The sequence below is a fragment of the Harpia harpyja genome, chromosome Z (assembly GCF_026419915.1).
Source record: "Harpia harpyja isolate bHarHar1 chromosome Z, bHarHar1 primary haplotype, whole genome shotgun sequence".
In the NCBI taxonomy this organism is placed as follows: domain Eukaryota; kingdom Metazoa; phylum Chordata; class Aves; order Accipitriformes; family Accipitridae; genus Harpia; species Harpia harpyja.
This window is the reverse complement of record NC_068969.1, coordinates 89,089,254-89,161,342: the sequence shown is the minus strand read 5'-3', so window position 1 is coordinate 89,161,342 and position 72,089 is coordinate 89,089,254. Positions and strand designations below refer to the sequence as shown.

At 41.5% G+C, this 72,089-nt stretch overlaps 1 protein-coding gene across 9 annotated transcripts; it reads left to right on the top strand.

The window, feature by feature from the left end:
- The first annotated feature begins 24,282 nt into the window (after positions 1-24,282).
- On the top strand, positions 24,283-71,873 carry FAM169A (family with sequence similarity 169 member A). 9 transcript variants are annotated; one of them, XM_052777820.1, is made up of 16 exons: positions 41,260-41,742; positions 42,975-43,320; positions 46,000-46,206; positions 49,026-49,161; positions 50,597-50,696; positions 51,762-51,847; positions 53,230-53,401; positions 55,720-55,899; positions 57,386-57,514; positions 57,727-57,842; positions 60,154-60,208; positions 60,560-60,698; positions 65,441-65,594; positions 66,449-66,655; positions 68,011-68,169; positions 68,338-71,873. In XM_052777820.1, exons 2-16 carry the CDS (start codon positions 43,313-43,315, stop codon positions 68,548-68,550), a joined length of 2,061 nt encoding a protein of 686 aa, XP_052633780.1. In that variant the 5' UTR covers positions 41,260-41,742; positions 42,975-43,312; the 3' UTR covers positions 68,551-71,873. The 9 variants fall into 9 exon arrangements, with proteins under 9 accessions (XP_052633783.1, XP_052633784.1, XP_052633782.1 ...); XM_052777819.1 differs by having other exon boundaries at positions 41,262-41,742; positions 68,335-71,873; XM_052777816.1 differs by having other exon boundaries at positions 68,011-71,873.
- The last annotated feature ends 216 nt before the right edge of the window (positions 71,874-72,089 follow it).

Sequence of the window (72,089 nt, the reverse complement as noted above, 5' to 3'; positions counted from 1 at the left end):
CTTGGAGATATTCAAAACTTAAGAAGGCCTTGCACAGCATGATCTGCTTGGACATGCTTTGGGCAGGGTTGGACTAGATGACTGTTAGCAGTCCCTTCCAACTGAAATTTTTCTGTTTCTATTATATTTTGCTGTTATTTACCTAGTCAGTATTTCTGGGTCTGGCCTTGAGTCTTTATGCCCACACATAAGGAGCTAATAAGCAGGATGCTGTCAGGACACAATAATGATTAACCATTAAAAATACAGATTTTTTGAAAAGGCTGGTCTGGCCCTGGTTTCATTCAGATGCACAAGTGTTCAGATTACAGTAGTGTTAGGGGAGTAGTGGTGATAGTATAGTTGGATTTCTTGAACAGAGCTTTTTTGCATAGCTTCCAAATAGGTGTGTCATACAAATGTTATATTTTCTTGTATGTAAATCTGCAGCTCATCAAACTACTTCCATTATTAGTGGAAAAGTCTTACCTGGAATTTCAAAGGAACTTAATTTTATTAAAGTTCAGTGGAAGTTGTACCTGAATCTCTATGAAGCTTCACTGAAAACAGGGCCAGTTTTGCAAAGAGGTTCTAGCCTAAAGGGTAGTACCTCGCATAAGAGGATATGTCTCAAGATCTCCCACAAGAGTGGAAGACCTTTTTATTTTAATGGAAGTCCTATTTAGTTATTAGACCATTATGTAAATTGGTGTAAATTGGCATAAAATGCCCAGTCAGGATGGGAGAGGTGGGGCCATAATTCAGGCAAGCACTGTGTCTTTCCAGTACCTCCACACTGTCTGGGTGCAGAGGGTCCCAAGAAGTTTGTGCAGGTGCTGTTGTTCCCTTTAGTGTTGCGTATTGCAATACTGGAGCTGTAGTGCTTGCATATGGATGTTACATATAATAGTTAACAGATGTCTGTTGCAAATGTTTTTTTCATACAGTTCCCATTTTTGCAGTAGGTTCTTTGGTAGAGACACTAGTTATTTTTTTTTTTATTACTTCTTAGTACCAAAAATGAACTTCATGCAAGGTGGCTATAATGTTTTCCATCTGCTAGCCACATCAATAATAAACAACAAACTCATTTGTTCTTTAATTTCCCCATAATGGCACAGAAAAAAACCCCCAGAGCAACCCAGTGTTGCTCATTTATCCACTGCTTTGTTACTGATACAGAGCCAAATGCAGTCCTTATTTTTAAGTCAATGGAGCGACTACATGGATGAATTTAAGCATATTGAACAAATTACAAAAAACAATCTCTTATTTTGTTTGCACATCCACCCACGGTGTAAGGAGCAATAGAACAGAATGACAGATGCTTCTGTAGTCTTTTTTTCAGTAAGTCTTCAACCAAGCAGTGAAACAATTTTTTTACGACACTAAAACCCAATGCAACTAATATATTCATAATGGATTTTTATGATCCACTCTTGTATCCCCAATGGCTTATTTGCAGAGCTTAATGCAATTTTCCAAAAGCTGAAAAATGTAATTCAGAGCAGCTTCCTGGTCTAAAATCGCATTGATTCACTAATTCACTGTTTATAGGTTCTTGTTGCAGACAAGGCAGTTTTTTGCAGACAAGACCTTTTGTGGTAAGTAAAATATAAAGCAGCTGAAGACCCCAATTCTTTAGCTGAAATAATCAGAGAAGTGTTTAACCACGACTGCAACAGGCCTCAACTACATCTTAAAACTGAAGTGTATGCTTAAATATTCTCCCAAAGTAAAGAAGCTTTTCTAAACTAGTGCCAAAAACAATCGAGAAGGGCTTGTCTACCAAGAAACTGAAGAAGGCAAATTACAATGCACCTAAATTAAAACATGTTTAACTTCTCAGTGCATTCTTTTTATTAGGGGAACAGAAGCCAAGAATCTGTTACACATACAAAACAAACAGCAGCAAAAAATGTAATGAATATAACAAAGAAGTGACCATGAGAACACCAGACCATCCGTTTGGTTACCTACTCCAAAAATGCTCAGCCATGAGGCACTAAACATCCATGAACTACATGTGAGTGTTGCAAAAGTTTGTTCTAACGCTTGGGCCTCGTGAAATCTTCTTGGCCAAAAATGATGGTTTAACCTGTTTTAAAGGCAATCATGAATTAAACTTCTCAGACTTTTTGTAAAAAAAAGCTGCTGGTGTTTGATAGTTGTGGAGTTAAAAATTGTAGTTTTCTTTAAACAAAACTAATGCTTGTGACTTTTCATCTTTAGGTGAAACTACATATAGTCCATCCTTCAGAGCCTGAATACTGCTGGCAAAAGAAAGTCCTGGGGCTCTCTTCCCCACCAAACCCAGAATTTGCATCTGATCCTGCCACCTCATTTACTTGAGTCCAGTGACTTCGGTAGGATTGGTACATTACTCAAGCATGTCTTGCAACACCCTAAGATAAACATTACTTTCCTTTTTACAGCTGAAAGACCAAGTCTCAGAGAGATCAGAAGGTTTACACAGTGCCATCCAAAGTCTAGCTGCCCTCTTGTCTGCTGTCTGAGCCTGCCAGCACCTGAGATTTTGATATTCAAGTTCCTCTGACGCCTGAAGGACTTCTCCCAGGACATCTAGATGCTCTTGGGTCCTGCTGCTGCACGGATCAGCTTGCACCTCAAGCCTAAGCGTGTTGGGATTCACAAACTTGCTGTTTCCTCACTGAGACTTTTTAAGGACCGTTTCCCACATGTGCCCAGAGACACTTGCTGCATTGGCTTCCACATAAAATGCAGGTTCTTCCTGCTGGAACAACAGGTGAGGCAACACCTTTGTCTTCTTCATGGCCTGAGGCAGGAAGTTTAGTTTGGTCTCAGATCCTACATGTGACTGGCAGCTTTGCTCTAACCACCAAGTCACAGGTTCTTTGGCTTGAAGCACAAGTTAAGGTAAATAACCTAGCTCTCCACTTGAAACCATGCTGTTGGCAAAAAGATAAATAAGATGGAGAGTGATGTAGGCTGAGAGCAGGAGCAGGACTACAGCCAGGTGGTTTGGGATCCTCTCTGGGAATGAGCATCCATGCTCCAAAGCCTACCTGTGCAGTTTTAATAACCAAGTCTCTAATTTCCAGCTGATTTCCCTAACATTTAGTTTTAGCCTTTGTCACAGCTGCTGCTTGATTTAAAATGTAATACAAAACCAGCTTCTCTCCTGAAAGAACAGCCTGTAGTAGGTGTCTAGGACAGTTTTTAGAGAAATGTGTGGTCTAGTATCCTCATGCAAAAGTGAGAATAGGAGCTGAGTTTTCTGCAGCCTATAACTCATCTGAACAGTAGCTATTTGGCATTGAAAGGAAGGGCATCCTTGTCCCAGGATCTGTGTTGGAGGCACAGGAATGACCCATAGCACAGCATAGGCAGTGAACGCTCAGTGTGGCCAAGGTTTTGAGATGCACTCTTTTGGATGGCATCACCTTTTCAGGCTATTTTCAGTGGCTTCCTGCCCAGCACACTGCCTGTTGTGCTTTCCAGTCAGAAGCTGTCAATTCCCACAGGCATTTATTTGGGAACTAAACTGGGAACTGAGGATTTCTCTGCAGAGGTGAGTGTTTATAGCTTTGGTGCTGCGAGACTGAGTGTCCCACTCTCATTATGGATCTGGTCTTAAATTTCTTGTTTAGAATAAGGCATGAGGGTTTGATTCTGGAGAAGCAAAGCAAAGAACAAAACCCCTGAGACTCATTCCGTTAAGTGTCCCTTTCTGGTGGAGGCAGAAGTGATTCCCTCCACGTGGGTGTGGGAAGTCTCTTCCACCCTAAGCAGGCACCTCTGCAGGCTGATGGTACAGGGCATCTCTTCAGGGGAGTTCGGCAGTGCGGGCCCTTCAACACGCAGTCTTGCAATTCAGGAACCCAGTCAAATTGGTGGTTATTTTAATTATAAATTATGCAAATCTGGAACTTACCAGGGAAAGGCAGGCAGTCCTCTGAGCCTGTTCCCTGAGACGCTGCAAACGGCTTGAGAATAGCACCATCTCCTGGAAACGTCTCATACAGCTTTGCTTTTCTAAGTTGGCTGAATGCACTTTTTTTCCTAAACTGTCATTCAAATCGATAGTTTGGTTAACATATGCCCCATAGTCAAAGAGTAGTTTGGCTAAGGTATTGCCATGCTTCAGCAATAATTGAACCACCCACACGTGTTTTTTCCAGTGTACCCCATGTAACAGTGAACCAAATGTGACGCACGCATAGGGCAGTTTTGTCAGTGTAAAACTTGAGGACACACTGTATTTGCCACAGAGGCATGCCAGCGTGCCTCAGAAGGCTAACTGAAGACCTTTGGGCTAGTAACCTGCAATCCTAGCTAAACTAACTTTTACATTTTCTCTAAAGCCTTTATCTGAAAGCTGATTTTTCTCAAAGTAACGAAGAAAAGAAAAGAAAAATCAAAGTGTATTGGGTTTGTGTGGCAAGGTTTTGGTAGCAGGGGGCTGTGGGGGTGGCTTCTGTGAGAAGATGCCAGAAGCTTCCCCTGTGTCCGACAGAGCCAATGCCAGCTGGCTCCAAGACGGACCCGCTGCTGGCCAAGGCCGAGCCCATCAGCAACAGTGGTATTGCCTCTGTGATAACGTGTTTAAGATGTTGGGGGGGAACTAAAACAAAACAAAAACTTCAGCCACAGAAGAGAGGAGTGAGAATATATGAGAAAAACAGCCCTGCAGACACCCAGGTCAGTGAAGAAGGAGGGGGAGGAGGTGCTCCAGGTGCCAGAGCAGAGATTCCCCTGCAGCCCGTGGTGAAGACCATGGTGAGGCAGGTTGTCCCCCTCAGCCCATGGAGGTCCACAGTGGAGCAGATATCCACCTGCAGCCTGTGGAGGACCCCACACCAGAGCAGGTGGATGCACCCAAAGGAGGCTGTAACCCTGTGGAGAGTGAAGTTGAGCCTGGGAAGAAGGGAGGGGTAGGGGGAAGGTGTTTTAAGATTTTTTCTTATTTCTCATTATTCTACTCTGACTTGATTGGTAACAAATTAAATTAATTTCCCCAAGATGAGTCTGTTTTGCTTGTGATGGTACTTTGTGAGTGATCTCCCTGTCCTCATCTCGACCCACGAGCCTTTCATTGTATTTTCTCTCCTCTGTCCAGTTGAGGAGGAGGAGTGATAGAGCGGCTTGGTGGGCACCTGGTGGCAAGCCAAGGCCAAGCCACCAAATTAACAGTTGCTGTCACCCCGCAGAGATCTCCCAGTGTTGCATATCATTCCGTTATTGCTTCCTTATATGTGCTGCTTGTATCACAGCCTAGCACAGTCCCATAGTCAATGCATTGCACTGCTGAACCACCCAACATCCATAGGCACATTTCTTCTCTTAGCAGTGTCCTATTACAGCTACAACAGGTTCAACCTAAGCTAAAACTTTAAAGTACTAATCACACCAATGGCAAAATTATCTAACAAGTTACAAGAGATTATAACTTTATGTAGTTTGGAGTCTTGGGTGAAGGTAAGCTGGAAACTATACATGTTTCCTGTTAGGAACAGATTTAGGATTTTAACAAAGTATTTCTTGCCATAAATACAGCCGTAATATGTGTTTATCTACACAAACTGTTGCACAAATATTTATTATAAAGAAGAGAGAAACTGCAGTGGCTGCCCGGCTGCAGAGCAGTTGTTAAATAGCAGAAAGTGACCTGGGTGGCCTCTGTGCCCTGGCATCCAGATGACAAAATGGTCCCTTTGACTGTGCCTGCTCTGCGTGTCTTCCCATGTGGCACTTGTCATTCTCCTGCCCAAGCATTCTGCTGGCAGTGTGTCCAGGTCAGCCTTAGAGAAACCTGAAATGGGGACACTAGTCACCTCAACGTACATCAACATATTCAGGGAGCTAACAAGTGGTGTTGTGGGTTGCCTGTTATTGGTAACCTCTTCCACCATTCTTCATTAGCAACCACTGAGACTGTCTTCTCAATTAGGGACCCAGTTAGGGACCTTTCATTGTGAGTGATGGTGCATGGAGAGAAGTACATTAGAGATTCCTAGAGGATGAGCAAGCAGAGGGGTGTGATGAGTGGTGCTGGCTGTTAAGGTCTCCGAATGCTCTTGGCTTCACGAGTTCTCTTGCAGGGTATGATGGCTGGCTTGCTCTGAGATGGGGGAGGCAGGGAGAAAAGCAGAATGAAGGTTGAAGCTACCTCTCTCTTGTATGCACTAAGCAAAGATAGTTTATCTAAGGGAACTGAGCACTTACACAGGCGAGACCTCTCCCTGGACCTCCCTCCTGTCCCCAGGCAATGGAATGGGGTGGAAGGTGATTGCTCTTCAGACTAGTGCAAGAAAAGATCACCTGGGTGACAAACGACAAACAGCCTGCCTTGTTGTCTCGAGTACTGAAAGGCAGTCCCAGAGGAAGGTACAGTGTAACACATGCTTAAGTACACTGGTAAAGCTGGTGGTATAAATGAAGAATGGTGCTTTCTGCTTGATGGCTGACCCACAGACTGTGAAGCCATAAGGCTGCCAAATGAGGAACATGAGCTGAACAGGCCTGTACCCACAGCACCTGATGGGGATGGAAAGGACCAATCAGCAGGAGAAATGCAAAAAAGTAATTTCCTCCCTTCTGTGGCACTTTTAATTTCTCTCTCCCTCCCTACATCATTACAATGGGTATCATCATTACTTCGTTACCTGGGGCTATGGACAGTAGCAGAAGTTCAGGCTCAGGCTCTACAGGGCCAAGTAAGAACCAAAAAGAGCGCCATCTCAAACCAGATCTCTGATGACGCCAGGAAGACCAGCCTAGTGCAAGGGTCAGGTTTAAGTATACTGGCATTTACTAACCTCTTGCTAGGTATCAACCCCCTTTGGGTGGACGGGTCAAATGTTTCCTTTTATTCAAAGCACAGGAGCACAGCAAAACCCTCTAGCCTATGGAAATTGTTATCAGAGATTTAGATACTTTTTGCTAAGCCTTATGTTCAGGTATTTTGAGATGTAATAGGTACTCTACATGGCACTGAGATATCTGTTTCCAGGAAAGAGATGTTTGATGTAGATGACAACCTGTTCCCTAGACCTTCCTAATCTAGGTGGTACCTGGCTGACTTTAATGAGGTTAGGGAGGAAAATTACATTTGTTTAGTAACTTTTCTTCAGAATATTTTACAGTAACGGGAAAAAACCTGTCTGCCTCTCTTCCCCTCTGCATTGTTTTGTTCACCTACAATCCCTCTTTCACTGATGGTGCCCTAAGGGCCTGCCAGAAGAGACATGAGGTGTGAAAGATCCTCTCCAGAAAGAAGACAGTCATATGGCAACATACTGTTGTGATTATTACTGTTTTTTAAAAAGGAAAGCAATTTTCTTGAAGGATTTTCATTACCTCTTCTTGCTCTATACCATTTAGAATAATTGGCTTCTGAAAATCATGTACAAGCAAGTGAATTGTGATTTTTTTAAATACCATGGGCAGTTTGTAGGCATTCACTTCTACGCTAATCACTTCTGGCTTCTGTTACAATCGGTGGAGACAAGTGGGCAGTTCATCCTAAAGCAGAATAATATCTGGGTTTCTCAGCTGACTGTAAGAGTAGTGTATAGAAAGTAATGAATGTATAGACCTCTACTCAGTAGACACTTAAGGTGAGATGAGATAATTCCACCCCAAAAGAGCACTAGGCTGTGTTTACACAATTTAATGAGACTATTTTCTGAAAGGTGGATTAACAATGGGAAGTTTGAGCTCCTTTTCATGTGCTTAAGTTTGGTATGTAAAATGACATGGTCTGAATACCCACCTAAATGACTGACTTCACATCACACCAAAAAAAGTACCTCCCTGTTTCAAAGCCTAAGTCTACATACACCACCATCCAGTAATGTTCTTTCCCTCAACATAAGGACTATCACTTCACAAATATGAGCTCTAGTAATCTGAAATACCAGTAAATTTGAGGAGGTGGGGTATATCTTGCTTTCATGTAACATTATCACACTACAGACATTGCTGTATTCTGAAGCTCTGGGAATTTCTTGGGAGCTCAACTGAAGTCAGAAATGATCAGCAAAGTACTGAAATCAACAAAAACTATGCATAGGCATTATGTCAGATTTAGTCATAAATATTTGAAAGCCTTGGTTTAGATCTCAGTTTGTAGTGCTAAAGAAAACTTTACTATTACGTTCAATCCATAAATGTCAATTAAAATAATATTGATATACTTTAAAAGATCATGTTTGGACATGGAGTTAAGCAAGAACAGTATTTTGTGTTAATACTTTGTCCCAGTTTTGGCTGGGATAGAGTTAATATTCTTCTCAGTAGCTGGTACAGTGTATTTTGGATTTAGTGTAAGAATAATGTTGATAACACACTGATGTTTTTAAGTGTTGCTAAGTAGCGCTTATCCTAAGTTACAGATTTTTCAGTTTTCCATGCTCTGCCAGCAAGCACGTGTACAAGAAGCTGGGAGGGAGCATGGCAAGGACAGCTGACCTGAACTAGCCAAAGGGATATTCCATACCATAGAATGTCATGCTCAGTATATAAACTGCAGGGAGTTGGCCGGGAGGGGTGGATCGCTGCTCTGGCATCCGTCAGTGGGTGGTGAGCAATTGCACTGTGCATCACTTGTGTTTTCTTGTTGGTTTTATTTCTCTCTCTTTTTTTTTTTTATAGTCGTCATCATCATCATAACAGTGTAATTATAATTTTATTATTGTTATTGTTATATTGTATTTTACTTTAGTTATTAAACAGTTCTTACCTCAATCCATGAGTTTTACTTCTTTTTTTCAATTTTCCTCCCCGTCCCACTGGGAGCAGGGAGGAGTGAGCGAGTGGCTACATGGTGCTTAGTTGCTGGCTGGGGTTAAACCATGGCACACTTACCTTTCATTTTTTGAATTTGAGGATTACTTTTGGTCAACATTGAGCTTTCCAAGTTAAATTTAAGCATATCTCAGAGCTTATCAGTTATCAGGTGGTAGACATCTGTTTTGTTAAACACTTTATTTTAGTTAAGAAAATGATGATTATCTTCTTGAATCAGTCTCTTTAGACAGCCCACTGTGAATTTCAGATGAACTCTAGATACAGTATTAAATGGTAAACTAAAATTTTTAACTACTGTGTTTTACACCTGCATTCATTTTAAAATCTGTACATTATCTCACAAACCTAAAATGTCCTCGGAAAAAACTAAAATCTACAAGCAGAAGCACAGTTCAACTTTTTTTGGCAATCTTTACAAAAGCTTTTTAGATGTATCCAGTTCTTCCCTGGAAAAAAGATGACTGGTTTTCTTCTTACTGGTCCACTCTGATACCAGTTTGGATGGCTGAATTCTGCCTAAATTCTGCCCTACAATTCCAGCCAGATAGGACATTATAAACTTCTTGTCCTAAACTGCTGCCTGTGTTCATGGTGTTCTGATCCTCCAGCTCCAGCAGAAGCAGGAGGATATTGCGCATCCCACTGTGTATCGGTCCCCATTCAACAGAAACACAATATCAAAGCGGCCTGCTCCTCGTTCATTCTAGTACACAAGGCGTGTTGTAAGAAGAGAGATTTTTGCTGGGACTAATGAGCAGAGTCTTAATTGCAGTGGAACTAGGACAACAATATTTCAGTTGCAGCATAACTGATTGAGGTAAAATGAGGCTATTCTCCTCAGGTCATCCTGAGCCTTTTGAAATGATCAGATATGTGGCTGCCAGTACTTCATAACTGTACCATGGGGTTGTTTGCGCAGTTCAATCTATTGCAATTGTTTTTGATTTCAAGTATAGCCTAACAAGCATATACAAATGCAAAATTTCTAGTAATTTGTTTACCCTTTCTGGAACATGCCAGAGCCTCTCAGAGATGTAAGTGATGAAGAATTATTTTTCCCCATTAAAAATTTCATACTTGGGATTCTTTTTCTTCTGAATTGGAATAAGGAGCTGTCGTGGTTTAACCCCAGCCAGCAACTAAGCACCACGCAGTCGCTTACTCACTCCCCCCTCGCCCCAGTGGGATGTGGGAGAAAAATCAGGAAAAGAAGTAAAACCCTACCCTAGTCAAAGCATCTTCAGATTGAGGTAAGATTTTATTATTATAAACAAATTAAAAACTCTGGTTGCAATGAGATGAAAAAAATGTTCATACAATGTCAAAACCTTGTAACAGAGAGGACACATCTGGTAGTCCAACAGAGGTGAAGCCATCACAGCTCCACACTCCCACGTCCAGCCAGGAGTGAGGCTGAGCATGTAGTCCCAATAGGCACACACAGAGACACAAGTATACAAAACACATATACGTATATGTATAGGTACACATATAGCTGGCCACACTGATGAACACAGACAGAAAACGCACCACTCACACAAACACAAGCCGCACCAATGGCCTCATCTTGTTCCCTTCTCTGGGTCATCAGGATGAAGGTCTGTTGGTGGGAAACATTTCTATACATATAAAAAAATACAGGTTGCTCCAGTAACTGACTGAGACCCTCACTAACTGGTCCTGGATCCTCAGTTTCCACAGTTGCTAGCACCAGTGCACACAAGCTCCCAGTGCCTGCAGCCCCACTCACAGACATAAGCACAGTACAGATCCCCCAGTAAGTGTCACCTGGATCCTCTTGTCTCCAGTTGCCTCACACACACACACACACATACAGATGCAAACAGGTCTCTCAGTTGACCCCAGCTCCCACAGTCTGGTCTGGACGCTGATCCCTCCAGTAGCCAGCCCCTTCTGTGGGCTCACTAAGAGACCCATGCAGCCCCAGCTCCCACGCCACCCCTGCTTGCCACCTAGTCCAGTGTGATCTTTGCTAGTGCTCACGTACTTGCTCACACACCTGCACTCATGCCAGTCACCGGCACCATGGGTGGATGGGCCCCTGTGACGCATGGTCCCTGCTCCAGTTGCTGGCACTCAGACACCCATGCCCACACATGCATGCAGAGTAGAGAGTCCCTCACCCAGGAAATTGCTTAGAAATGGATTTTAGTGAGAAGACAGGACAGACTGTGGTGACCAGGTCCAGGGCACAGCCAGATGTGTGCTGAGCAGCAACATGTTTACATGTCACCACCCTTTTTACCCCCTCAGCCCTCTATTTCCCACACTTGTTCCTCCCCAAACCACCTTGTTCCCTTGCTTTCCCCACCTTTGGTTTCTCCCCTGAACATCCTTCAATAAGTCTTAAAACATCCCCAAACGCTCTTCCCTGTATCCCTGTTGTGGGTTAACCCCGGGAGGCAGCTGAGCCCCACACAGCTGTTTGCTTGCTGCTCCCCCGCCCCCCCCTTGGTGGAATGGGGGAGAGAATTGGAAGGGTAAAAGTGAAAAAACTCGTGGGCTGAGATAAGATGGGTTATTAGATAAAGCAAAAGCTGCGCATACAAGCAAAGCAAAATAAGGAATTCATTCACCACTTCCCGTCGGCAGGCAGGTGTTCAGCCATCTCCAGAAAAGCAGGGCTCTGTCACCTGTAACAGTTACTTGGGAAGACAAACACCATCACTCCAAACGTCCCCCCCTTCCTTATTCTTCCAGCCCAGCTGTATATGTTGAGCACGACATCATATGGTATGGAATATCCCTGTGGTCAGCTGGGGTCAGCTGTCCTGGCTGTGTCCCCTCCCAACTTCTTGTGGCCCGCCCAGCCTGCTCGCTGGTAGAGTGGGGTGAGAAGCAGAACAGGCCTTGACTCTGTGTAAGAGTTGTGTAAGCACTGCTCAGCAGTAACTAAAACATCCCTGTATTATCAACACTGTTCCCAGCACAAATCCAAAACATAGCCCCATACTAGCTACTATGAAGAAATTCAACTTTGTCCCAATCAAAACCAGTACAATCCTGTAAGATGTGTAGCCCTAGGCAGTAACCCCTCTCAGCCTGAAATGTGCCCTGGAGAACCTGTACATTGACTCATGGTGATGGGTATCATCCCCAGCCCATGGGGCTGATGGCCCTCTTGGGACAGCTCTGGGAGGAGACAGGGCAGGGGCTCCCTTTCTCTGATTGGGTTTCTCTGATTCTCCTGTGTGTGGGTGGAGATGTGCTTTTTATCACATAACCTAACAATACATATAGTAAATATAAATCAAATAAAAGCTCTAGGAAAATAAAACTTTTTTTTACTTTATCATGATATTGTGGAGGGAAAAAACCCTGTGGATTCTGTCAAAAAAAACCTGTTAAAACCATCAAAGTATTACCATTAAATATTTCAGTTTCAACAAATATGCACTTACCAGTTACAAAAAGTTATGTGTGGATTTTTGTCAGCCAGCTCTACAGAGCAGCAACTTCTTCTTCCTTCGGATTCTGTTTGGAATTTATCTGGGTAATATCTTTCACTGAAGTATTTTGCCTGTTTTGTAACTGATAGGATGAATTAAAGTCAAATTGACAAATATGCAAAAAATAACATTTCTCAGCAAAAATACAAACTTGCTGAAGAACCATTACTCTTCTATCTGGATAATTTAACTTTTTTTTTTGTACAAAGAGTATAACATAAAGAATTAAAACAAATATAGTTCCTGGTCCTGCAGGAACGTACACAAGTACTTAATAACTTAGTATTATTCACTCTGAACAAGTAGAATGCTAAACACAGGTAATAAATCTCTACTTGCTCCTAGTAATCAAGAAAGAAGTTCATTTTGTTTGGCTTCCCATGAATATTGACTACAGAAGAAATATCCCTAAAGATTATCCTTGTTTTAAGGAGAAAAACTTAATTCCTCTGTCTGTAGATAAACTGAGGTTTAGAGTTCCTGATCACAAATGCTCCAAAGCAGAACAGTTGCTTGCAGATCACTACTCTCAGAAAAGTCCTTCTTGGCAGGTGGTGAGATCTGCCTTTTCCCAGGTGAGGAGGTTCCATTCAAAGCTTCCTTAATGTCAAAGGATGTGTGTAATTTGAAGAGAATAGAACATGAAGATCAAATTGAGACTGGAATTCAAGTTGTCGCCTTCACGACTGGATCACTGAGCCCACAGCCCCTTCCTACCTGTGAAGACATTACTGCTTCTCAGGAAAGTCCTCAGGGCATCCCAGGCTGAAGTATCCCTCCGTCATTGTGCTTCAGACACTTCCAGACCCACTAAGCTGACAGCAAATGGCTTGCAAAGGTGTCACAAGTAATGTTGTGCCAAAAGCAGTTGCTCTGCAGTATAGGAGAAAGCTCTTAAAAACTGGTGAGTGGTTCTTGCAAGCAGAAGATGTAGTAGCAACAGAATGATCAGTGGACTTCAGAAAAAGCAAATGTCAGCAAACTTAGGAAATGGCAGAGAGGAGCTCTTTGGAAGCAATAGTAAGAGGAACAGGCACTGCATTTGGAAAGGAGAAGTCAAATGCACACCTATAACATAGAGACTACTAGGGCAGGTAGCAGTCTTTAGAAAAGGACCTGAGTATTATAGTACATCGCAAACTGAATATGAGTCAGCAATGGTACATTACTGACAGGGAAGCAATTCTTTTCACAGAACCATGAGGTAATTCAGGTGGGACCTCAGGAGGCCTCTAGTCCAACCTCCTGCTTTAAGCAAGGTCACCTAGGAGATCAGACCCAGTTGCTCTAGGCCTTACCCAGTCACACCATGAAAACCTCCATGCATGGAGACTGCACAGCCTCTCTGGTCAACCTGTTCCAAAGCTCGACTGTCTTCACCATTAAAAAAGTCTCTCCTGATACCCTGTCAGAATCTCTCATTTCAATTTCCAGGATGCATTAACAGAAGTAATGATTAATATGGTAATTATTTTGGTCTACTTGTGCTGGTGGAGTCTCAGTTTTACAGTACATAGTTTTTATAATTTTTCCAGTTTGGTGTACTGCACTTAAAAGTATACTGACAAGTTGCAGTGTTGAGAGAAGAACCATAAAGGGTGAAAAGAGGATGAGAAACATGATCTTTGAGGCAAGCATGAAAGGATGGGGAGGTTAGTGAAGAAAAGAAAAAACAATGTACAGCACCGCATATAAAAATGTTCTCTCAGGCTCTAAGGGGACTGTGATCAATCATGCTCATGGACACAAAGACAAGGGACAAAAAATATTTGACTTACATTGATGTGAAGTTTAGTTAGACATCAAAGGAATTTTTTTAAAAACAAGGTCGATTTTGTGGATTCTTCTTCACTAGAGGATAAAAGAGCAACATTAGACAACTATCTGCCAGAGTTGTGCATAGGCTCAGTCCTCCCTCAGTACAAAGGGATGGACTGGGGGTCCTTGTAGACTCATGTATATCAGGTTTGTGTGGCAAGGTTTTGGGGGGGGGGGGTACAGGCGTGGCTTCTGTGAGAAGCTCCAAGAAGCTTCCCCTATGTCCAACAGAGCCAATGCCAGCTGGCTCCAAAACAGACCCATCGCTGGCCAAGGCCGAGCCCATCAGCGACAGTGGTATCACCTCTGTGATAACATATTTAAGATAGGTGGGGAAAAAAACCCTGAAAACTTCAGCCACAGAAGAGAGGAGTGAGAACACGTAAGAGAAACAGCCCTGCAGTGTCGTGGTTTAACCCCAGCCAGCAACTAAGCACCACGCAGCCACTTACTCACTCCCCCCCCACCCAGTGGGATGGGGGAGAAAATCGGGAAAAGAAGTAAAACTCATGGGTTGAGATAAGAATGGTTTAATAGAACAGAAAAGAAGAAACTAATAATGATAACACTAATAAAATGACAACAGTAATAATGAAAGGATTGGAATGTACAAATGATGCGCAGTGCAATTGCTCGCCACCCGCCGACCAACAGCCTGCTAGTCCCCGAGTGGCGATTCCCCACCCCTACCTCCCCGTTCCTATACTAGATGGGACATCACATGGTATGGAATACCCTGTTGGCCAGTTTGGGTCAGGTGCCCTGGCTGTGCCCTGTGCCCCTCCAGCTTTCTTGCTGGCTGGGCATGAGAAGCTGAAAAAGCCTTGACTTTAGTCTAAACACTACTGAGCAACAACTGAAAACATCAGTGTTATCAACATTCTTCGCATACTGAACTCAAAACATAGCACTGTACCAGCTACTAGGAAGACAATTAACTCTATCCCAGCTGAAACCAGGACATGCAGACCCCAAGGTCAGTGACGAAGGAGGGGGAGGAGGTGCTCCAGGCGCCGGAGCAGAGATTCCCCTGCAGCCCGTGGGGAAGACCATGGTGAGGCAGGCTGTCCCGCTGCAGCCCATGGAGGTCCACGGTGGAGCAGATATCCACCTGCAGCCCATGGAGGACCCCAAGCCAGAGCAGGCGGGTGCCTGAAGGAGGCTGTGACCCTGTGGGAAGCCCACACTGGAGCAGGCTCCTGGCAGGACCTGCGGATCTGTGGAGAGAGGAGCCCACGTTGGAGCAGGTTTTCTGGCAGGACTTGTGACCCCGTGGGGGACCCACGCTGGAGCAGTCTGTGCCTGAAGGACTGCAGGCCACAGAAGGGACCCATGCTGGAGCAGTTTGTGATGGAGATCCTGAATATAGATTTGTTCAAGATTTACGAGCAGTGAATGAGCATGTAATTGCTCCACACCATGTGGTGCCAGATCCTAGCTTGATTTTAACCCAGATTCCAGTCTGGGCGCAGTATTTCACAGTACTTGACCTTACCGGAGCACTCTCTAGTATTCCAATTGTTGAAGAAAGCCAACCAATTTTTGCCTTTACTTGGCAAGGGAAACAACTTACTTGGACCAGGCTGCCGTAAGGTTTTACCAGTTCACCAACAATTTTTTCTCAGATTCTGAAGAATGATTTACAAGATCTAGTCTTTCCAAGTAAATCAATTCTGGTGCAATATGTTGATGATTTATTATTGGCAAGTAAAACTGAGAATGATTGTATTTGAGATACTGAGTATCTGTGTATGCAACTTGTTAAAAAAGGACACTGTGCATCTCCATCTAAATTGCAGTTTTGCAAGCAGCAAGTAAAAAATTTAGGATTTATATTAAAGCCCAGAAGGCGAGAAGTAGACCCTGAAAGACTCCAAGCAATTCAAGAAATACCTAGACCAGTGACAAAAAAACAGTTGAGAGGATTTTTAGGACAGGTAGGATTTTGCCATCCTTGGATCCCGGGATTCAGTGAAATAGCTAAACCTCTGCATGAAGCAACTCAAAATGAGGAAATGGAACCAATAGCTTGGGCCACTGAGAGGGAGAAAGCCTTTCGTACCTTAAAGGCTGCACTCTTATCTGCCCCAGTGTTAGGGCTTCCTGATTAGTCAAAATCTTTTAAATTATATTGTGATGAAGCAAAAGGGGTTGCAAAGGGAGTGTTAGTACAAACTTTAGAACCACATGAGAGGCCCGTTGCCTATTTTTCTTCTACATTGGACCCAGTGACTAAAGGAGCTCCTTTTTGCATCAGAGCAATAGCAGCTGCAGCTAAAATGGTTGAGAAAACCAGAACAATCATTTTAGGTCATCCACTAACTGTCTGTGTACCCCATGAGGTAGAAATTTTGTTAAAGCAATATGCAGAGAAAGCTTTGTCTCCACAATGACCACATAGATATGAAATAATTCTTTTATTGGCTGTTAATTTGAAACTGGAAAGTTGCAATGCTTTAAACCCTGCAACTTTAACACCTTTACCCTCTGATGGAGAAAAAGATAACCACAATTGTGTTTACGTCAAGTGAAAACAGCAAGCCACAAGACGACCTGAGAGATCAACCTTTAAATAACCCTGATTTGAACCTCTTCACGGACAGCTCATCTTACTATGAAGAAGGTCGAAGATGTACTGGTTTCGCAGTCACCACAGAAACACAGGTACTGTTGGCTGGATCTTTGCCTGCACCTTTGGGTGCACAAGGAGCAGAAATAGCTGCTCTCACTGAAGCTGCTAAATATGCAATTGGAGTAAGAGTTAACATTTATACAGACTCTAAATATGCCTTTGGTGCATGTCATGCTATGGGGACTTTATGGAAGGAAAGGAGTTTTCTGACTTCAGCAGGAAAAACTGTTGCCACAGATGACAGACCAAAGACCTCTTAGAAGCGATCCAATTGCCCTCTCAAATATCTGTGATCTATATAAAGGCACACACTCAGAGACAAGACAGATTGCAAAGGGAAATTCTCTAGCCGGCCAAGCTGCTAGAGCAGTGGCACAACAGGTCATGTCTGTTATGTCTCTGTTACAACATGAAATAACATTTGAGCTCCCAGATGTGAATAAGCTGTCTGAAGACCTCCCTGAAGAAGAAAAACAACAATGGACTCGGCTGGGAGCCCAGCTGCAAGAAGGGTAGTAGATTCTGAATAACAAACCTCTCCTTCCAAAAAGGTATTTATTACCGATAACGCGGTGGCACCATGAGAGGTCCCATGGGGAACTGGAGAGTCTAGCGCTCCGAATCCAGAGACTCCGGGCAGCCCCGGGAATTTATGCAGCAATAAAAAGAATTTGTGAAGGATGTAAGCTTTGCAGACAATATGCTTCAGTGCAAATTAAACCTCCTGGTGGGAAAAGACCTCCACCCACCTTTCCTTTTCAAAAACTCCAAACTGATTATGCAGATACGCCAAAAACAATGGGGTACTCTTACATGTTAGTGATTGTTGATCAGCTATCAGAATGGGTGGAAGCCTTCCCGACCAGGAAAAATCATCCTAAGGCAATAGTAAAAGCCTTATTGAAAGAAATCATTCCAAGGTATGGGGTTCCTGAAGTAATTGATTCAGATCGAGGGAGCCATTTCACAGCGGCTACCCTGATACAGATTTATAATTCTTTGGGGATTTTTAACAAATTTCATACTCCACATCACCCCGAATCATCTGGTCAGGTAGGACAAATGAATAGGACATTAAAGGAGAAGTGAGTAAAAGTTTGTAAACAGACTGGTTTGAAATGGCCTGAGGCCCTAAATTTAGTTTTGTGGGATATTAGGAATACTCCAAGGCAACCAATTGGGGTGTCTCCAGCTGAGATCCTTTTTGGGAGAATACTTGCTGTTCCAGGTATATATGTGCCAGCAAAGACTAGCCTCTTGGATGGAGATGAACAGGTAATACAATACCTCTTGTATCTGCAAAACTCTTTTTTCCAAATGTGTAACCATGCCTATTGGTATCAGGGAATAAACCCTGAAATCCAAGTTCACGATATACAGCCAGGGGACAAAGTTTATATAAAGAATTTCAAAAGAAAGAACGGATTTGAACCAAAATGGGAAGGACCTTATACTGTTCTATTAACTTCTTTTTATGCCATCAAGGTATCTGGGAAAGAAACTTGGATCCATCATTCGCATGCCCGCAAAGAATCTGAAGAGTAATGGACAATTGTAAAGTATTATTCCTTTTTGTACTTGTTTGTATTTTACCCTGGAGTAACACCTTGTAGACAAAATTTGCATTGCCATATCGAGATGCCCATACCAATAGAACTGTTATTATATATAGTGATCGCTCTTTTCAACTTTTGGGCCAAATTACAGGCCTACAGGCAAAGCCTGGACAGGTCATTTTTTTGGCTAGTTACCCAACGACCAGACAGAGAGACCCTATTTATCCGCTTTTTAATTCTCTCGAATTCTGTGCCAATGTTAGCAGTAGACTTGACAATCCATGGGATACTTGCTCCAACGGTCACGGCTTTTCTAAACAGCGGTGGAGATATGGCATTCCAAGAACTTACCCTGTATGTCATATTCATCTTCAAGAACCAACATGGGGAATTGGGATATGGTGTTTTGACCATCAAATGTGGGAAATTTATGGTAAGGGAGACTGGTGCTGTCATCGATTCTATCTATAGAGCAATTCTTTTACTTTCAAATTTAAGATTGTAATAATCAAATGGTGACCTAATCTTGAGTGGAATTTTTGGCACCATCATATGGATTATCCTCACTCATACTACAATATGACACCTCTGAATGTGTTAAAACAATTTGTACGGAAACTTAGGGATGTTCACCAAGTAGAAAATGCCTGGACCAACAATATGCATGTGTCATTGATGAAATCTTTTACTAATAATCTAAATTTAAGTGAATGTTAGATTTGTGTCGCTTTACCAAAGACAGTGAATCAAGGATTTCAATTAGTAGGAAAACCAATTCCTAAAAGTACAAATTGGAAAAAATACTGGTTTAATACTACTTTTTCCGAATCTTATGAAGAACAAATTTGTGAAATTAAACTATCAAACTCAGGAGACTATTCACAAGTCCACTGTGTACAAAGATGTTATCCCCCAAGTATTGATAATCAACGTTTATGCAAAAATCATTCATTTGTAGGAAATTGGACTCAATGCCAAAACACAATTTCTATCAACTCAGGATTGTGTTTAAGTTGGCAAGCACCTGAGGACTTAGATATTTTTTGGTTATGTGGGAGCAGAGCTTATAAAGCTTTGCCTCTAGTTTGGGGAGGTATCTGTGCCTTAGGAGTAATGTCTACAGATTTGGAAATTCACCCCGAAACTGTCCCAAGTGCAACATGGCATAGAACCTTTTTAACTCAAACCTGAAGAACTCTAAATCCCTTGACTGAAACACCAACAGGATTCCATTCATTTGTTAAGTAGTTAATTCTGGCTTTAGGAGTAAGTGAATTGGAAAAAGTAGTCTTAAATGTCTCTGGAGAAATTGAAAAATTAGCAAATTCAACTGCTCATGGACTTTTAACTCTCCAGAAAGAGGTAACTGAACTTTCAAAAATGACTATCCAAAACAGAATGGCCTCAGACATGATTCTAGCTTCACAAGGTGAAGTTTGTACTGTCCGAAATACCAGTTGCTGTATTTATACTGATCAAACAGGAGAATTAATAACAGATGTCCAGAAAATTTGGGAGGTTAGTGCCACAATGCAACAAATTCAAAGAGATGACATGTCCTGGGGATTTTCTGACACATTCTCTTGGTTAATGTCTTGGTTTCCAAATTTGTCTACTTGGGTGAAAAAATTTATTGTAATAGCCTTTGTTGTTATAATCACAGTAGTATATGTGATTGTTTTGTTTCAATGCTGTGTAGGTTGTAGCTCTAGGATAGTACAGAAGATAGAAAGAGAAATGTGGAGTTATCAATAGGATTGCAGGAGTGCGATGGAAAACAAAAGGAGGGAATTGTAAAGGGAACTAGGCCTTAAGCCTCATTGTTTCTAAGACTATTTGTATCAGACATATAACTAATGATTAGAGATTGCTTTAGATGTGATTAATAGAATGCAGGTGCTTATAAAACAATATGCATAAGCTGCTTATTTGTCCCATGTGCAGCCCTCACCATGGCTGGCTTAAAACCCAGTCAAGCTGAATCAACAGAAGAAGGATCATACATCTTGGACCTAAGACACAGAAGTAAGTGATTAACTTTAGAGCAAGATAAATTAATAGAATAGCCTAAGTGATTTTCAGAAATTCAAAGGTGCTCTTTGATGTGTAAGAAGATAAGTGATTGTGGTGACCAGGGAGACCTTCTGCCTACGACCACTAACTTCAGAAGAACCGGGACACGAGAATTGATGAGATAAGATGATGAATGATAACGACATGGGAACCGAGATCAACTGGAAAATTACAAAGACTTTGCACTGGGGTAATAAGTGGTAAAAAGGTATATAAGACTGAGAAATTTTTGGAAGGTTGCCATTCACTGCGGCGGTGGCCCAACTCTGAGTTGTTAATAAAGCAAACCTAGAGAAACCCATGTTTGAAAATCCTTTAACACTCACATTGGAGAAGTTTGTGGAGGACTGTCTCCTGTGGGAGGGACCCCACGCTGGAGGAGGGGAAGAGTGTGAAGAGGAAGAAGTAGCAGAGACAATGCATGGTGGACTGACAACAACCTCCATTCCCCATCCTCTTCTGCCACTCAGGGGGAGGAGGTAGAGAAAACTGCGAGTAAAGTTGAGCCCGGAAAGAAGGGAGGGGGGGGAGAAGGTGGTTTTAGATTTGTTCTTACTTCTCATTATCCTACTTTAATTTGATTGGCAATAAAGTAAATTAACTTCCCTGCGTCAAGTCTGTTTTGCCTGTGATGGTAACCGGTGAGCGATCTCCCTGTTCTTATCTCGACCCATTAGCCTTTCATCATATTTTCTCTCCCCTGTCCCATTGAGGAAGGGAGTGATAGAGCAGCTTGGTAGCAATGTGGCTGCCAGCCAAGGTCAACCCACCACAGTGGAACACATAGACTTTTGCTACTAAGTCACATGGATGGACCAAATATCTCATTGATAGAGATGACAAGATGACATCACTTTTACTGGAGCAAACACAGCTCTGCAGAGGATGCCAAGGCTGTATTTGTCCATGCTGCGGAGTGTGGTGGGAGAGGCTAAAGAGAAAGCCGGAGGATAGATGTACCTGACATAGCTGCTTGATGTGCTCTAAAAGAACCTGTCAGGAAAAGGAACTGCAAGATGCATGTTTCTTTCTTTGCACCTTTCTTTCTTTACACCTAATCTAATAACATCCCCACTTTTAAGATTGCCCTTTTCTAGGAGTGAAAGGAAAGAAATACAGTGAGACAGTCAGTGGCTGTGATTTTGTGTGTTCTGTATGCTTGGTTTGTTATGCTTTGGTTTGTTACGTAAATCTTGCAAAAAGCAGGTTGTGTCTTTTTCTAGATGGGTTAGGCACTCCTGAATCATTAGCGATAAATGACTAATTCCTTCTTGGCTGCCAAATCTTGCTGGCCCTGCTTGTCCACTTCAACAGGTGTGTAGCCACCAGAACTCCCCCAGCAATGTCTGCCGCCAGTTCTTTACTTGTCAAACCCATGTCTCCCACCGGTAAACCCCAGTATTTTGCCTGTTAAATTCTTGATATTCTGAGTGATAAGTCCCAGGATGACTAGCTGTAACATCTGCTAATGAGTATATTTCAATGAAATTTTTTACGATGAGGGTGGTGAGACACTGGGACAGGTTGCCCAGAGAAGTTGTGGATGCCCCATCTTCAGAAGTGTTCAAGGTCAAGTTAGACAGGGCTTTGAGCAACCTGATCTACTGAGATGTGTTTCTGCTCCTGGCAGGGGGGTTGAACTAGGTGATCTTTGAAGGTCCCTTCCAACCCAAACCATTCTATGATTCTATGTTTCTAAGTACATCATATGTCACTGGAACTTATGTTTGGAGTACAAGTCACAGAAGCTGTTCTGAATGCATGGTCAGACACACACCTTGTAGCTGCATAGCATGCTTGTATTTAGTGTGCTACATAGGGTGCTTGTAATTTAGCATACAATCCTCATGAACATGACACCATTAGAACGTGTTACCTTTCCTTTTACTCCTTCTTTATTGGAAAAACCTTTAATCTGGAAGTTTAGGCAGGCTGTAGGCATCTCCCTTACTGGAGATTTAAGAAAAATCAGCTTAGACAAAGCTCTCCCAGTCTTGGTCTAGCCTCATTGCAAGATGGGCCAGACAATTTGTTGAGGTTCCTTCCAATCTGACCTTTCTTGGAAAGTGTCAGTTGCTCTAAGATACCAGAGACAGAAGATATGAAAATACAGGGTAAGATGCTAGACCTTCTACTTTTACATTCTCTCTTTAATGCAAAGGTTTTATAAAAGTATTTAGTTGTGGGAGGATCTCCTTTTCCTGTACACTACCACAGCTGTGATGAGGTATGGTCTTTACTGTAAAAATTATCATGGCAACCCAAAATGCCAAAGGAGACCTAAAGGCCCCTTGTGGCAGGTGGGAATGTGTGTGTGTGTATAATCTATTGCACATACATTCAGGGGATCATCCTAGTTCTTTTCCTAAAAGACTTTATGACCAGGATTTTAATAGCACATCCATATCCTAAGCAACTAAGAAGGGAAATATTTTTATTAAATTACATTGTATATGTTAAAGTCTCCTTATCTCCTTTACAATACCTAGTAAATAACCATGACAAAATATGGATGAAAAATTATTCATAAAAAAAGGCCCAAAGGTTCTTGGTCCTTCCATGAAACTGTCAGCAAAAAAGAAGGTAGAAACCCACAACCAGTTTCTAGGTTCCTTCCTTCATTCGTCATGAAAGCAAAAAATACAGGAGGTGGAGTTACTAATTTTAAGAATTTCCTGACAGGTTTAAATTCTGATCTTACTCCATTAACATGTCTGGTTTTCTACTACTACATATTGCAGAACAATTTTCACTATATAACACTGCGTAAAAGAAATCTTGTTTTTCTTTGAAATGTGAGTGAAAAATATAATCATTATTACTCTAATTAGGAGAAGAAGATTAAGGGAGCATAAACCTTGGTCCTACTACACAGAGCTGTATGAGTTGATCTTTTGAACTCACAAGGCTTCTTGATGGAGTAAGTGTGTTTTAGTATGACCTAAATGATATCCCCATATTAATCCTTTTTTCCGTAGCCAAGAGACCTTTGTCAAAGCTTGGTCATAAATGGATTTTTAAGGTAATCAGTGAATTTAAAAAGTTCTGTTCATGCCGTCTCCCAAAACCCCTCTTGTAATCCGATAGTTTCAGCAAAGTTACATTATTTTGGACATGCACATAAACATTATTAATGCACTGAATCCCTGCTCCTCTGGCCCCTGGAGTGACAAACTTATCTTTGGCGGATAGCACCGAGAAGTCCATGGGATGACCGCTGTCCCCCACATTGGGCAGTGACGCCATTTTGTGCCCAGCCTCCTCTGTTCCAGCGATGTCGCTACAGCTGTGCACCTAGTACTTCCCCAGCTCAGAGCAAAGGATCGTATGTTGCTTAGTCTGAGTCAAGGGCGAGTGCCCTTCTCTCGCAAGAACCCTTGTTTGATTTTGTTGCTCTTCAGCTCGCTGGCACACAGGTCTTCTTGGGGGAGGACGCTCTGGTGCCGTGGCCCACTGGTGGTCAGCGCCGGCAAACAGGGCTGGCCGTTTTCCTTTGGAAAACACGGTCCTGCCAGTAATTCGGTTCAGTCGGGCCTCCAGTTTGGTGAAGAGGAGCAGCGGCGAGGCCTTGGGCTGGCCCGTGGTGTGGGTGTCTGTTGGAGATGGGGAGGCAGCCCTTGCTGGCCGGGGCCATGAGGCCACCTTTCTTGCAGAGGGGATTACTTCACGCCTAGCCTCATGGTCTGCTGCCCAGCTCCAGGAGACTATGCGTGGCCTTGCTCCTTCCTCCCCGAGGGTACCATTGATCTCCAAGGCAGCCCCGGGCTCCCCCTGTGTGCCAGGGCCACAGGTCAGGTACGACCACCCCCATGATGGCGAGCGACTGCGAGGGTACCACCACAGCCGCCGAGGCTGACCATGGAACAGGTACCAGGGCTGCCGCCATGGTGAGCGATGGCTCAGGTACCACGCTAGCCGCCACGGTGAGGGGTGACGACGCAGCAGGTACCAGCACAGCGGTGAGCAACGGCGCAGGTACCACGCCAACCGCCGTGGCAGGGGGCGATGGCGCCGGTACCCCGGCAGCCGCCATTGCCGGCGGCGCGGGGCGAGCAGCGGCGGCACGCGGCGTAGCAGCGGGAGTGCGTCAGCGGCGAGGGGCGGGGAGGCCGCCGCCGGGAGACTATATCAGGCGCCGGGCAGCGGGACCGGGCAAAGCCGGAGGTGAGCTGGGGGCCGCCGTGAACGCTGCCAGGGAGCTCGGCCGCCGCCGCCTCCCTCTCTGCCTCCATTCATCTCCGCGCCAACGCCGCCGCCTGCGTCCTCGCCTGCCGCCGCCGCGGTAGGCTGCCCGGCCGGCTGAGGTGAGGTGAGGCGGGGCGGGGTGTGAGGGGTAACCTGCTGAGGCGTCCCGCTTCTCCGCGCAGCCCAGCGGGTGGGAGGACTCGGCGGCCGCCTGCAGAGGCCGGGCGAAGCGAGGCAGGCCCGGCCCGGCCCGCCGCGCCGGTGGGCGCGGGGCTTGCCGCCCAGCGGGAGGCAGGTGGGCGGGCCGAGGGGCCGCTGCCCCGCGGCCCTCCCCGGCCGCGGCAGGCCCCGGCGCCAGGTGTCCGCCGGCATCCCCGCCGCGGGCGCCGGGCTCCGTCCCTGGGGGCAGCTGCCCGGCCCCCGCGGCCATCGCAGCGGCGGGCAGGCCGGCGTGGCCGCGCCGCGGCCGCGGGAGGAGGGCGGAGGCGGCTGTGTCAGGCGGTGGGGTTGGCTAGGCTCTCCCGCGGCGGGGGGCGGCCCGGCCTCCCCTCGGCCGGGCCCGCCGCCCCTCGCCTCGCCCGGCATCCGCGGGCTGCGGGCCGAGGCTTGCGTGATGCCAAGTTTGGTGTGAGTTTTTGCCCAGGCCACTCCGGCTTGGCTAGGGCCAGCTCTCTTTTGTGGGGGCATCCATTGCAGCTTTGCAATTTACGTGTTGTAGCCACACGTGTGTATATGATCTGTTACACATACATATACCTTTACATATATATATGAAAACAATAATTGCAATGCTATGATAGATGCCTCCTACAAAAGATGTCTCTGAGCGTGTGTGTGCAAATACATGTAGTCACACAGAGTCACGCACCCTTCTGTTTTCCTTTATGTGATGTGTGAGGTTTTTTGAATTTTGTTTTGAGGTAGGTTTGATTTTTCCCTCTTAAAACAAGGGGAAGCATCTTGCCTCAGATATCTGTTGATGTCACATTGCTATCCTGCTTATGGAGTGTTAAATCCAGCCTGAGAAAGTGGGTTACTCTTGGAGCTAGAGCAAAAGATTTTACTAGCATTAATGGAAAATAATATATACTAACTCACTGGTTTTATATACATATTAATGTCCTATTTAGAGGAAACCACTGAAGAGTGATCTTCAAGCTCTTCTGGGCTGTGGAGTTTTTGGTATTAATAATGAGAAGTTTGGAAAACTAGCCTGTAGTGTCGAGACACTGCCCAGCTGATCCTTGTTTTTTGTGTATGTGCATGCAGGAGAGAGGAGGAACTTTTTCTTCTTTCAGCTTAAGTGCAGATACTTGTTCTGTGTGTTGGCCTGCACCATTGGTCATAGTCTGGTATATAACCCACCAGTTTTTAAGGGCAGTAAGTATTGTGGCAGTGATCAGTGTAATAAAATCAGTGCTGCCTGATTGGAGGACCTGTAGAAGATTGCTGCAGACCAGAGTGATCGTAGTCTCACTTCTCCTTCAAACTCTTCCTATAGGAACTGAGGGCATCTTCTCTCTGCTTCCTTAACCACACTGCCACCTTTCTTGTTTAATTCACCTCTGCTTGATTTAAATACTGAAGAACTTCTCACTTCTTGTCTTAATGGTGGCCAGTAAGAAAACATTTTAGCACCTGTTTCATAGAGGGAAAACATCAGGGCAGGGAGTGGTTTATAGTATAAATGTTTAAATTCAGGTGTTAACCTCAATGATCATGTCAATTTCAATACTGTTTTATGAAAGAAAAGCTGCTGCGGACTCTAATATAGCAGACTGATGTCTAAGTTGCTTCCCTGTTCCCCTTCCCCAATCTGATCTTACTTAGCATCTGCTCTGTATGGACACAAATGTTTTACAGTGCCTTTCTTTACTGTTGTGGAAGATGAGTAATTAAAATGGGATTCTAATGTACTTTTCCAATATAACTCTCTTGAGCAATGTTTGATCAAGACACACAGTACCAAGTCTTTTTGGAGTGTTTCGTAACTAGCTCCTTTACAAAGAGGAATTACTCTGAGAAATTACTTGGAAAGTACTCTTAATTTCTTCTGTATGCATATTAAGGTAGATAATGTCTCTTCATTTCAATAATTAAAAACAGAGGTTTTGTGGGGGTTGGTTTTTTTTATCTATTAGTATTGTAAAGGTAACTCAGAATGAACTTAAAACTCTCCTTACTTATCCAAGCATCCTGTCTGTGCAGGTTGGTTTAAATAGTTTTAATTGCATACCTATTACAGTGCAGAATCTTTGCCAGTGAAAGATGGAGGAAGTTCCTGTCAGTGTTAAGGCTGACACTTATTAATGCTTTTGTTTTCATTTTTTAAATGTGAAAAATGGAAATGTTTGATATGAAATCATTAAAGGAAGGACATGGAATTTGGTGGTACTAGAGAAACTCATCAGAGTAGAAAAGCCCTTTATTAGCTTACATTCTTAGGTATAATAAGGGTTGGTGTCAGTCTTTATTTCGTACCAATCAATGAATATCAAGTAGTAGTTATCATTTAAAGGTGTTACCAATTATGTTTCTAAACTTCAAATACAAATAGTAATATTAGAGCTGAAGTAATGCATACTTAGGTTTATTTTCACATTGCTATTCCATAAATATTTCTCTAATCAAGTTACTAGCTCCTCATTTCTGCAGAGATAAATACCTTCCTCCAGACTCATGAGGTTGTAACCTAGTCATCAAATTGTATCAGCTATACATTCCAGAAAGCCATAGTCATACTTTGATCTGTGAATTGTAAAGTTTGGGGCAGCTATGGTGGAGGTGCATGCTTTTCTTTGGAACTGCTTTCAGCAATGAATGTGTCTTGGGTAATCATTTAATAAACTCTTTGAAAACAAAAAACCTTTTTCAGACAATAGAAATGTTTTTAAAAAAAAAACAATCAAGCAAAATTCAACCCTCTTAAACTTTTGCTTCCGGCTGTTACAGTATGAATTAAACAATTGTGAGTGGAGAAGCCTGCTTTAATGTGTTTCCTCTGCTGCTTTGTTTTAAATATGACTGAAATGGTATATGCAGTGTCTTGATAGCTCTTCTCTGGCATTCTTGCAGTTTTGTCTGCTATTGCTGACTTTTTTTGTTTTGAACAATAGGTTGTAACAGCATATATTTAATCATTATAAATTTAGTTGGTGTTCTCCAGTGAGCGTGAGATTTCAAAGAAGCTTTTAAAGTTCTCCCTAAAATATGTAAAAGAATCCTATTCCAAAACAGTGATGAGCTTTCAAATATTCCCTAAAATCTCACTAAAATTAGCAAGAATTGTCAGGACTAACATATCTCTTTCTTTGTTTTCAAAGTTAACTGGAAAACCTACTGGTGTTTTAAATGATACATTTATATGTACTAAACGATTCCTTGAATTGAAAATCTAGGAAGATGCACTTGTCTGAATTGTGTACTGAACTGTGTTATACAGCTATTCAAAATAGCACTTCAGATTTTTGATTTGTTTTCAAATCTGAGTTGTTCCTTTCTTGGTCCTGTACTTTGTTTTGTAGTAAATGTCTTATGATTTTATTATTACTGTAGAACAGGGTACCTGTGTATTCAGAGTGCCAGTGTCTCTCCCATCTGCTTATGGTTAGAAATTGTTTATGGGCCAGGATGAATTGAATTCACTGTTAGTCTTTTGTTTAGGCTTCATCAAAACATGTAAAGTAAGGATGGTTAAATAGGCTTCTTTAATTCTGTGGATCACTGAAGACAATAATTGGTAAAGGTGTGGTCTCTGTAGAAGATCGGTTATTGAAGCTTTTAAGGCATTTTTTCAAAAATTCAAGTACATCTGTAACAGGATAGCTTAGGTACTAGGAGATGTAGCTTGGAAGTTTGAATCTTACAAATGTGTATTACAGTGAGAAGCAGGGGAAATCTGGTATATTCACAGAAGCGTGTAAGTTCTTGAAAGGATGTCAGGATGGTTGGTGATGGGGATAAGGATAGGATGACACGAGGGAGGAGGTTGTGTGTGAATTCCTTTCCACTCTTAGAGACATTCTTGGTAACATTCTTGGACGTAGAACTTCAGTCCTGTGGTAACATGTTTACTGATAGCTAGTGAATGCACATTAACAAATTTTTTTTATAATGCAGCTGTGATATGTTGAACTAAAACAGCAGTGGCTATACCCAGACAATTGTGGGAAACAAAAATGAACCATCTGCAAGTATGAGACTGCTGAAAGCAAAGGCAAACGCAGAGCTACTTAGGAATGTGCTCTCTCTGCTAAGGAGTTTGCCAAATATTGGTTCTGATGGCAGTAGGTATGGACAGCGGGGAGAAGTGATTCATTTTGGGGAAGATGGTGTGCCCTGAGCTGCTGCTCATTTGTGTGGTCCTGTTGGAAAGCTTAGAGAAGAGGGATGTAAGTCAGTTGATGTCTGAGCAGATTCTTGAGGGCTCTGAGCAATGAAATACTCTTTTGATGTCTTATTCTTCCTTTGTTTTGGGAACAGGACTTCTACATAAACAAGAAATACCAGACCTTGCTACTTTTTTTTTCTTCTAGCTGGAACAGCCTACAAGATGCCTAACTCTTTTGTAGCTTCTTAGTCATATTGATGCTAGGATTGAATTTCTGTTTCTAGAATGCTTATTTTTCAGAGGATGGAGTTTACTTCTAGTTTTACAGTTTTAGTTCATATGTGCCTTTTTTCCATCCTTCTGAAGATGGGATGAAGACAAACATTCTCACTGCTGAGTCCAGCTGTGAGCTAGATTGGGGTAGTCTGTCTGTATGGCCTTTGTAAAGGTGAGGAAGTATTGGTGCTTTTTTGCATGGACATATGGAAATGCTTACACTTACCACTGTATTTGTGAGAATGGTGTCTGTCACCTGGGATGGTAGCTTAAAACATCTCTTCACAAAATGACTGAGCTCAGACTGACACTGAGTAATGACTTCCTCATCATGTCCGTGGCCCAGGCATGGTGTCTCAAATCCCTGATTACTTCCTTTGAACATTGTTCTTGATGTCTGTGGTATTCTTGTCATCTGACTTTCCTACTTTTCCCTTGAGAAAGGCAAGGTAAAGTTCTTTTTAGTTGTTGGTCTCCATAGCTCTTCTGGTGTTCTTTGATCCCACCCTGTTTTGGTGAGTCCACAAACTGCATTGCCTGTGAAATTCATCATTTTGTTGTACATTGTGTGCAGCTGAAAGAATTGCTCCTGTAGAACACTGAGCGCAAATAGCAGGTAAAATTCAGAATTCACTTTTATTAAATGCTGTATTTTTAACCATCTGTCATCTTCTGAAGATAATTGTAACAACCATTGGAGATAGCTGCCTGTTCCCTTTCTGGAAACAATGCAATTCTTAACCTACAGTAAGGTTTAAATTCTTACTGCTCCAAATATGATATACTTAACTGTAGTCTGATTTCGAGATTCTGATCCTCGTGCTATTGTAAATGGGCTATAAGGCCATGTAGTCAGAGACTGAAACTTATCAATTCTGTGTACTTGCTGGTCTGCAAGAAAGTTTTAAGGTTCACTGACAGGGGTCTGTTGTTGCAGTCTGTTTATTTGCTTTCCCTGCTTCACTTCTGTGACTTACTCCTACTCCTGGGAAGATCCCATGTTAATTTCTACCCCCTTTTCTGCATTTTCATTTGAATCACCCATAAAACCAAGGCAATTGCTGCTTTCTTAGTTATAGGTCTCCTGCTGCAAATTATTTTAAAAACAAAACAAAACCACCTACAGATAATTTAAAAAAGGCAAAAAGAGCTTGAATACTACTTAACCCTTGAATTTTCTACAGCTCCTCTGCTGAAAGCCATGACATCCACAGACTTAATGTGGTGTAGTCATAGTTCAGGCAACTGTTCTAGTAACTCCTTGGATATGGAGGGTATGATTGCAAAGCTTAATGACCTGCTGCTCACCGTTAGTAACCATGGATGCATGACATTTGAATTTGCATGTGGAATATTCTTGAAACAGCCATAAAGAGAATTGCTGTTGGTTGGCTGATGAGCAGTTGGCTGACCGAATCTGGGCAGCTTTGAAGTTCACCCCAGTTGTGGGGATAGGGGAGAGGACAGCACAACCAACCATTTTAAAAATAGATGCAAATGTGTACATAGGGTTACTGCAACAACAGTCTCGCTGTGGTGTTAGGTTAGTTATGTTAGGCTTGATAGACCATCAGCTGTCTAACCAGATTCAGTGGGGTTTTTTAAGTATGGTCAAGAGAAGAGCTTGCTTTATTATTCTTATCTCTGAAATCACTAGATGTATTTATGAGGTGGCCCTTCCAAAGTGGAGGGATAATGTTGGAGGAAGGTATGAAAGTTTGAAAACTGAACAAGTTGCCAAGAAACATGGGTGCCAAGGTGGGAGTAGGAGATGGTCTTCTGATAGCATGTGGCAAATAAAGCTGCAGAAAATCAGGGAGGAGGCATATATTACTACTGCCTTGTTGAAGAGGTGCCTGGAAAAGTAGGAGCCAAACCTAGGTGTTGTGGCTTAACCCCAGCCAGCAACTAAGCACCATGCAGCTGCTCGCTCACTTCCCCCCCCCCCCCCAGTGGGATGGGGGAGAAAATCAGGAAAAGTAGTAAAACTCGTGGGTTGAGATAAGAATAGTTTAATAGAACAGAAAAGAAGAAACTAATAATAACACTAATAAAATGACAATAGTAATAATAAAAGGATTAAAATATACAAGTGATACACAATGCAATTGCTTACCACCCCACTGGCTGATGCCCGGTTAGTCCCCGAGCGGCGATCCCCTCACCCCTGTTCCCCCCAGTTTATATACTGGGCATGTATTCCACATGGTATTGAATACCCCTCTGGCCAGTTTGGGTCAGCTGCCCTGGCTGTGTCCCCTCCCAACTTCTTGTGCCCCTCCAGCCTTCTTGCTGGCTGGGCATGAGAAGCTGAAAAATCCTTGACTTTAGACTAAACATTACATAGCAACAACTGGAAACATCAGTGTTATCAACATTCTACTGATACCTAACTCAAAAACATAGCACTATACCAGCTACTAGGAAGACAATTAACTCTATCCCAGCTAAAACCAGGACGCTAGGAATGGAGACTTGTGGAAGATGAACAGGAGCAAGAGCAGCATGGCTGGGTGTGTCCCAGGTGGCCAGCCAGCCACCTGAGGAGTGTGGGCTACAAGTGCTGAGCTATAAGAAGGCCTTTAAGATATTCTAAGAGCAGATGCTGTGAGGTATAAAGTGCAGGAGCGAAATTGAAGGGAGCTGAGGGTGGAGCTGGAGAACTGCAAAAACAGCTGCTCTAAAATGCTGAGGCATGGGAATGAGAGAGCAGTGACTAGAGGAGAGAGGTGGGTCTTTAGGTGTATTGGTTGGCTTTTTTTTTTTTTAAGACCCTAAGCAGGTTTGTCTTGTGTAGTGAAGGGGACGTAGAGGAAAGTGGGAGATTAGAAGGAAGAGTTAGTGTTGAGCACAGGAGAGGTCAGATATATGTCAAAGGGAGGTGGATCCAGGAAGTAACAATCCCACCTAGTCCTATCTTTCTGTCTTTTAGATATTAATTATTTCAAACACAACTGGAATGGATTTCATTTTGTGTATGGATATATTTGTCTTGAATCTGAGAAGCTGAAAGGGAAGGCATGAAAGGTTTCTTTAAGAAAAACTCAATTTTTCAAATTTATTAATAGTGGCTATTTTGAGTAGTCTCAAACACAAAATTTTAATTTAGTAAATCTCTGGCATGCTTTCCTTGTAGGAACCACTTGTACATGTTCATTTCCCAAAACTCTCTACTGAAAAAAGTGTTCTTCAAGAAACCAGCTGATAATGTCATTAAAATGAGAGACTGTAGAAAAATGTAAATAACAGGTTAGTAGTTTGTATACCTAAGAACTTTGTCTTTGATTAAATAGGCTACCTAATCAAATACCTGATTTTAATCACTTGAACAAAATGCCAGTGCTGTTACACAGGTGCTTAATTGGGCATATGCTTAAGAACCTTACATACCTAGGGTGGGTTTGGGAGTGAAACTGCATAATATATTCTCCTAATACTACTCTGTCACCTCAGTTTTGATAATTGGTAAGTTTTCTGTCCTATTTTCATTGAAGCCTTATAATTCTGTAGCTGTTAACAGAACGCATGTTTTCTCCAAATCTAACCAGCAGTTGGTTAAAAGCACTCTTTAATCTTGTTGCTCATACTTTCCTTAAGAGTATCTACATTGTATCTAGTACATCTTGGTTGCAGTTTAGTCTTTTAGAACTGCTGAATGTTAATTTTTTTATTACACATTAGAACATCCTGGATATATTTAGTTGTAGAATGAAATTTTTGATACTTTTTTAAAGACTGTATTTTGTTTTAATGAAATTAATATTTTTTCAAACTTTAATTTTTTAATTGAAAAGAAATCATGTGTGAATACTTTTTTTAATGTGGAAGACTTTCTTTTTCCTTCCTTGTTCATGTTTCATTTGACAAGAAGTTGTTTGAACCCAGTTGTGTAGACTTTTTGACCATAATTCTTGCTGATCTCCACTGCAGCTGTGTTTTATACCAGAACTGGGGAGTTGGATCCTTTATGTAGATTTCATAATTCTGTGTTATACAAGTAAATTGAAGTTAAATTGTGATGGCTAATTAGTGAATGGAAGGGATTGATTATTTTTGTTTGTTTGTTTGCATTCGAATAAACAGCTTTGATTTGCGTCTCTGATAGAAAACCAGAGCTGCATAAGCTGCTTCAAGCAGATTATGGATAATGTGGTTGGCATATTAATCCAGAGCTCTTGGTGGATGTTGACAACAATTTCTAGACCACTGCCCTGTGTTGCCTTAAGAACTTTCTATTGGGGTTTTTATAGGATATGAGTAGATGTTATTTGGGGGTTTATGCTCCATTTTTTTTTTTAAAAAAACAAAAACAAAAACCACCAACCCAAACCCCACTTCTTTTTCCTATTAGGAAAAAAACCCCAGACCCTAAACAAGAGTAAATTTATCTGAGTTGGCAAGAACTTGTATTCAAGATTGACATGTCTATATTCTCTAAATACGTGAACAAAAGCCACACTGCAGGGAAAGAGTATTTATATGCCTTAGTGCTATGATGCAGATAATGGTTTGAAGACTACTTAGGAGTATACAAAACCAAGCTTTTTGAATTAAAATGCAAGAAAACCTACCTTTAAATATGTAGGTATTTGAGCGAGGAGGGTTTGAGTTGTCTATTCAGTGTGGCAGATCACATAGTGTGTTATTGTTGCTTCTTCAAGCCTGTATCATTTTCAAGAAATCCTAATATATACTCTTTTGTTAAAAAAAACCCTTCCTGTTCCTAAAATGTCTTCCTTTTCCTGCAGTTGAGGTTCATTATATTACAAATTAGAATTAATAGAGTTTTAAGAGATGGGGATATTTATAAAACATAAAAGCTTTTTTACAATAGTGGTCTAAATTGTTAATTATGGGACAGGTTTTCTCTATGTATTTCAAACTACAAGCTCATAATAAACCAGATAGGTACTCTCTGTATGTATTTAGATGGTTAATTATCTTAGCATAGGTTTGAAATTTACTTATATTAGAAAAGGATTAACAACCTTTTTACTTATTTAAATGTTATAGACTGTATTTGGATAGACACCAGAAAAAACATTTAAAAACAACCCCTCCCAATTTAAAGTATTTGATGTTGAATAAAGAAGAAATAAAAGCAATGAAAATGTTTTGTCTATGTGACAGCTGGTAGTCTAAGCAAAGAAATATTTATGTAATTTGTCTGCTAGTAGAATTAGTGTTAGTAGAACTTAACAGTTTTAGAAGTGGCAGATGTGATGCTTTATTTTTTGTAGTTGAAGCTAGAAGACTGAAAATACAACTTTTTAAAAAATGTATTTTTATTATTTTATGTAGTTTCACAGCTTTCACCAAGCCAGGAATTGGACATCACAAGGTGGGAAACAAACATAGCAAAACAGAAATTATGTTTGTACTGCTCTGAGATGATGATTGCTGGTTTGGTGCTTCATCAGATCAGCTTCTGGAGTGTGGCTTGGGACTTCTGCAGTCCTAGCTTGGTTTCCTCTGGAACATCAGCAGCTAGTGTATATATGGAGATACATACTTAGTTTATTTATGTCTCTTCTCATGATGCTACCCCAGGCGTAGCTTACAGCTAGCCTGGGAGATCATGGTAGGATTATATTTTTAAGATAGAATTTGTTTCAAGGTGTGTGATGATTCATAAGAAATGCATGGCAGTCCTTGAGGACTTCTGTGATCCAATACTTCAGCACTTGTTTAAACAGATTAAAGCTTAGGTCAGGCACTACTGCGGTTTACTTTTTGTCCAAGTAGGCCAATACTTCATCACAGGACTAGACCTGATATGTGTCCTGTGAGCTGGGGCTGCATTAGTTGTCCTGGTTTAGCAGAAAAGTTCTGCAGGTCATGGCTTGAGCACCCCGGTGTCTGTTCTTTAAACTTCAAATTTTAATGGGAAAAAAAGCCCTTAATTAAATTATTTATTGTTAAACACAAATTTAAATCTGAAGATTGTTCACCTGCTATGTAGCTGTTGATTTAGTTTTGCACATATTTGTTATACCAGGCATGTTTACCTGTCCCAGTTATTTTATCATCAAAAGTCTTTAGTGGATTGTTTATGATTTTTTTTGAGGCAAATGAGTTGTGCAATTGAGTTGTGCTGTGTAAGTAATTGTCTACTTTCAGTACTTGTCAAGTTTTGATACAATTTGTGTTCAAATATCTCATGATCTTGGTAAAGTATTTCTCATACTGGTCTCTGAGGTAATTATTATTCGCATTTTGTAGATGAGGAGTTCAGGCAGGTCATGTAACATGTCTATGGTCACATGAAGTCTGTGCTAGAGCTGGAAATTCACCCTGATTCCTCTAAATCCTTGGCTGGCAGCCTAACGACTTAGACTATCGTTCCCCTAAGATAAAGGCACCCCAACACCAGTTTTAAGCTGTATTTAAGCACTCTGACATGCTGTAAGAAACAGTATAGCTTTTGGCTTCTTATCTTTCTGCTATTTCATGGCACTCGGTATTGAGGGTCTGTAAGGGTATAAACAGATCTCTTGATTCCTGCTGAAACGCATGTGTGAGGTGGAAGCTGCAAGTACCATGTATTTCTCCTTTATGCACTTCTAAGATGAAATAGGGGTTGCAGCTATAATTTATAATGAAATGAATTTGCAATGTTGCCCGCTTATTCTAAATTTATTTTTTTTTCCTTAATTGTAGTAATAAAGATTTTGTGAATAAGGAACTGCCTCAGTTGCACGGGAGTGTGTTCACTCGTCCTGTTAAATGTGTTTTTGTTGGTGTTCCTTGAACTGATCTCTGTTACCCTCTGGTGCTGCAGCTGTTCCTAAAAAAGGACATGCCATTTCTTGTGTAGTAGCTTGCATAATGTTGACAAGGGGGAAAGTCTACTATTCCACATTAAAGCAATTGTTGCTCATGTGAGTTTTACATACAATCTTTAATAGTGTTATGTGAAATAATATGGTTATGAAGAGTGTAAGATTTATTTTCTTTCACTTGAAACATGAAGAGCATAATTTGCCTCATTTAAAAAATAAAATAAATTTATTCCCCCCCTCCAAACACACACATCTAGTACAAATGGTCATGATGAGTTTGGTTGCATAAGGCTATGTTGCATGTGCTCAGTCAGCCTGACTGTTTGCTAACCAATTGGAGTGGTACCCCATGAGCAGAGCACAGTCCTGCAATGTGTGACAAGGATTTGACCTGACAGTTTTACAGTTGTGCAACACATGGAGGCTTAGAACAACAAAAAAGGGCATGAGAGACTGTGTGGCAGAGACCTGTGCTGTTCCTGCTGCCTCTGTGGAAAAAAATGTGTAATGCCCGTGTCAAGGAAGACTGAAAAGCTATTTTATCTTTCCCTTTTTGCATTATTTGAGACTGGCTAGATGTGGAGCCATCTGTATTTTTACTTTGTTAAAGACACTGACAAACCAATTGTGTTTTGTGAGGGAAATGTATTAATTTATTACTACTGGAAGCCATTTGGTTTGTCTTTGGTAGGTTATTTTGCCTTTCAAAATAAAGATGCTTGCATTTTGGACTGTTGAACTACTTCCTTATGCTCTGCTGTAGACTGGCATGGAACATTCTCCTTTCGTCACCTGTTTAATGCTTTTAATGTAACTTGATAACTTTCTGTGTATAGTTACTGATTTCTTCAGGGATCTAGTGAACTTACATGTTGTGAAATATTTCTGATCTTAACACTGAGACAAATTACATCACATAAGTGTTTGAGAGCTTGTCACCTTATATGTCTAATATGCTGCATGGTACAGATGATAGATGGTTATTTAGCGGGGATGCTGAGTAGGTTTTTCTTTGGTTCAGTCTTGCAGAGTGCTCTGTATTGGTTTTTTTCTGCACAACCCGTTCTCTGTAAATGATAGAAGATGAGTCAAAAGTGACTAATGTAAGTGGATAAAATCAAAGTATGATATATGAAAGTGTTAAGTAACCCAAACAGTTAAATAGAAGGGAGGTCTTTGAATGATTTTGATGGTAATTCAATGAATATATTAATTAGCAGAAAAGAGGTTTTGTCTTTTTTGCTTGTAAGCAAAGATATGGTTGTTGCTTTTGTTTTCATAGTGGTATAGTGGTTGGAATGCAGACAATCTACTGAATTTCTTATTGTGTGTTTTCTGCTTTGGTTCTGCATGATTTTATTCTAAAAAAATGTCAGGAATTATTACCTAGAGGCTTTCAGTTATAGCTTGTGGCTTTCTTGTCTCTTTGTCATGTAATAACGAAAGCTCAGCTCAATTTGTCTGTTATTCTCAGTTATCCAAGCACTTGGGTATTTTTTTAATAGTGGAGGGGGGTTTCGCCTTTCTGCCAGCATACAGAAAAGTAAATTTTTTTTCATGTGTCTGTATTCCCTTCAAGCAGAATTTACCTGGCCTGTTGCAACTAACTGGGTGCTAAAGCCTCATCCTGTTGTAGAAACAATGACATGTAATCTTACACTTCACCTCTCTTCCTGTTCTCTTGCACCATACTTGTTTCAACCTAGTCCATGGATGTGTATCATAGAATCATAGAATCATTTAGGTTGGAAAAGACCTTCAAGATCATCGAGTCCAACCATCAACCATGCCTACTAAACCATGTCCTGAAGTACCCCATCTACTCGCTTTTTGAATACCTCCAGGGATGGTGACTCAACCGCTTCCCTGGGCAGCCCATTCCAATGTTTGACAACCCTCTCAGTAAAAAAACTTTTCCTAATATCTAACCTAAATCTCCCTTGCCTCAACTTGAGGCCATTTCCTCTTGTCCTATCTCCAGACACCTGACAGAAGAGACCAACACCCTCCTCACTACAACCCCCTTTCAGGTAGTTGTAGAGAGCGATAAGGTCTCCCCTCAGCCTCCTCTTTTCTAGACTGAACAACCCCAGATCCCTCAGCTGCTCCTCATAAGACTTGTGCTCAAGGCCCCTCACCAACTTGGTTGCCCTTCTCTGGACACGCTTAAGCAGCTCAATGTCTTTCCTGTAGTGAGGGGCCCAAAACTGAACACAGTACTCGAGGTGCGGCCTCACCAGTGCCGAGTACAGGGGAACAACCACCTCCCTGCTCCTGCTGGCCACACTGTTCCTGATACAGGCCAGGATGCGATTGGCCTTCTTGGCCACCTGGGCACACTGCTGGCTCATATTCAGCCGGCTGTCAACCAGCATGCCCAGGTCTTTCTCTGCCGGGCAGCTTTCCAGCCACTCTTCCCCAAGCCTGTAGCACTGCATGGGGTTGCTGTGACCCAAGTGCAGGACCTGGCACTTGGCCTTGTTGAACTTCATATGATTGGCCTCAGCCCATTGATTCAGCCTGTCCAGATCTCTTTGTAGAGCCTAAACTACAATATTGCTGGTGTGTTTCAGAACTGTAATATTGGTGGGTAAACCATATCTGCTAGAGGTGAGGAGACCAGTGGTGGATAAATTGCTTCCCTGGCAGCAGCTCCTCTGGCTGCTGTGCATTGTAGCGTTGCTGCTACATTCAAAGGTACATATGCCTCACCTTTGGCTCTTGGAGTCCCTTCACTTGGGAACAGGAGGAGCAAATGGAGTTGGCTGGTGTCAGGTGTCTCTGCCTGCTTCTGCCCTGTTAGCAACAGCAGCACCTGGAAGGTGGGAAGAAACAGGTGGAGAATTAAGAGATGCAGCTAAGCATCTGAAAGGGACAGTGAGCAGTAGCAGGAGGAATGTGAGGGACTGGAAGAGAAGGCAAGAGAAAATCCAAATAACAGGTAAGGGGAAGGAATGAGCTGAATTTGAAAGGAAATTGCTGTGGGGAATGTGTGTATATCTAAACAATAGCATTCATGGAAAGTATTAGTGCTTTCATCAGCACAAGCATTAAAGCTGTCAGTTGTAAATGCCAATGAAGTCATGTCCAAGTTCGTTTTCTGATTTTAACAGAAAAAAAAATCCCTTTTGTAGAAGGAGCAGCCTCATCTATTCAAGCAACTTTATAGTAGTATATTATTGCTGTTAAAAAGCTTTTAAAATACAGACTTTTTAATTGCTACTGGGTGAGTTGAAATAAAAATTTCCTTTGCATTTCATTTACTTGTGTCAGTAGAACACTGAATGATGGATTAAAGGGAGGGGAGGGGACTGGAGATAAAGCAAAAAGTCATTGGACACTAGGATTTAAAATGAAATTTTAAAAAAAGACTCCATAGTGGAGACCAGGAATCATAAATCCCCTATGAAAAGCTTAGTTGTTTTGAGAGTTGGGTGATGAGTTCCTGGGAGCTGAGCGAGACAGATCAAGAGATCCTGTGTTCCTGCAGAACAGGTTCTCATGAACTTGTGGTAGCTTATGTTTGTGAGAGTTTGGGCTGTAGCTTGAAAGGAGCTGAGGGGTCTGTTTCTGTGTATAGTTTTAAAGACCTGGAAGAGCCTTAGCTGAAGAGCACTCAGTGGATTCCAGGAGCTCTTGTTCATCTTAATTTGACACCACTTTGACATGGAAAATTTGAATCTAAGAGCTTTCAGGGAGCTATTGCCACTATGGTTGGTCTTCAGTGCTTTAGTTTTTGACTTTTCACCTCCTTAATGTGTCTCTTTAGTCTGTTGTGGGCTCTTGTCTTTAATGAGCTTGTAGCATCTCCTGTTCATGTTGCCTCAAGCCTTCAAAAGACTGATTAACAAATAAGAAGGTAGAGGTGATAGTTTAAAGAAAAAAACCTAAAACATGAGAAGTGTGGTATGTTTGCTATTCAAGGACTGTTTAGATTATGTGTACTCAAGGTAAAGCTTATCTAGTTTAAGGTTCTGCTTACAATAGAGGATGCTTGAAGAGTCACGGACTTGCTAATTAAGGACATACATCCTCCTTCAGCACTGAGAAACCAGGGGTTGGCAAGAGAAACTAAGACCCTGGTGTCCTCAAATGACACGTGACCATGAAAGGACAAAAGGAGTAGGGGTATTCTTCCCCAAATGACCACTGAAGACCACCAGAGACCCCCTGCACAGGCATAGAAGACTCTGGGATGATTGCTCAAGAGAACAACATGTCGTGCTTGCTCAACATAATGAATATGCAATAGCTAGGCGGAACATATGTATTAGATAGGCGTGGTGTTTTAACTGTAGTGTATAAATATGAACTAAAAACCTCAGTAGGTGTGCTTGATTTGTGGAAATCTTCCACCTTGCATCCTGCGCAGAGTAAAGCAATGTCTCCTCTCTAAACATACTTTGTGTGTTTCGGGAGTTACTTTCTGATCAGGTAATAGTTTTGGTGACCCAGATGGGACTTCAAAACTGGATTTCAGTCAAAGCTTGCTACCACCAGAGGAATTGCAAGCTGGACTCCAGTGTGTACTGGAGGATTTTTCGGGGGACTCCTCTTGCAGTTCCCTGGTGGGTGGCAAGTGATTGACTGGAACTGTGGTAGAGACACTGCTATTTTGATATTTTGAAGTGTATCTGTTCAAGGTACGAATTGGTGGATTAATTGCAGCTGCTGGTTGGAAGTATTTTATCTCTCCTGTGTTAGTATGGTGATTACTGGATCAGGTAGAGAATTCGGTTTGGTTCGGTGTACTTGTATTTTTGGTACTATTGGTTGTTTTAAATTGTTATATTAGGTTATATTGGAGAATACTTACAAATGGGAAACTTGGCTTCCTCTGAGGAAGGGGGAATAGTTATAGTTTCCCTGTTGGGCTGTATTTTGAAACATTGGAAAAAGTTTGGTGGGGATCCTCTAACAAGGAAGAAATTGAGTACTGTACTCAATGGTGGCCAGTGTGTAAATTAGATGATGAAGAAAAATGGCTGGAAATGGGAACTTTGAATTATAATACCATTTTACAGCTAATCTTGTTTTTTAGAAGGCAAGATAAATGGGATGAAATCCCATAGGTGGATATGTTCGTTGCTTTAAGAAATTATTATGAAACAAGAAAACTGCAAATTGGCAGTATTTGATTCAAACGTGTTAATGAGTGACAATATCTCAACTGATTGAGATTGCTTATAAGGTGTACAATAAAAGAAGAGTTGGGGGGGGGGAAGGAAAAACAAAAGGAGAAACTAAAAGATCATAAGCAAAAGGCTGCTATTTCAGCAGCAGCACTTACTCAAGCACAAACATCCTCCAGGGGAAGGGGTTTCCTGAGAGGATGGGGATGTGGAAGGGAACGGGGAGGAGGGGGAAACATACTTGGCCTCCCCCTTCACCCCTATCCCTAAGGCTGATTTACTAATGATTGGTACAGAGGATTCTGACTGATGGTGGCGGGGGGCTGAGCCCCAGCCAAGCCCCTGGTTTCAGTAAAGCTGGGGAATGAAATTGTTAAATTTTTTGTAGATACAGGGGCAACTTATTCTGTGTTAAATAGCTGTAAAGGACCTATAAGTAAGACCTATGTTGGTGGTTGGTGCCCCAGGAAGGGAGGAGGTTAGGCCCTTTCTCCAACCTATGATGTGTGAAATTGGAAGTAAAACATTGACGCATGAATTTTGATATATGCCAGGTTGTCCATTACCTCTTATGGGATGGGATTTACTAAATAAATTGGGAGCACAGGTAACTTTCGGGAGAAAAAAAACCAACAACCAAAAAAACCCCCCAAACCAAAATGCAAGTGTGTATTCCTCAGAGTAATGCCTGGGGAGCGCAAGTTTATATGTTATAGGTGTGAAGGGTTAACCCTGGCTGGACGCCAGGTGCCCACCAGAGCTATTCTATCACTCCCCCTCCTTCTCAACTGGACAGGGGAGAGAAAATATAACAAAGAGCTTGTGGGTCGAGATAAGGATAGGAGAGATCACTCACCAGTTACCGTCATGGGCAAAACAGACTCAGTTTGGGGAAAATTAACTTGATTTATTACAAATCAACCGGAGTAGGGTAATGAGAAATAAAACCAAATCTCAGAACACCTTCCCTCCACCCCTCCCTTCTTCCCGGGCACAACTTCACTCCTGGATTCTCTACCAACCCCCGAGTGGCACAGGGGGATGGGGAATGGGGTTTACGGTCAGTTCATCACACGTTATTTTCTGCCACTTCATCCTCCTCAGGGGGAGGACTCATCACACTCTTCCCCTGCTCCAGCGTGGGGTCCCACCCATGGGAGACAGTCCTCCATGAACTTCTCCAACGTGGGTCCTTCCCACGGGCTGCAGTTCTTCACGAACTGCTCCAGCATGGGTCCTTTCCACAGCGTGCAGTCCTTCAGGCACAGACTGCTCCAGCGTGGGCCCCCCACGGGGTCACAAGTCCTGCCAGAAATCCTGCTCCAATGTGGGCTCCTCTCTCCACAGATCCGCAGGTCCTGCCAGGAGCCTGCTCCAGCGCGGGGTTCCCATGGGGTCACAGCCTGCTTCGGGAACCCACCTGCTCTGGCGTGGGGTCCTCCACGGGCTGCAGGTGGATATCTGCTCCACCGTGGACCTCCATGGGCTACAGGGGGACAGCCTGCCTCACCGTGGGGTCCTCCACGGGCTGCAGGTTGATATCTGCTCCACCGTGGACCTCCATGGGCTACAGGGGGACAGCCTGCCTCACCATGGTCTTCACCACGGGCTGCAGGGGAATCTCTGCTCCGGCACCTGGAGCACCTCCTCCCCCTCCTTCTTCACTGACCTTGGTGTCCGCAGGGTTGTTTCTCTTACGTGTTCTCACTCCTCTCTCCGGCTGCCGAATACCGCCGTCCCAACTTTTTTTTCCTTCTTAAAAATGTTATCACAGAGGCGTTACCACTATCGCTGATTGGCTCGGCCTTGGCCGGCGGCGGGTCTGTCTTAGAGCCGGCTGGTATGGGCTCTGTCGAACACAGGGGAAGCTTCCAGCAGCTTCTTACAGAAGCCACCCCTGTAACCCCCCCCGCTACCAAAACCTTGCCACACAAAACCAATACAATAGGAATCAATGGGAATCAAGGACATGAAGAATGAACAAGTTGAAATCCCCTCTGAAATTATGGATGCAGTGGTCCCCTTTGTGTGGGCAACAGAGAGGCTCGAAAGAGCTAAATCAGCTGAACTGGTGAAAGTGGAATTAAAAGAGGGAACAAAGCTATTCTGGACCTAAAAGGCCTTTTTCTGTATTCCTCTGGAAGAACAGAGTCAAAACCTGTTTGCATTTGAGTGGGAAAGTCCTACAACCGGGATGCAAGATGCAGCTATATTGGACAGTACTTCCCAAGGATTTAAGAATAGCCCCACCATTTTTGGTAATGTACTAGTGAAGGAATTGGAACAATGGCAAGGTAAGAACTGGGTAATTACCTTGTTAAATTATGCGGATGACGTCCTGTTGGGGACAAATACCATTGAGGAGTGTAAAGCAGCAACTATTAGTTTATTGAACTTTTTAGGGCTGGCTGGATAGTGAGTGTCTCAAAGGTGCAGATTGCACAGAAAAATGTGACCTACCTTGGTCTTGAAATTTCTCAAGGAGAAAGAAGACTGGGGATTGAGGGGAGGGAAGTGATTTGTCAGATTGCCCCACCCAAATAAAAAACAGTTAAGAGGATTTTGTGGAATGGCTGGGTGGTGTCGCCTTTGGATACCTAACTTTGGATTGATGGCTACAGCTTTGTATGAGGCTGTTAAAGGACCAGGAGAAGTGTTGGAATGGAGTCTGGAATGTTGAAAAAGGTTTGATGATATAAAGGTTGCTCTTATGAGGGCCTCTGCACTAGGCCTCCCCATTTTGACAAAGCCTTTTGAGCCTTAACAAGGACATCAAGTGATGGGAGTGCTTTTGCAGACTTTAGGGGGTCTGGAAAAGACTGGTAGCTTACTTCCTGAAACAACTGGATAGCGGAAGCTCTGGATAGCCAGGATGCTTGAGGGCAGTAGCTGCAGCAGTGATGTTAATACAGGAGGCTTGAAAGTTAACAATGGGACAGAGAATCACTGTTTATGTGCCACATGCAGTTATAGCTGTTTTGGAACAAAAAGGACATGATTGGCTGTCTCTGAGCAGAATAGTATTGTATCATGCAATATTGCCTGAACAAGAGGATGTGGTAATGAAAATATCTAATACTTTAAATCCAGTGTCATTGTTGCCCTCTCAAGAAGAAGGATTAAGACATGATTGTTTACAGACCATTGAGCAAGCATATTCTAGCTGTCCAGATTTAAAGGACTCCCGTCTACAACATCCTGATTGGGAGCTATTCACTGATGAAAGTAGTTTTGTAAATAAAGGGGAACGGAAGGCTGGGTATGCTGTTGTGACTTTGGAGAAGGAAGTGGAACCATTGCCTGTCCTATAATGAAAGAGCTAATGGAAAGGATGTATAAAAGTACACACATGGGAGTTGAAGCTTTGCTTGAGGCAACCAGATTATATGCTGTGGGAATTAATATGTTGTTAGTAGCTAAAAGGATTGTACAGAAATGTGAAATTGTTTAAAGAATAAACCTAAAATTCAGAAAAGGCCCCCCTTAGAAGAGGTAAGAAAATTAGACACCTGGAGACTACTGGCAAATCAATTTTTTTGAACTACCCAATTGTAAGGGTGTCATGACCCACGCTGGACAGACCAGGGACTTGTGCTGAATTTGGGATTCCCTTGGGCTAAATTAAGGTGAAATGACACCAAATGATCAGTTAAACATTTTATTCATGGCAGAAGCAAAGTGAACTTGGGAGGCATAACATAGGTGGCGGGGTTTCTCACAACAGGAATTGGCATGGAACTACCTCAGTAAGCTGTGTAACCTGTGTTAACCATATACATCAATTCAGGGAATAAAGAGATCCCTCCCATTGAGTCATGACGTTCAGAGCAGACCCCCTTGCTTTCTAGGCTCCTTCTTAGAGAGGAGCATAGGGGTGGCTGGATCCACTCTTAGTCCCAGACTTGGCCAGTGGTTTTGTGTCTTAAAGGGATGAGGTGTAGGGATTATGAAAAGGAGAGAGAGAGAAAGAGGAAAAGAGAAAAAGATTTCACCAGTCCTGGGTCCAGCATTGGTCTAAAGGTCCAGTTCTGGTGGGCATGCGCACTTGGGGCTTCAGTTCTTGTACTTTTATCAACCTTGCCCCTCCTTCAGGCAGGCACTCGAACTCAGGCTAATTAGGTATCACGCGTGATTTGTGCTTTCAGAACCTTCGAGGAAATGGGTTGGTGGGCTTGGGCGTTGTTTGGGGAGTAACTTTTCCTTTCCTGTAGATGTTTCGACCATTGTTTGATATTTGGCCATGCATAGTGAGCTGCCCTGCTCGGCATATCAGAACATGGAGCTCTGTACCCTCTGGCATGCCCTCCCCATCCAGTTGTATATGTCCTGTGCTGATTGGCTTCTTTTCACCTGTGGTTCCTTGCTATGCAGGGTTCGTTGTTATGCAGATTTTGTTGTTATGTAGAACTTGCCCCACCACAATGTTTGAGACATTAATTCTTTCAGTCTCTCACAAAGGTATATAAATATCTACTGGTGATTGTGGATACTTTCTCAGGATGGCCCAAAGCTTTCCTGTGTGGCACCAACAAGGCAAGGGAAGTAGTAAAGGTTTTATCGAAAGAAATCATTCTGAGTTTCAGGGTACTGGGAGGGTTCTCAGATCGAGGACCATACTTTGTAGCAGAAATAGTCCAAGGGGAATCCAAATTTTTACAAATCGAATGGGACTTGCATACCTCATGGAGGCTGCAGTCTAGTGGGAAAGTCGAAAGAATGAACCAAACAACTAAGAGATCATTCAATAAAATTTGTCAGGAAACTCAGTTGAAAAGGCTGGAAGCTCTCCCTTGAACATTACTGAGAGTGAGAATTACACCAAGATCTAAGGAAAAGGTTAGCCTTTTTGAGATATTATATGGGAAACCTTATCAAAGCATGAATCATGAGCTAGGATCTACAGAATTAATAGGGAAACAATATGTTAAAGAGTATGTGATTTCTCTAGGGAAGGTTCTGTCTTCTCTTAACAGCTATCTGCAATTAAGGACGCCTCTGGGCCTGGATACTGCAGTTCATGAATTTCAGCCAGGAGATTGGGTTTATTTAAAAACTTGGAACAACAAACCTCTGAAGGAACATTCAAAAGGACCCTTTCAAATTCTCCTAACTACATATACTACAGTCAAACTTAACAGAGTGGGACCCTGGATCCATTATCAAGAAGGGACTCCCTCCAGGTAAGTGGATTGTGGAAAAACAGAAAGAGAATTCTCTATCTAAAATTTAAAAGGGTTAATTCATAAATTGTACTCAGGAGTAGGGCACAGTATGTTTTTTACTATTGTGATAATCTGTTCATGATTTTGATAGGAATATGGAATCCAAAATTTTAATTATCATTAATTTAATGATACTAACAAAAATTAAGGGATTGGAAGATAATTTAATTTTGAAATTGATTCAGCAGTTTGGCAAATTACAAAACACTACGAGTATTACTACTTGTATACCAATTCCACATTCCAGCAAAAATCCAGTAGAATGGGGAATTCTTGCGTTGAAAGAGCCACCACTGGTAAACTTAAGCAAAAGCTTAAAAGCAAGTGTGACTTGCTGCCTCATACAGGACAAGACATATATTCCAGGTAGTGATTATGAGACAGGTTTATCTTTCTGTTGTACTTAAACTGGAGGACCTGGAACAGGAGAGTTTGAGCTACTCCAAAGGTTAACTGTCCTACACCCAAGGATCCAACAAATTGGAGAAGCCGCATGGAAGATAAACAGCCTGAGATGTGGTCAAAAGATAGGTATGAACCTTAATCCATGGTGTTTTGAATGGACAGGACAATTTATAAATACTGGCAATCAGTATGACGAGATTATCATGAATCCCAAGGATGAAGTATATGCCCCTGAATGGAATTGCACTCAAGTGTTCAACTGCTCTCATATGGGAGTTTTGAAAAACATAACAGGGGTGGAAAAAGCATTGCAAATTGGATGTCAATGTTGAAATTTAATTGTAGAGAAACAAGATGTAGTCCCAAGACAAGTCCAATGTCACACAAAAACCATTTCACACTGTGTGGGTTTTAAGTGATGGGACTTGGACAAATAGACTTCATCTTGATATCCCAGATCATCACATTACCCTTGGCTGTTAATATTATGCCCATTGTGGAGAAAGAATCCTCTGACTCCAACTATGGGGAAGGGTTAAAAGGGAGTCAAATGTAGACCCATGGCATGGCCCCTCAACGGCCACAAAAGTAGGATGGGCCATGGAAGCAATTTTAACCCCCAGAATAATAGCTTTTGAAAACTGAGTATTATTCACTAACACCACTTGGCAAATGAACAGTTTAGCAAATGCAACAGAAGAAGGATTGCTTATAGTAAATAAGCAGATACAAGCAAATAGTGAGATGAACTTACAAAATTGCTTAGCTCTAGATTTGTTGTTGGCCAAAGAAAAGGGACTATGCGGATATCTCAAATTGGATAAGGAACATTGTTGTGTCCACATTCCCAATGTGACTGAAGATCTTAATAAACAAATTGACCAAATCAGGGAGGTGACAAAAGAATTGCAAGAAAGTGCTGAAAACAATTGGATAAACAAAATTCTACAAAGCTTAGGTGGATGGTCCCTTACAGGATGGTTAAGCTAGTTTGATCCAGAGTGTGATTATTATAATAGTAGTGATAGTAATCATTGCAATGCTAATTAGATGCATGAAACAAGCAGCTGTGTGGACTCTGCTTGTCCGGAATATAATGATGATTAAAGATCTTGGAAGTCTCAAATAAAATATTTAAAACTTCCAAAGGGGGGCAATTGTTGCCTCAAGCCTTCAAAAGACTGATTAACAAATAAGAAGGTGGAGGTGATAGTTTAAAGAAAAAAACCTAAAACATGAGAAGTGTGGTATGTTTGCTATTCAAGGACTGTTTAGATTATGTGTACTCAAGGTAAAGCTTATCTAGTTTAAGGTTCTGCTTACAATAGAGGATGCTTGAAGAGTCACGGACTTGCTAATTAAGGACATACATCCTCCTTCAGCACTGAGAAACCAGGGGTTGGCAAGAGAAACTAAGACCCTGGTGTCCTCAAATGACACGTGACCATGAAAGGACAAAAGGAGTAGGGGTATTCTTCCCCAAATGACCACTGAAGACCACCAGAGACCCCCTGCACAGGCATAGAAGACTCTGGGATGATTGCTCAAGAGAACAACATGTCGTGCTTGCTCAACATAATGAATATGCAATAGCTAGGCGGAACATATGTATTAGATAGGCGTGGTGTTTTAACTGTAGTGTATAAATATGAACTAAAAACCTCAGTAGGTGTGCTTGATTTGTGGAAATCTTCCACCTTGCATCCTGCGCAGAGTAAAGCAATGTCTCCTCTTTAAACATACTTTGTGTGTTTCGGGAGTTACTTTCTGATTAGGTGACATTCACAGTGAAAATGCTTTTGGAGACAACCAGTTGGTAGGTGCACTAACTGGCCAGTTGAGAGAAGTTCTGAACGATGCTTTGGTTTCTTTAGAGATGGATTTAAATACAAAGTCTCCAAAATAAATTAACTTATCTTTCTTGTTGTTATCTTTCAGGCTGTTTACTTTTTATTTGACTGGCCACTTGTTGGTTAATCTGTAGCCTCAGAAACATCAGCTGGGAGGGAGATAACTGAGCCTTGCCACCTCAAGGCAGCATGTGGTCTATTGTACATGTGCTGCAAACAGGGGGCTTGTATGTTAGAAAACTTCCACGTTTGGGTGTAGAGTGATCTGTGGGCTAAACCCATCCTTTTCTGCTTATAAGTACAGATTGGTTTTATGTATTGTTTTACAGACTGGGCGTTAATGGGCACCATCCTAATTAAATGCCTGCAGCATTTCTCCTTTCTGGCTTGGATGTAGAGGGCTCTAGAGAGCAGTGGGAGGGTGTTCAACAGTCTGAGTTACCTGTTTAGTTGGAATATGTGATAAACTGTGCATTGTATCTCAGATTACCTATAGTAATAATGTTGCTTATTTCTCAAGAGGATGTCATTCCCTGTGGATATGTTGAAGACCTGCAGTCATCAGGACTTGGAGAGCTCAGCAGAGGTCTACATGTCTGGCCTTCGGTATAAGAATCCAGACTGTCCTGAATTCTTGTCTCTGCCAGACCACCGCAAAGTAAGAACCAACAAATACCTTAGTCCAAGTTTTCTTGATATACTTGTAGATTTAAGATTTAAAATATCCAGTCCATAACTATTGAATTACATAATTATTTTAGCAAAGCTTTTGTACTTTCCAAATTCCTGTTTGTGTGTTAAACTCTACCTTTTATAATTCCGTAATTGGGTTTAAATCTGGGCATCAGTGACTATTTCCTGCTTCTAGGCAATGGATCTGTATGCATTAAGTAATTTTTTAAAAACTTTAAAATTTCAACTGGTGAGTCAAACTCTTTCCTAAAAAGCACTAACTCTTGCAGTCACAAAAATCTATCATTGTAACTATGGGGTTCATGATTTTTTGAAGCTAACTGTCTCTTTTTGTATGTCAGTCCTTCAGTGTTCTTAATTGGGTTCAATTCTTGATCAGCAAGTTTCACTATTTCAGAGGTGATTCTTTTCTTTCTATCTGAAATACTCCCTGCTATTGTTGGGAGTTCTAGTAGAGGCTGGCTGTGATAAGTTGGTCAATGTTGGTTCTACCTCTAGATGAATGTTTCTATTAGAACTAGTACCAATAAAAGCAATGGTGTATAAATTTAATGGAAAATAAGTGAGCTGAGAGGATTCTGTGTGGGAACACAAGGTCAATGCTGCAGATTCCTTGGCAGAAGCAGAGTCTTGAGTACTTTCCTGCATTTCTGCAGGTGCTGTATGCCTAAATATTTGTTTGTATTAACATCCTCGTTTATGGCATAGCATATCATAATCTTCTTAAATTGGGTAAGCAAGTCTATTTACCACATCATTAATGTCTGTCTAGTGTTTATGTGTTAATTAAATATTGAAAACGTGATTTTAAATATCAAAATGCATTTCCACAAAGGTAGTCAGCTCTTGAAAGGTGGATTGATTTGACCCTTCTCATGTTGCTCCTGAGGGGAAATCAAGCAGACAAGTTTGGAATTTCTAAAACATATGCAATTTAAGGGAAGAAAACCCTTCTGAATGCAGCCTTCCCACCTTAGTGCATTAGGGCTCTTGTTAGCAAACAGCAATTTCACTGTGCCACTTTGTTTCTGTGCTTGACTGCCTCCTTGTTCTGTTGGTTTTGACAGCTTGCACAGCTGGAGCAGTTCAAGTGAACATACTGCTGGCTCTGTGCACACCTTGCTTCAGTCGTGCATGTAAATGCAAACTGCTGACAGCAGAGAGCTGTAACAGTATAAATCACTGTAGCTATATCTGCCAGACCTTGAGAGTCAGAGCTCTTTATAATGTAGTGTCTTTAGAAAGAAATGTCTAAAGTAAGGGCTAAAGTAATGCTTGTCCTTTACAGTTAACTGTTAAGCACTCGGTTTTCAACATTCACCTTGCTTATCCTGCTATATATATTTTACTAATGTTGTTTTAGCAAGAGTCCATTGAAGTACTGTACACTCTTGTTTCAGATTCCTATTAGCTTGTCAACTGTGGGCTTCGTTCCTCTTTATGGTCAAGAGCAGACACACAAAGTTCTTGCTTTGTTTGCACCAGGGGACTCGCTCACAGGTTTCATTTTAAGATTTTAATCTTTGTGTTGCTGTTTCTTTTTCTGTGACAAATACGTGCAACCAGGCCCTTGCTCATTCCATGCTAGTGTAGCTCATAACTTTGCCACTTTTGCATTTGTTGTTCACTGTGTTCTTGTTTCCATACTATTACTTTTGTTGTGGATTTATACACACAAGTGATAGAACTTTGCATGCTAGTCAGAGTAGAACCGGACCCATTGAATTCAGAAGGTATATAGCAAAATAACATAGTGCTTGTCTGAATCCAAGTACAACATGTATCTCTTGATCTCTTTATGTACACCTCACCTCTCCAAAAGGAATTTATTGGGCATTCACAGAATCCATTAATTTGTCCATGAATTTAGATGCTTTTTATTAGTGGTGATTGATCAGCATCAAGTTTAAATTCATCTTTAGCTTTAGGTCCTAACATAGCTCTGGCTAAGGTGACATCTCACTGGTTTGGGTTTTTTTTTTCTCCCTTTCTTCCTTCCCTTCCAGTCCTCCATGTTTCCTTCTCTTTCTGTTTAATGCCATGTATATGATTGCCAAGTTTGCCACAAATGCCCATAGATCAAACTCTTCTTGATTGCTAATCATATGGCCATCAGACTTTTTACATTCATCTGAGTCCCTAAAACTTGCCCAGTTTCAATATCAAAATCCATCAGCAACCCAAAACTAAAATACATGTATTAATGAGACTCTTCTTGGCAGGCCCAGTTTTTAGTGGAAGTAGGTGCTAGAGCACAGTGATGAAGGATAGTGCTTATGTCTGAAAATCAGTTCCTGTGTGTCATACTGCACAAAATCTGTGTTTGGTTTTATTGTCCTCAGTTTCAGACAAGTTTTGGACTGGGGAGCATTGCATATGGGAGAGTGTATAGCACCACATTTGTTGTGCTAGTGTAGGAAGAGCTGCATTAATACAGTGCCAACTAGAAGATGCTTAACTTGGTTACTACAGTGTTATTCCTGACTATTTAGCAGCTTTAATGAATATGTTTGTTTTGGAATGGTAAGAATCACTAACTTTTTATTTCCCCTTGTTTCTTTCAAGCTGTAGCCCTGTATCTTGCTGACCAGTGGTGGTCAATTGATGACATTGTGAGAACATCTGTCACGGCTAGACAGGGGCTTCATCAGGTAAATTACTCCAACGTTCACCTAGCAATTATCCTTCAAGATAATGGAAAGTAATGGCAAATAGCTAGTGTGTGAGATGTTATATGTTTTCATTTCATTCAGAAATGAGTTGGCTGTTTCATGTCAAAAGCAAGGTCAATGAGAGTAGAGGAATACGTATTAGGTGGAAGGGAACTTCTTTGTCAAGATGGTGTCTATGGCAAGAGTGACTCTTGTACAGTAGCTTCATATGTAAGCTATTTAGATGTTAACGATGTTAAGAGTTTTTTCTTTATTCTTTAGAACATCATATGTCTGGTTGTATTGAAACATCTTAGTAGAGTGGTATGTTGTACCATAGCAGTACCTATTGGTCTTATCAGGAGACTAGTAAGCTAAAAATATTGTCAGGAACCTGTTTGGTAGAGGTGAGTTGGAGCTGGTGGCTTGCAGTGGCAATACATAGGTTTGGGAAAGTAAGTTGCCTGGTATCTGCTTTATTGCTCATGATTGACCTTCGTTACCATTACTGACACCTATGTAGCATGGAGTTTTGTGGGCGTTTTTTCCAAAACTGGAAATCTGTATTTTTCCAGGGGTGCAATTTGTATGTGCTCATGGAATCTGGGCACTTGTCTTTGATTTTTGTATTTTTTTAATTTACTCTAGAGAACCTGGTGTGTAGCCTTGTTTTCCATGTGCTTCTTAATGGTAGCATGGTGATTAAATCAGGAAAGCTGAATCTTTTACAGGTAGAGTAGCTGAGGCTCTGGGCATTTGTACTTCACAGTGGGAAGGGTAGTGGTGAATTTAAATTTCATATGTAAAAGGAACCCTGCTGGACGGAGAAAAGGATATTGAGTTCCTTGTTTCGTGCCACAGAAACTGTGGTAACTAGTTCTTCCACTGCATCATGTCCTGTTGTCTGCCACTCTGTCAGCAGTGATTGAGTGTGCCAAGTCCTGCTACCCTGTGAAGCTCATCATTTCTCCTCTGTAGGACTCCATTACCTGCTAGCCTGGGAAGTCTGAGGCTGGTGTACTACTATGGTGTTTTGTGAATGTTTCTTAAATCCAAAAATAGTTTTGAGTTAAAATCAAAAAATTCCCCCACCGCCCCACTCCCAGCACTTCTCTCAGCTTCTACCTATCAGATTAGGAGTGATGTTGAAGTTGAGAAATATCCTCTGTCTATGGTAGTGCTTTATACTTAACCTGTTGCTATGGCTTCTGAGCATCTCCTTGCCCTCAAACAAACCCCAGAGCTTCATCCTGCCTTAGCACTTACAGCTTTTCTTGACTCTGTCTGTAGCTGTGTTAACTGGCAACTTTGAAAAATAAGGTCCCTGATGTGTATCAACTAATCTGACCACTATTCTAAAATATTCTTCTGTGTCTCCTTAGGTGAAGTCTGTTGGAGAGAGGATTGTTCTCTATGTTCTGAATCGAATTATCTATCGGAAGCAAGAAATGGAAAGAAATGAGATCCCTTTTCTCTGTCATGGTAGCAATGACTATGCTAAGATCATGTGGAAAAAAGGAGAGGCTATTGGGTTCTATTCTGTTAAACCTACAGGTAAAACACCTGAGTATTGTGGGATTTGAGGGGGTCTGGAGGGGAGATAGGGAGCTTATTTCAAGAATATTGTATTTAGTAGACTTTACAAACCTTGTAGGCCTAGTGAGTTGGTGTTTTCCTGAAATCACAAGAGGTCAGATTGCTGTTAAAACTTCTAGCTTTTAAATGCTTATGTGCTTTAGCAATCTAAAAGTTCTTAGATTTCTTCATATTCTGCAAAATGTATTTAAAACCGTAGAAATGAGGTATACCAAAAAATTTGTTTTTTCCTTTTTTTTCTGTGGAACAATTGTTTATGGTTGGACTGGGCTGTGCTTGGTTTTTTGGTTTTTGTTTTGGTTTTCTTTAGGTTTTTTGACCTAGTTCCAGAATGCAGAGATCCTGTTTATCTGAAATGATTGTAGAATCAGATGTCATTATCACTTAAACATTTTATAGCATAACAGCATAGAAACTTTGCTCACAGGCATAAGATTCAGCTACACCTGGTGATAACAAAAAGATTCCCTTTTCTTCCACACACACATTCCCTCAGAGATCACAATTAAGCTGGCAGGTTTGTTATTAATGTTACAGACTTCCTGTTTTTCTGTTTTTCTGATTTTTTATAAAACTTTATAATCTCCCTTCAGTTATTTAGGAATTTATTGTGGTTTTCTTTTTTTTTTTTTTTTGCTGAATAAAATTTAGTGTTTGGGTAGGCTGTTTTGCACATTGATAGGACTTTGTAGAATATCAATATCTGGATTGAGGGGAAACGGTCTGGCATTTGTTTCATCTCTAGAGGGGGTTAACTAATTTGGGATTAATGATGGTACTGGAGGCTTGCTGGAGAATTGCCCCATCTAACATATATATATGCCTTCGCAAACTATTAAAATAGTAAACTGTCTGGGTCACTGACCTATTCTGGTCTGGCAATCAAGATAGGAAAGCAACCAGTTAATTTGTTCTGATTGTCTTTGTTATCTTTTTCTGTGTGTTGTTTTTTTTTTTTTTAAGAAATTATGCATTGCATAAGCTGTATAAATCTCAGTATTATTTTTAATGTAATAATTGCTATAGCGTGGTGGTCACAAAGTAGTGTTGCAGTGGTTTTTGTTGTGGCCTTTTAAAGCTGGAAATTGGAGTAGTGATTCTGTTTTTAGTCTAGAATGGGGACACTTCTTCATGCATCAGTGAGGTTTTGCTATATTCCTGCTCACTTCTCATGATGCCTTCTCATTTACTTGTCCTGAGTTAGCAAACACTGAAGGCTAATCTTTCTAGGCATTATCAATACTTCACCCGTGTTTGATTGTGTGCTGTATTCTCCAAATGAGTAGTGTACATGAAGAAAGGCAGCTCTGGAAACAGATGGTTAGGAAAGAGTAGTGGAGCTTGACTGGTATCCCAAAGGGTACTCAAGTAATGTAACCTCTCTGCCCATGTTTTCCTTGCTTGACAAATGAAGATAAGTATGTTCATTGGTCTCAGAAGTACAAGGTTGCAAAGACTATGTTGTATAGACAACTGTATGCTTCTCCTTGGTCTTGTTAGAAGAAAGGGCAAGATTTTTGGCATAGTTCACACTGACTCCAAAACGAGGGTGTGAAAATGGATTGGATAATTGGTGGGCTAGCTTAATGCCATTATATGGCATCCCCTTTTCACCACTGAGTCCATATCTACCCTTTGAATCCTCTGATACTGAAGTACCTATGTGTTGTGACAGTCTGTTTCATCTTTGTTTAATTATGGATAATGTGGTGTTTATGGGAGAATTACAATGTAAAGTGTCCTAGGATTTCTTGTGGTTTCATTTTAAAAAATTGGAATTATTGTTTCAGTCTTTAAACAAGAGCAGAATTATAGTCTTCGTATTTGTCCTGAGGAGTGATATAATCTACATAAAAGTGCAATTAAAGAATTTTATTGTGTCCTTTTTCCTCCTCGCTCTTTCAGCTTCATTTTTAGTGTAGTTTTCCGATGGAATTGTATAGTGAGATTTCAAAGTGAGCCTTTCCTCTCTATCTCTGCTATTCTTTTCTGGTATTATAGACTTTTTCTAACATATTAATCTATTGATAAATCTTGGTAACATTATGAAGCTTGCCTGAAGAGCCAATAAATGGCTGGTAGTAATTGTTTATTTTTAATGAATGTTCTAAATGATTTTTATAATTTTTAATATAATTTTACATAACTTACAATTATATAGTTTGGTATAATATTCATAAATTATAAAAGTCTTTATTTGAATATGCTAAAATCCATGCTGCATCATGTCAGTGCTGATGTACTGATGGATATTTTTTCTCCTCCTATTACTCCAGGAAGCGTTTGTAACTCTTACCATGGTCAGAGATATCAGCTGCCAGTGCTAGACACAATGTTTGTAAGAAAGAAACATCGTGGGAGAGACTCTGGGCTAATCATGTTGGAAGACTTTGTGCATTCCTTTTCTGTGGACTCTCTTGGCCTACGATACCCGCTGTCATCCTTCATGTACACAGGCAAGCTCTTTTCTGATCTTCTTTTTGCTTTCTTTACATGTTCAAATGAGTGCTGTCATTCAAGCTCCATGTTTGTGGCTGCATCCTCAGTTTCCGTATTAATGTTCTGCTCTTCAGTAAAGGCTAAAAATTGTGATCTGTTTAAGATGCAGTAGTTTCTGATTAGACTTTTAATCCTCTACATGAGATTAGATTACTGGATCTCTGTTAGCTTTCTGCTACTGTGAAGCTTCCCACTGTGTCTCCCCCAAGCCTGCAGAATGGGCTGAGGTGTTTCTCTGTGTGATCTAATGTATATCATTTGTAGCACCTTTTTTCTTGCTCACACCTAAGCCTCACAAAGTAATTTAATTAATGCTTTCTCAGAACTTCTGGTCAAATGGACATACTAGGCTATGTTTTAACTTGGATATAAGAAGGCACAGTTCTAATGTACAAGCAAAACACTTAGGAGTCTTCCATTACCAGCCCAAGAAGGTTATGTTGTATAGGTAATGACACATATTTTGGAAATGATGTTGCTTGGGACTGTGTTCAGACAAGAAGCACATTTCCTTTGCTCTGTTTCTCAAGACTTGTCCTACTCTTAGGCCATCTGCCAGACATCCTTTTATGAACATTTTCATCTGGCCTTCTTAGCCACTGGCAATTTTCTGCTTTTCCAAGTACCACTGTCTGTTGTTGGATCTTACCAGACGTGGTAGGCTTTGTTAGGCTTCAACCAGCAAACTGTCTTGAGCAGAATTTAATGTCTAATCCATTTCCATGAATGGTACATTCCAAATCCATTGGTACATCCAATCCATTCCAAAGAATGATACAGTAGGGATCTTGTCCACTGAGATTATACATCAATAGTGAATCAGGTGAAAAACAGTAGTTTTCCTGGTAGCTACTACAGAATAATGTCAAAGCATGCCTCTCCACATGGATGTTTAGTATGTGTATTGGGAGAAAAGAGGTGGAGGGATAGCAGAGAAGAAAATATTCCAGAAGTAAACAGTGAGGGGATAATAAACCATGCAATGGTAACATGTTTGCATTCCAAAAGAGTGCTTTTCATGAGTCCCTATAATAACATGGGGTGACAAAAATCACTTGACTATATCCTCTGCCTAAGAGCTCTTCCATCCTAGGTTGGGTCTTGTGATTGGCAGGGACAGTGACCAGTGAAGTTGTAAAACTCTCGAGTGGGTGCTTAGAGAAGAGCAACATCCCATGCATCTTTGTTTGCGGTTTAAGATAATTACAGAAAGTGTTTCAAGGTGAAGAAAGGATTTATTTAGAAGGATGGGTAGGGTAAAACAATATTATGTTTATTTCAGACTCGACCATTTTGTTTAACAGTTTTTTCTGTGGTGGTTTATGTGTATGCTGGAAGATTGCAAATTTAATTTGATTTCAGATAAACTTTAAAAACTGAGGTACAGCCAAGTGTGTGTGTGTATATATATAAAATACAGTGGTTTTTCTTATGTTTGTTCAGCTTGTAAGCAATATCTTGAGAAGTACCCTGAGGATCATAACCTTTTGTGGGAAGTGGAGGGAGCAGGATGTTGGTTCCAGAGAACTTCTATCATTTCTAAATGGCAAAAGGAAAAGCTCAAAATTGCAGGTATGAATGCTTTGTTTTGTTGTTTTCTGTCACTTTTACAAAGTTGAATAAACACTCCGCAAGTACAACAGTGACTTCTGTGAACACTGCCCATGGAAACTAGCAGAAAGACTTATTTGTCCTGAGATCTGTGAGATGATATTTGGAATGGTTAATTGTTATAGAAAGGCACTATAATTTTCCATTTCCCTGTTTACTCTTTTAAATCCCAACAGCAGAGGCCTCACAGAAAGAAAATAAGAGTACCCAAGCAGAGGATCGTTTTCAGCAGTCTGCAGCAGTATCTGAAGCAAGTGGACAGAAGACCAAGCTAGAAACACAGGTAAGTGTAGGTACACTGACTGTTACCTTTTTTTTTTTTATTGCTTTGTTACTAAAAACCAAATTATGAGAAATGCTTTTTGTCCACCTCATTATAATTGAATTGGTTCAGGTCTGCACTATATATAAAAGACAAATGCTTTTGTTACTTTTTGAGTGGATGTTATGCTTCCCACTGATGTAACACCGATGACTAAGCTGGGGTTAAAAATAACTTTTTTTTTTCTTCAGAGGGTTGGGGTGTCCATATGAATGTAGAGGGTCTGTGCCACAGCTGTCAGGGTCTATAATTTGAGTTGTTTGCTAGCAGTTTAGAGAAGGGAGATTATTTCAGCTGGCTCTGAGATTAAACTGTCTAGAAAGACTGTTGAACAGTAGAGTCATCATAGGAGTGGAGAGAATGAGGAAAAGTGTTTACAGAAGTACACATTCACATTACGGTTCAATACAGTGGAAAGTGTTCAGTTTGCATTTGTCAGTTATACATTGTCCATATAAAAGGACTGCAGCTTTCTTTGTACATGTTTGAAATATCAACCAGATTTCAGCTACATATGGATATGTGATCATTATTGGGTCTTTGAATATTATGAACCTGTTTTTCTATCTTATTTGTGTTTTGAGGCCACACAGAATGTGCTTGAGAGTAGCTGAGCTCCAAATACAGTGAGCATAGATTTGGTGCTTTCAGGACTGTCTGTAGTATTGACATGACCATGCTCTCATAGAAGTCAATACTTTTAATTAAAAACGGGAAATAATGGCTGAATCGATACACTCAGCTATTAATATCCAAACTGTAGATTTGTAATGTAAGTCAAATCTCCCTTTTCCCAGTTGAGAAAATTAGCATTTCCCAAAGCAAAACTGACAGCAAAGCAGTGATGTGTTTAGTCTCTAAGTGACCAGAAGCAACAACTCTTAGTTGTCTTTCATTTGTAACAGTGTCTTCAGCATCATCACTGAGTTCTAGATTCAGATTCCAATAATGGTCATATCAGTAAAATGATCTAAAGAATGAATGTTTTGGTTGTAGAGCTATATGGATATACTTGGAGAAGATAGCAGAGGGATAGTAGTTCTTAAATTTTTTGTTGCTGTGAGTTAAGAGCTCAAGCCTTGTCTCTTGCCTTTTTCCAGAAGAGGAAGATGGTAGATACCAAAGTGCTCCGGCTCCTCAAAGCTTGGTAGAATTGCCGGCAGCTCTCTCCTTGGCACTTGCACTATCTATAAGCAGTTCTGCAAAGCTTTCAAAACTGGTCACCAAACAAAAAATATCCCACCTTCCCCCAAACCAGGAAGAAACTTTCCCCAACTTTCATTTTCACCTTTCACTTAGTGCTCCCTATTTTGTGTGTTTTGATGCTAGAATAATTTGTCATTAGTCTACAAGTTCTCATCTATTTAAAAGTCATTTGAAACTATTTCAAGCAGCAGAACGTAGATACCGCCACTTTTTGCTGGTCTTCTTGGGTGGTACTGGAAGTGAGGCTTGAAAGGTGGCAGAACACCTGGATGCTGGTTATTGCCAGTTCTAGATTACTTCCAGCAGCTAAGAGCGAGCAATGTGCATAAGGTTATTATAATGTGTACAGCTTGTACCCACTTCAGAGTATCACGTGCTTGACCACTGAGTCCTCAGCTAACTTGCTCTTCCCCACCATCCCAGTATTTCCATTTTTTTCTGCAAGAGGCAAAAGAGCTCTAGGGAGAGGGAACTCTGATGTAAGCAGCCTCTTGTGCTGACTGTGCATGTAACCTGTATTACTGCTGAATCACCAAGTTCTGGTTTTTGTCTGATCTCTTTTTTTACATGGGCTACCATATTCTGTTGCATGCCACGATAAAAACAAGACTACAAAATAGAATACAAATATAAAAATAAAACTTTCCTGTTAAATTTTGTCAGCTACTGTAGTGCAGTCCCTTGGGTTTATACAGAAAGGGGAAACAAAAAAAGACTTCTAGCATTTAATTATGTGGACACCTGTTATAAATGGAATGGTTAGGAAAAAATCTTGGTAGGGTTGTTCATAAAGACAGGTTACTTTCAAGTCTTGTCTTCTATATTGAGGCCAGAAGTAAAATGTAGATATAAATATTCATCCTTGTAATAAAGATAGTTAAAAAAAATCTTTTGAGAGATAAGACACATGTATGTAAGTATCTTAAATTAAGAATGCTTGTAGCTGCTCTTCTGTAGGATCATTACTATGAAATAGTGCTTTAGAAAGATGCAACCACAGATAGGGAGATGAAGGTATTTCAATCAATTCAGAAGTTTTTGAAATAACATTGGCTTTGCTTTTGCTTCACAGGCTGACTCTCAAAAAGGTAAAGAATCAGTGGATGTCCATCCAAGCACATCTGAAGGTAAAAATAACATTGATTGTCAGTATTGTGACTACTGTGGATTAATACATTTGCAGGCTCTTTTACCGCTTTCAATCTTAGTGTATTCATCTGCAAAGTGTATAAAAACATGCCTTCCTCTAAGGTGCTGAGGTTCAACTCATAAATCTTTTAGAGGACTTTGGATAAAATTGTTAGGAGTCTTGGTAAACATGTTATGCATGTGTATTCAGAAAAAGTACCACAATGAATGCTGTTTTACTTGCACTCAGTTTCTTTAATGAAATATTAGGGGGAAAAATTACATGCAGATCTTAGACTGCATTTGTTCACTTGCATTTGTTCTGGTCTTTTTGCCTTTTTTTTCCTAAGGCCTTAACACAGCTCCTCTTGCCCTTCGAGTACTAAGCAGTCATCTAAAACGTCCCAAGACAGGAAGACGTAGCTGGGAACCTGAACCTGAAACTTCCCAAGGAGTTGAGGAAAACACTCTTCATGGGTCAGAAAGCAGGTAGAGGAGCCTGTATTTTACTGATTCCTTGTTTTGTTGCTTGGACAGTCACAAACTATAACAGTGTCTCACAGTGCTACTTGTGCTGCTACTTCTTCTTTTGTACATGCTTGATTTTAAAATTACTAAAAGTAAAGCCTGATGTGAGAAAATAGAGACATCACCTGAGGAGCGATTGCACCAAAATGTAGCGTCTCTGAAAGCTTGGTAGATACTGGGAGTAACAGTAAAAAAACAGTGAGCGCTGAGGGTCTTCTGTTATAACTAAGTCTGCATGAAGGTGAAAACATCTGTATTCATACAGCATAGTTTCTTGTGATAATATAACTGGACATGTATCCACAATGCTAGGTGTGATCTTTGGAGAGGTGTCCCTTCCTGACCTCTTTTTATGGTGGCATATTGCAGTAAAATAGTCTTGACTGTTTATAGTTTGGGAGCTGGTTACTGCTTGTCACTTAATAACAAAAGAGCTATAGGGAGCCACCCAGCTTCAAAGTAAAGCCCTTTGTTTAGACTAATTCTAATTTAAAACCATCATATCTAAACTTACATCCTGGAAAAAAAAAGTCATCTCTGGTTTAAAGGATGTTATCCTGTGTAATAATTGTCAAATGGGGATGTGAAGAATTGTACTACTTGTGTGCTGTAAGTCATACAAGACAGGGCCTGAAGTACTAATTTGCACTGGCTTCCATCCAGAAAGCAGAACTGTGGCTGTTTAAAAAAAAAAAAAATAAATAGCTTCTTCCTCCCCCTTCGTCTGTGTGAGTATATGTATGCTCAGAGACACACACTGACTCCCCATGTCTGTGTCTCCCTCTCATTCTCTTCAAAAAAACCCCCACTGCAACCTCAAACCTCTTCTGAAGAACTGAAGATAACCTGATTATTTTCTAGGAAATCCTCAAACTTGTTCCACTAGGTTTCTTTAAACAAAATTAGTTGTTTGGGGTTTTGTGGGTTTTTTTGTTTTTTTTTTTTTTACGTGAAGCTGAGGTCTTCAGCTAGTGTGATGGGTTAACCCTGGCTGGATGCCAGGTGCCCACCAGAGCTGTTCTATCACTCCCCCTCCTTCTCAACTGGACAGGGGAGAGAAAATATAACAAAGAGCTTGTGGGTCGAGATAAGGATAGGAGAGATCACTCACCAATTACCGTCACGGGCAAAACAGACTCAGTTTGGGGAAAAATTAACTTGATTTATTACAAATCAACCGGAGTAGGGTAATGAGAAATAAAACCAAATCTCAGAACACCTTCCCTCCACCCCTCCCTTCTTCCCGGGCACAACTTCACTCCCGGATTCTCTACCACCCCCCCAGCGGCACAGGGGGACGGGGATGGGGTTTACGGTCAGTTCATCACACGTTATTTTCTGCCGCTTCATCCTCCTCAGGGGGAGGACTCATCACACTTCCCCTGCTCCAGCGTGGGGTCCCACCCACGGGAGACAGTCCTCCACGAACTTCTCCAACGTGGGTCCTTCCCACGGGCTGCAGTTCTTCACGAACTGCTCCAGCATGGGTCCTTTCCACAGCGTGCAGTCCTTCAGGCACAGACTGCTCCAGCGTGGGCCCCCCACGGGGTCACAAGTCCTGCCAGAAAACCTGCTCTGTGGGCTCCTCTCTCCACAGATCCGCAGGTCCTGCCAGGAGCCTGCTCCAGCGCGGGGTTCCCACGGGGTCACAGCCTCCTTCGGGAACCCACCTGCTCTGGCGTGGGGTCCTCCACGGGCTGCAGGTGGATATCTGCTCCACTGTGGACCTCCATGGACTGCAGGGGGACAGCCTGCCTCACCATGGTTTTCCCCACAGGCTGCAGGGGAATCTCTGCTCCGGCGCCTGGAGCGTCTCCTCCCCCTCCTTCTTCACTGACCTTGGTGTCTGCAGGGTTGTTTCTCTTACATGTTCTCACTCCTCTCTCCGGCTGCCGAATACCGCCATCCCAACTTTTTTCCTTCTTAAAAATGTTATCACAGAGGCGTTACCACTATCGCTGATTGGCTCGGCCTTGGCCGGCGGCGGGTCTGTCTTAGAGCCGGCTGGTATGGGCTCTGTCGAACACAGGGGAAGCTTCCAGCAGCTTCTTACAGAAGCCACCCCTGTAACCCCACCCGCTACCAAAACCTTGCCACACAAAACCAATACATTCCACCCCTCACCTCTGTGCAGCACATTTTTAAGAACTATCATTAAAATCTACATTCATCACACAAAATCTTCACTCACATCAACAAAAAAGAATTCCCCACACCAAAATCAAAATAATATCATCACAAAACCGACAAAAAGTGGACAATTTGCACACAATCCACCCCTCGTCCCTTCACCACAATTACAACAATAAAAATTCCCCGCTCGTCATGCAGCTCTTAACTCTCTAGCTGCATTCAGTCCATGTTTTGCCCGTTACCTCCCTCAGTTACTATCCTTATCTCAAATTCCTCACTTGCCCGCATTCTCCACCAAAAAGACTGTGATGGGTTAACCCTGGCTGGATGCCAGGTGCCCACCAGAGCTGTTCTATCACTCCCCCTCCTTCTCAACTGGACAGGGGAGAGAAAATATAACAAAGAGCTTGTGGGTCGAGATAAGGATAGGAGAGATCACTCACCAATTACCGTCACGGGCAAAACAGACTCAGTTTGGGGAAAAATTAACTTGATTTATTACAAATCAACCGGAGTAGGGTAATGAGAAATAAAACCAAATCTCAGAACACCTTCCCTCCACCCCTCCCTTCTTCCCGGGCACAACTTCACTCCCGGATTCTCTACCACCCCCCCAGCGGCACAGGGGGACGGGGATGGGGTTTACGGTCAGTTCATCACACGTTATTTTCTGCCACTTCATCCTCCTCAGGGGGAGGACTCATCACACTCTTCCCCTGCTCCAGCGTGGGGTCCCACCCACGGGAGACAGTCCTCCATGAACTTCTCCAACGTGGGTCCTTCCCACGGGCTGCAGTTCTTCACGAACTGCTCCAGCATGGGTCCTTTCCACAGCGTGCAGTCCTTCAGGCACAGACTGCTCCAGCGTGGGCCCCCCACGGGGTCACAAGTCCTGCCAGAAATCCTGCTCCAATGTGGGCTCCTCTCTCCACAGATCCGCAGGTCCTGCCAGGAGCCTGCTCCAGCGCGGGGTTCCCACGGGGTCACAGCCTCCTTCGGGAACCCACCTGCTCCGGCATGGGGTCCTCCACGGGCTGCAGGTGGATATCTGCTCCATGGTGGACCTCCATGGACTGCAGGGGGACAGCCTGCCTCACCATGGTCTTCCCCACAGGCTGCAGGGGAATCTCTGCTCCAGCGCCTGGAGCGTCTCCTCCCCCTCCTTCTTCACTGACCTTGGTGTCCGCAGGGTTGTTTCTCTTACATGTTCTCACTCCTCTCTCCGGCTGCCGAATACCGCCATCCCAACTTTTTTCCTTCTTAAAAATGTTATCACAGAGGCGTTACCACCATCGCTGATTGGCTCGGCCTTGGCCGGCGGCGGGTCGGTCTTAGAGCCGGCTGGTATGGGCTTTGTCGAACACAGGGGAAGCTTCCAGCAGCTTCTTACAGAAGCCACCCCTGTAACCCCACCCGCTACCAAAACCTTGCCACACAAAATCAATATAGCTAGATACAGACTAATTTTTGTATTTAAGTTGCTCTGTGGAACTACAGAGATACAGCACTGCTGTCCTGCACTGTCTTGTGCTGCCTTAAGCTGATTCATACAGGCCAAATGACATGGTTTGACAGTGTCACAGGTTGAGAAATTCTTTGCCCTATTGCTACTAATAATTGGCTAGTTGGTATGTGAGAGGACTAGCCTGTTATTGAATGTCAGTATTTTGGGCCTTGCAAAATGAAGTCAACAAGATGCCACTGCTCCTTTGAACAAGATGTGTAACATGGTGTTTGTGAGCAGAGCTAAGGGGGATCCTGATGGCAACAGGGCAGGATATCAGCTTGGTTCTCTCCTTCCATGCACATTAGCAAATGCAGCAGGGTCTTCTGGCAGGGACTTTCTCCTGTGGAGCGCCTTCATCTCATGACTGGCACCTGGGATAAAACCCTCCAATACTGCCTTTACTATGAGATTGTGAAGCAGCCTCTTGCATATCTATTGCATGTGCTTTTTTCTTTGCTTGTATGTAATACTTCCAGTTCATCTAATTTTTATTATCTCAAAAGTAAGAACTGAATGTTTGAGATAGTTTTGCTATCCATCAGATGCATCAGAGCTTCATCTTCAGCTGTTTGCTAATTTAATCTCTAGCTGATTGAATCTTTTTCAGCCATGTGTTTATTGCCTTGAATTTTTTTCCAGTCATGGTCTTTAATATATGTATATTCAACAATTATACAAACATATTTGCTTTTATAACTCCATAATTTTAAACTGTTTCTACAGTGGGAGTGAGAGAAGTTGTTTCCTTTCTGGGTTCCAAATGTATAATGACTACTGCTTTCTAAATTTAAAATAACAAACAAATTTGACTTCTATTCCCATAAAATGGAAGTGAGATAGATGTCTTCATTTTATAATTGCCAAAACAATTTTTCCTAGTTGATTTTTTCCTAATGACGAGTTAGCCATTTTTAGATGTATTTAGTCTTCTGGATTCTTATTTCCTATGGCAAGCATGTGATGCAGTACTTTATAATTGATCATGAAGAATTTCCCTGCTGAGATCACCAAAATTATGTATTAATCTAAAAGATTAAAGGATATGTCTTAATACCTGCTGCAGGCTGGAACTTCCTGCCCACACACCTGAAAGCTCTGAAGACTTGGAATTATCTGAGGAGGACACTGAGGATGAGGAAGTGACTACTGAAGTTGAGGGCCAGTCTGTATCAGAAGAGCTACATGTATCGCCGCCTGAGAAAACGAGTGAGAAGGAGGTGAGCTGGATGTGACAGCAATAGCAGATAAGTTTGGAATACAGCTACAGTTTCTGTTAAATATGGTCCTTGCTGCCTTGATCCATGTGACTATCAACTCTGATTTTCATACTGATGCTTCATTGAGAAGTATATCTGAGAAGCTAAGGCTAGTATAGAATTAGTGTCAGGGAATATTCCATTATACTTATTTTGAACAATAGAGTTCATAGGATCTTCAGTAAGGTGAATGACTAGCTTGTCTACCAACCTAATTTTCTTAATTGATTTCTCCTACTCAAATATTCTGGTGAACTGGAGTAAGGTCAAGACCTGACTCAGTATCTCTAATTTTAAAAAAAAAACTTTCTTTGAAGAAGCCAGTAGCTGGTGTGCTTCAATGACTACTGTTGGCTTTTTTTACTTCTCCACTTCAAGCTTGCCTGCTTTGATGTTTAAATCCAACTTTTATCTACAAATTAACAGCTTGAATTTAAATCTGTGAGTACCCTTTGTGCCTAGTGATGCCTCCAGAGTTTTATGTTCTTACTGATTGGTGAGAAAGTGGATCTTACACTATGTTGGGTTCAAGGAATGACTGCAGCATGTATGCTTGCGAGATGCATAAAAACTGCTTGGCTTTGGCTCCTAACAGTGTAAGCTATGGTCAGAAATTTAGCACAGGTGACAACACCAAGCTAATATGCTGGTCAAGTTAACTCCTCTGCACTAAGCTCTGCCTTCTTAGTACACATTTCTAGGTACCTGAGCTATCTGCTTCTCACATTAAGCTGCAAATTTAGATCACAGATACACCCACTAGTGTTGAAGAACAATGGCTGAGCATAATCTTGACTTAGCAGTGTGATTTTTAGGAATCTCCATCAGAACCTCTTAATGGTGAGGTTACAGAAGAAACTGGTAAGACCTCACGTATGGCTGAAGAGGAACCAGCAAATGAAGTTCCAAGTGGTGAATCAAAATTGCAGTCTGAAAGTCAAGGAGAAGAACCCTTAACGCTGTTTGTTCCGTTAATCCTTGAGTCTCTGGCAAAACCTTCAGAACACACTCTATCAGAGAAGGTGAGAGAATTGAAAAAAAAAAAAAGTGAAGTAATTTTTCCTTCAGAGTGTACATACCTTGCTGTTTTTTCTTTTGTTAAGTAACAGATAGAAAGTAGCCCCTACTGTCATATGAAATTCATGGGAGAAGCAATTATTACATCAGATGATGTAAATCCATAAACAGAATATACTAGTGTTTCTGTTCTAATATGCAGAAGTGGGGCATATATGCATGTGATACCAGAAATAAAGATACATTGCTCCAGTTTCCCTTGGCAGTAACGAAACAGCTTTCTCACTAAAATATTAGTTGGATATGAGTGAAAAGCCACATCCTTATTTTCTCTAGTGTCATGGCTTAATAACCCCAGTAGGCAGCTAAACACCACACAGCCACTCGCTCACTCCCCCTCAGTGGGATGGGGGAGAGAACGTGAAGAGTAAAAGCGAGAAAACTCATGCGTTGAGATAAAGACAGTTTAGTAGGTAAAGCAAAAGCTGTGCACGCAAGGAAAGCAAACAAAGGAATTCATTCACCACTTCCCGTCGGCAGGCAGGTGTTCAGCCATCCCCAGGAAAGCAGGGCTCCATCATGCCTAATGGTTACTTGGGAAGACAAATGCCATCACTCTAAATGTCCCCCCTTTCTTCTTTCCCCAGCTGTATATGCTGAGCATGACGTCATATGGTATGGAATATCCCTTTGGTCAGTTGGGGTCAGATGTCCCGGCTGTGTCCCCTCCCAACTTCTTGTGCCCCCCCAGCCTGCTCGCTGGTGGGGTGGTGTGAGAAGCAGAAAAGGCCTTGACTCTGTGTAAGCACTGCTCAGCAATAATTAAAACATCCCTGTTATCAACACTGTTCCCAGAACAAATCCAAAACCTAGCCACATACTAGCTACTATGAAGAAAATTATCCCAGCCAAAACAAACACATCTAGTAATTCCGTCTTGAAGTGTACAAGCAAGGGTAAAATACCCTTTTAGAACATAGATTTTACTGGTTCTTGTTTATAGTGCAAAAGCAGATTGTTATATGCTATCAGAATGATAACTGTATATGTCTAAAATAAAAAGTTACTTATTTTCCCTGGGATTAATGTGAGAATGTTTTTACTGTACCTGAATAATCCTCTGAATAATTTGTATTTGAAAATAGGAGCGCAACTCTGGATATCAAATGCAGTTCACAAAATAGTCTCATGCAAAAAGGAGGAAAGGACTGGCTTGTTGATTGTACATGTTGTATTAAAAACTGCTGAATGCCAAAATACCCTCCGAGGTTGCTAGCTAGGGGCAGTACTTGTTCAGCCTCTTGGATCTTCTATTTATTGTCCTTTTGGTTGTTTTGGCACCCTTCCCCTCCCCCTGCAGGTTTTAAATGCAAATGATTCAGAAGTGCTGACTGAAGAAAGTACATCAGTGGAGGAGGGCACTGAAGAAGAGCAGGAATCTGAAAAGACCACCACTGAAAATGCAGCTGCTTCGGTATCGAAGGACGAGCCCTCTGACAACGGCCTGACCAACTCTATGGTAACTGAAGCAGCAGAACAATCTGTTTCTGAAAACGTATTGCCCAAAACAGCTTCCTCATTGGAAGGTCAAAATGAGGAAGCAGGGCACAACTCACAGGAGGCCTCTGTTGCTTTGGGTCAGAGCTCTTTGATAGTGGTTGAACTTGAGGGTGTTTCTTTTCAGCAGCCTTCTGGACAAGAAGGACAGAAGAACCAGTTGGAAGAGCACTCAGAAGAGTCTGCTGAGCAGATGGAGCAGTACATGCAAACAGCAGTGGAACGAGCTGACAGCAGCTCTGAGGAAGCAGAAATTGAGGTACCCATTGTAGATCGGAGAAACTTGCGAAGAAAGGCCAAAGGCTACAAAGGTCCACCCAAGAAAAAAGGAAAGCCAGCTTAAAAATTAAATATTGATTGTTAATTCCTCTATTTATAAGAAAGTTATTATTTTGTAAAACACTAGGGTGTAACTAAACCATGTGGGACAGGGGACACACGTGTTTAAAATTCTGGGTTGGATTTTGTCTTGGGATTCATCACCTTTCCTCAAGTCTTCTCAAATTTTTAACTAGACATTGAGCTTCATCAGAGTACAAAAGTAAACAGCCAGTCTCCTCCTTTTATAAAGGATACATGCTGAATAAATACAGTTGTGCTAGCAAAGGGAACAGTTTGTATATTTGAGGTGGCAGTCATGGAATTAAAATGCAGCGTGAAATCCTGGCCCTGTCAATGTCTCTTAAATTCCCATAGACTTCCATGAGGCCAGACATCAGTCTAGGTTTTTTTTTTTTTTTGATAACTTTGTGTTCTCTACTCTGGAGAGAAGCTGAATAAAAAAATCCTTCCTTGCTTCTTGTTCCCTCCCCATAGGTTTTTCTCAGAAGAGATTAAAAGAATGCAAGACTCTAATTCTAGGTCTCAAAATACACAAGAAGGTATAACTCATTCGATTAAAACAATGTGAGCAGCATCTGTTTCTCATGAGAATAACTTGAAACAGCTGAGTCAGTAGAAACATGGTCAGTGCAGTACCTGCCATAGCGCACTCTGATAATAAAGTTCTTTAGATGAAGATTGAGAAGCCTACACAGTAAACAATTTGTAGCTTCCAAAGTGAGCATCTCTGGAAGCATAAATTTTTCCAGAGTGCATGGAGTATAGATTCCAGTACATATACATAATTTGTCACACATACAGTAGGTTACTCCTTAGTTAGCTATGTGTTTCTTTCAATAAATGAAGCTGCTCTTGGAATGGGTTAAAAACTCAGGAATAAGAAAGAACAGTGGTTCTAGGAACAGGAAATCATGCCACTATTTGTCCTGCTATATGCCTTTTCTAAGATGAGTGAACTAGTCTCCCACAATGTCTCAAAAATAGAGGTATCTAGAAATTGCTGTTCAGGACTTCTGAGTACAAGGTTCACTTGAATAGTTGCAATGCTGTCTTAGCTTTTATCTCTCTATGAAGCTAATGTGAGAATGTGGTTTTGGATTTTATGCTTATACAATTAACTGTATTTATAAGGTATTTTAACTCTATAAGTTACATTCATACTACTTCATTCAGCTGATGAAGTACCATGTTCCTTTTTAATCTGTTGAGCAGTTTATAGAGGAAAAAAAAAAAGGCAGTTTTTAAGAAAAGTGTGTTACATAAACTTTAGATTCAGGGTGCATGGGATTACTGAGTTAAATCTGGGTTTCTTGAACTGTTGCACGTAGCTGTAACTTCCTATCAATGTACATTCATGGGGTTCATAAGGAGTACCTGTCTGATAAATGTTCAAGATCTTTGATTGTTTGTAAACATATTCAAGTGAACCTTAAGCATTTCTAAAACTAATCAAGCATTTTCTATAAAGCACATGAAACAAAACTTCTGTTATCTTCTGTATGGCTTTTCTTTTAGTGGTAAGGTTTATTTTTTTAAAAAAAAGAGTGGCTAGAAAACACATCTATTACATTGCTAAGAATTTGGGATTTGTGAGGGCTGGTGGCTTAAAAAAGCATGGTTGTATACAGTATATTGTGACTCCATTTTTAGAGCAAGCTTTACTAAAGATTAGTCTGCTGAATACTTCAATTGATAGAAATGTATCCACTTTCAAAAAGTTAAGGATTCTTTTGCTTATGAAAAGTGAGTACCAGTTACTTCAATTACTTCTAGGTGGATTTTTGATACATATGTTTATTGCTCATATTCCCTGTGAGGTCAGAAAACAGTGTTTGTGAGAAGGTAATGCCACTCACCTGGCTTTTACTTTTCATGGCTAAGTTGGAACTGATTTCGATTAGTATCTTTAAGACGTTTGAATATCAAATACATAAATATTACAACAGGATTATTAGATTAGGTCAGTCTTGGTTTCTACTGAGAACAATCAGATTTCTGATCTTATTTCAGTGAGTCGGTTTTAAATACTGAACTTAAATTTGCATCTTTAAGTATACTCTTGAGTAGAGACCTCTGTAAATCTGGGGTACCTGAGATAGTAGCTGATGGCCAGACTGTTAACGTACAGAATGTGAGCCGTTGGGGTGCAATTAGCAATTCTGATAACCAGTACAGTCTTGAAAACTGGACATTGCTCTAATTGTGATTGCAGCAGTACTTTGAACTAAAGGGCGCAGTTTATTTCTGTAACAACTTCTTTGGCATCAATCATCTTGCAGTAAATATGGAATAGCAAAATCAAAATACTGACTTTAAATAATAGTTTTCATTGCTGTAGTGATTATCCCATTGGAACAGTAGTTTTAATAGTCTATACCTTCTGTTACATTAATGCAAGGGAACATATCTGACAACTGTATTGACTGCAGTGTTTTACCTTAGGAAAAACCAGCAGTTTTTAGTTGGACAAATTTTTTTTTGGTCTGTTAACTGTCTGTCTTATTACCATCAAACTCTTAAAGAATTTTTAAGATCTTACTGCACCAGCAACCAATGATTAAAACATCAACTTTATACAAGTTTGTACCAAATGCTATTAAAACATGCTGTGGAACTACTACATGTGTGCAGTGGAAGCAAGCAGTATTATTTTGAGCTTTATTTAGTCTAGGAATAGAGCTTAAAGAACATTAATTTGTGACTTCAGCCTTGCACTTCAATGGTAAATGGTTTTGTATTTGAATCCAACATTTGTTCAAGTGTCTTTCTTGTACTGCTTATTAATTTTTAAGAGGATTTGCTTTGTTTCTCCCACATTATCTTTTGGTCTATTTTCATTTCATGCAGAATTCTTGTTTGCTGTTCTCATGTTTCATAGCCCCTTACATAAAAATGTATACATGTCTTATTTCAGAAGTGTCTTTAACTCATTTGAAATGTCTAACCTTGGTTTGTTGCTGCTTTTATAACATTGCAGTTGTAGAAGTCAGTAACCAAACTGATCATTTACAATGTCATCAATGCTACCAAGTTAAACATAGCAACAAATAGGCATAAGTTCAGCTTCTCTGCTTTTAAGTGACCATTCTAACATTTTATTTCCAATAGCATACACTTCACATTTGTGAAAATAAATATAGGTGTTGGATGTTTTCTAAACTAGTGATACCCTGTTTATAAATCTGATGAAAGATGCATTGCTATTCTGGAGTACTATACTTAAGTCTTGTTACAGTGTTAGTTTTTCCTTTTTTTTAGTACTGTCTTGGCTCTTTTGGAATGTTCTGAAGTAGTAATTAAACTTATATTTTGTGGGGGGTTTTTTTCTTGGTTTTTAGTATTTGAGTCCTTTCTGCTATACAGGAGGCATGTTTTAAAGTGGTTCAGTTCATTAGAACAAGCATTTTACAGTCTGTCTGCTACCAAGGAGCTTTAAAAGCTCAAAGATTATTCATTGAAAAATTGCTTATTGATTAAAACTATTTCCTGTACTTAATTAGCTCACGCATCAGACTTTTATGAAAAAAGCTGTAGAATAGG

Coding starts and splice junctions, on each gene's coding strand:
- FAM169A (XM_052777816.1), top strand. Junction 55,900..57,385: donor GTCATCCTTCATGTACACAG/GCAAGCTCTTTT, acceptor ATGTTTGTTCAG/CTTGTAAGCAATATCTTGAG. Junction 65,595..66,448: donor AGAAAACGAGTGAGAAGGAG/GTGAGCTGGATG, acceptor TGTGATTTTTAG/GAATCTCCATCAGAACCTCT.